This window comes from Vigna unguiculata, chromosome 3 (genome assembly GCF_004118075.2).
Source record: "Vigna unguiculata cultivar IT97K-499-35 chromosome 3, ASM411807v1, whole genome shotgun sequence".
Lineage (NCBI taxonomy): Eukaryota > Viridiplantae > Streptophyta > Magnoliopsida > Fabales > Fabaceae > Vigna > Vigna unguiculata.
In genome coordinates, this window is record NC_040281.1 from 39,734,100 (window position 1) to 39,806,188 (window position 72,089).

Below are 72,089 nucleotides of genomic sequence, written 5' to 3' on the forward strand. Positions count from 1 at the left end.
ATGTGATACATAAAGAAAAACGCGGGGTGCATAAAGTAAAGCGCGGGGTGTATAAAGTAAAGTAAACACATTATATCTAAGAAGAAAAATAAAGGAAATGGGTGTGTGCTTAGTGAAAACGCATATACGTAAAGTAAACTAAAACTTAATGTAAGGGGTGTGGGGTTATTACATTGGGGAGTGCATGAAGCAAATAAATAAACAAAATTCAATATTAAAAACAGGGGTGCATAAACTGAAATATGGAGGTGCGTAAAGAGAAACTTAAATACGCTAAACTTAATTAAACAAACAGGGGTGCGTGAGTTAATTATGGAGGTGCGTGAAGAAAAGATGAATCTGCCAAATTTAAAATACAGGGGGTGTACGAATTATTTATGGTGGTGCATGAAGAAAAGAATCTGTTAAGTTTAAGATACAAGGGGTGTACGCATTAATGACACCATTCTATCACATACACTTAATAAAAATACTAAATGGACATATGAACATAAAGCAAATAAGGTTTTAAAGTTAAAAACACTACAACAACTCACGCATGATTCCAAGTTTAATATAAGCATATTTTACTCACGATTCCAAAATGATTAAAAAGAAAGTAGGTCCCGCACATTGTAGTCAAATTGGATCATGAATTGGACCATGCTGAATGTAGTATACATTTTTAAAAAAAAAATGTCAAATCAATCAACATTCTTAGAACAAGTTGAAAGCCAAAAAAGGGGTTCAAATAATTTTCATAAACCAAGTTAAAAGACCCAGCCAAAAGTGGTACACTCTTACTGAAAAAAGGGTTCAAACAAGATTAACACATCTATTCTCCATAAAAATCTCAACTAACCTCAAAATACCCTTAAGATGAATCCATCTAAAACCAACACACACGACTAAGCCAAATGAAACATCACGTAACTCATCTCCAGACACAAAACATCAACGTAATTAAACAAATAAAAACTGAGAACAAAATCCAAAAACTTAAATGGTAAAAGTAGTGGTAAAACATCAATGAAAAACCTGAACAAATATCAAGTAGTATTCATAACACCGACAAATATTGGAGAATGAAAATGAACCTTGTAGGCTAACCTTGTATTGGAAATAGACTTAGATCATGAACTCCAATGACAAAAATGATGAATGACGACAATCAAGAACAATGCCACCGAGGGTTGGAAGAGGCGAATATAGGCTTAGCGGATTATGGACAAGACGATAAGAGTAGCACGAGAAGAAGTCCCTTCCTGGATTCCCCCAAAAAACCAATAAAAATAAAATCCCCTTTTTCCCCCATAAAACTTTTTCCTTCTTTCCTTTCTTTTCCTTCCAAAAACTGAATAGAGGTTTTGTGCATGACGTGATCAGAAACCGTTCCCTCCAATCCTACTAAAAAAATCGTTTTCATTTTCAAATTTTAACTTTTAATTTCTGAATTTTATTAATTAATAAAAAAAACGAAAATATATTTTTAATTATATATATATATAAAAAACAAAAGATTATTTTACTTTAACGCTTAAAAAAACATAAATTAAAAACTTTTATTATTATTTTTTTAACTTTATTATTTTTTATCTTTTTTATGTAACACTTATTTTTGAATATATATATATATATATATATATATATATTATTTACTTTATTATTTTTTATTTTTTATTGTTATTTTTTTATTTTATTATTATTGTTATTTTATTTTATATATTTTTATATTTTTTATATATATTTTATTTTTAAAACAACCTTATTTGCCCGGACGAATTGAGTGTTGACAGAAGGAAATCAGGACCGTGAAATTGTTGTGGGATGAGACTACTCAGGAGATGACCTGGGAGATGGAGGATCGCATGAGGCAGTCTTACCCACACTTATTTCTTGGTAAGTCTTATTTTCGAGGACGAAAATCTTTAAAGGTGGGTGTAATGTAAGACCCAGGAAAATTAAATAGTTATTTAATTAGGACAGGTAATAGGAACATTTAAAGTAATTAATGTGTGGAATTATGACGTGGAAAAGTACTAGCTCAAATGGTTGAGAGTACTTTGGTTATGTGAGAGGACTTGGGTTCAAGTCCTCATTGTATGCCAATTGTGTGTTATTTTAATTATGCATTTTTGGTTACATATTGAATGCGTGACGTGATGGTAAATTGTTAAATCTGTATGAGTTATCATAAAGGTGAATTGGTTGAATTGGTTGCACTCTTAACTTGGTAATTGATTGATAGTGGGTTCGAGTCTTGCTAAGAACCAAAATAGAGGTTTCATTTTTGGATTACTTTTATTTTTGCATGGCATTGGAGAGGCAGAGGAAACCCTAGCTGCAGAGGGAGGTATTCGAATGGTTGAAAGTTTTATGCCAAGGGTAGTTGTCTAGTCATTTGGCATCTGAAAAATCATTTTTGATTTATAGTGGGAAGGGGGCACTTAAAGGGATATAACTGTGAGAGAGAGAGAAAGAGAGAGAGAGCTGGAAACTGAGAGTGAACTGGGCAGCGACGTTTTTGTGGTTAGGCACGAACAGTGGAGAGAATTGAGGGTGGAAGGTAGTGTGAGAGTGCAAGAGAAGACTCGACGAAGGTCGGGTTAGTGAAATCATCAAGGATTCGAGTGAAGAGCTGGAAATCCAGGTTAGGGGAGTTGCTTATTGTGTTTATATTCGTGATCGATTAATTTTGTACTGCCATGCGTAAATGTATGAATTTCCTCTCTGTCTGATGTTGTTTTCACGAAAATTTTGGGTTCTCGCCCAGAAACCGCCTGGCGGCAGTTTGACCTAAAAATGTTGTTTCCGCTATGAACTGCCTGGCGGTGAGATTGAGCCGCCAGGCGATATATGTTGTACTGACACTGTTTGATTGAACTGTGTTGTATGTTGCTTTGTGTTGATGGCCATTAACTGCTATAACTGTGAGGTTTTAAAAGACCCAGATATTCTTGATGTTGGCACGAGTTAAATTGTCATTGGGGTAGAGAAGAGAGGAATCGTGAGTGAAAGGAAGGAATTCGATGGTTATTGAATTGAGTATATAATGATGTGTCTGGAAATCTAATGGGGTACAATGAGTGATATGATTGAGAACGGGTCTAATAAGTTATGTTAAACTGATGGCGCGTTGTTAGAAGTGAAAGCGGAATCAAATTCTGAAATTTTTGTCTTGAGCGCGGGTGCAGAAATCTGGGTATGGTACCCATGATCTGATGCACCGCCTAGCGGTGGATAATTGGCCGCCAGGCGAAGTGTTTTATCAAAGTGGTGTTGAGAGATCTGGAGTGCGTCTGATGGAGAATAAAACATGAGAGAAGTATAAAGGAAATGTAGGATGGATTGTAGATCGAATAGGTGAAAATGTGAGCAAGAGTTGGGATTAGGAAACTCTAGGTCTTAGTATGTTAGTTAAGGAAGAAGGGAGGATGGAAGAAGGCAAAAAGAGGGAAGAAGCATATGAATTGGGCATGAGAGAAGTACGAGACCGGGAAGTTAACAAGAGTATGTGGTATATTTAAGGGCGTGATAAAAGGTAATTGTAATGCTAACAGTTTCCTAGGGTGTATGAAGTTGTGATTTTATGTTTAAAGCTCTTGTTAAATTAAAGAGGACTTAAATGAGTGGATTGATCGGGGTAAAGCACAAGTATTTGGTTACATATGATAGTTGTAGATTCACCTATGCGGGGGTTTGATATTGGGGTTCTCACGTGAACTTTGTAAGTGGGTTATATGGTAAACTGGATTAACGGGGGTGTCATAAACCAGAAAAGTGTTGTTCTGGTATGGTGCCTGGCGGTACACTGATACCCGCCAGGCGATGGATTTAACAGGAGAGCGCACTGTACTGAGGTGCGCATGGCGGCACGTCGAGCTCCGCCAGGCGGTGACGAGGAAACAGGGGCACTGGCACAACGTTGGCGCCTGGCGGTGAGTGGGTACCGCCAGGTGGTCTAGAACAGTTTTGCCTGGCGACGTATGGGCCGAGCCAGGCGAAAAAGTTGATGTTCTTTGCTTCTGGTGTGTTGTTTTAATTAACAATGATGCTTGCTTGGATCGGGAGATGCTGTGCCATGAGCGGGTAGGTTCATGGATGGTGGATGACATGTGATGATATGAACGGGGAGGTTCATATCCAGTTACTCTCACGTGGGGATACGAGATAGGTAGGTTCGTATGTTCCGTGCTCACGTTGAGAGATTCCACGTGCGGGGAGGTACGAGGCTGGTGGATCACATGTGTTGGACTACGGGTGGGCAGGTCCGTAGAGCAGGACTACAAGTTGGGAGGTTCGTTGGGCAGGACTACGAGCGGGGAGGTTCGTAGAGGCAGGACCACGAGGGGGAGGTTCGTGTGAGCATCATTTTCCCGAGTCCAAGGTTAACTTGTTGTGTGATTTGAAGGCTACAAAGCCTTGGGGGTTTAAGGTCTTGGCCAAGAATTAATAAGATGGGTATATGATGTTATCTTGTATTTTATATACTTGTTATCTTATTTTCGTAGCTCACCCTTTCTTGTTTGTGTGTTTGTGTATGGCGATGATCGTGTGATTCGTTACACGGGAGCAGATGTTGACACAGGTGGAGCTGATGATATCCAGCCGACGGAGTGAGGGCTAGCTTTGGGGATTAGAGCTAGGGTTTTTCCCTCGTGTATTTATTATATTTTATTATGAATATGGACTTTTGGAAACTTGTAACACTCTGATGTTTATGTTATGAGTTTTGGCATGCTATTTAATAAAATTTAAATTTTTACCGCGTTGTGATTATTATTTCGACGACTTTTGAGTTAATTTATTTATTATATTTTTTTTAAGTAATATTTCTTAGGGATGTTACAACGTCAATAAATAAATTTTTTAAATGATTACTTACTTCTCATTTTACTAATATTGAAGGAGATAGTGCAAGTAGTCCAGTTACTAACGAATTGTATTGCAAAGGGGAGTTACAAGGTAATGTGACACACAATTGTACATAATTTCAGAGATAAAATATGCATTTCAAGCTAATGCTTTATGTTGATGTTTAGAACTACTCAATATTGGAGAACCTTGCTTGGAATGCCAATTCTATAAAGCTCAACTTTGGTATGAAGAAAGAGTAGAAAAATGTAACACATCAAAGAAAGTTAAATTCTCATTCTGTTGTTAAAAGGGAAAAGTGCAAATTCCACTATTAAAAAAACCACCTAATCTTCTTGAAGGTTTGTTAAATGGTGTAGATCATAGAAGTCAATTATTTTTACAAAATGTAAGAATATACAATAGCATGTTCTCATTTACTTCAATTGGTGGTAAGATAGATGCTTCAATGAACAATGGTTCTGCTCCACCACAATTTATTCTTAATGGACAGAACTATCATCGTATTGGAAGTTTATTACCAGAACATGGATCAAAGCCAAAGTTTGCACAACTGTACATATATGATACTGAAAATGAAATGAGTAACAGACTGAAGCATTTCAGGTTAGTTAACAGGTCAAGTAATTTGCTTAAATGAAATATTTAAATACATTTGTTCACATGTTTTCTCTTTATTATGTTTTAGGTCAAACAACAAGGAATCTGATAAAGATCAATCATTGGTTGCTGATTTGATTCAAATGATTGACAATCACAATGTTCTTGCTAAATCTTTTAGAAGAGTAAGAGATTTGTCATTGCAACATATGGAATCAGATTTCACGCTAAGACTATTTAGAGGTAGAAACAAAGACCCTAGAGTCTACAACACACCTTCATGTGATGAAATAGTTGCTCTAATAGTTGGTGATTTTGGCAATATGGATGTAGACAGAGATATAATTGTCAAAAAATGTTCTGGTGAATTAACAAGACTGCATGAAACTCACACAGCTTTCATTACACTGCAATATCCTCTCATGTTTCCATATGGAGAAGATGGTTATCAAGAAGATATTCCAATAAGAGAATCTCATTCAAGAAGTAAATCCAGGGTGAGAATTAGAATTTCTTTGCGAGAATTTATTGCATTTAGAATACAACAAAGATCTATAGAACTTGGAAATATTGTGAATGCATGCCAATTGTTCTAATAGTTTTTGGTTGATTGCTATATGATGGTGGAAGCACAACGATTGTCTTTCATTAGAGCTAATCAAAAGTTAATTCGTTGTGATATTCTTAATGGATTACAAGAGGCTGTTAATAGAGGAGAGACAAATCCTTCTTTAATTGGAAGACGTATTGTATTGCCTGCTTCATTCACTGGTGGTACCAGATACATGTTCAACAATTGTCAAGATGCTATGGCAATTTGTAAAAAATTTGGATATCCTGATTTGTTCATTACTATAACATGCAATGTGCATTGGAGCGAAATAAGAGACTTTGTTTTAGCGAAAGTGTCATCACCTTCAGATAGACCTGATATTGTATGTAGAGTCTTCAAAATGAAGCTGGATGAAATGATGACAGATTTAAAAAAAAGGACTTCTTCGGAAAAATCATTGCAGATATGTTCTATAGGAAATAATATAGATTATATCAATATTTATTAAATTAAATTTTTACAACTATTTTATTTGTTCTGTTATATATGCAGGAATGTACATAGTAGAATTCCAAAAAAGAGGTTTACCTCATGCATATATACTTTTATGGTTGGATGGAGAAAGCAAATTGAAAAATTCAACTGATATTGATAAAGTAATATCAGCGAAATTGCCCAATGCGGATTTGTACCCCAAATTGGAAAAAGTTGTAGCAAGTTACATGATTCATGGACCATGCAGACCTGTAAGATATAATTCACCATGCATGAAGGAAGGAAGATGTTCTAAATTTTATCCAAAAAAATTCGCATCTTCAACTTCAATTGATGAAGATGGATATCTATGCTATAGAAGACTTGATAATGGTAGATTTGTTGAGAAGAATGGAATTAAGCTGGACAATAGAAGTGTTGTTCCTTACAATCCACCCCTTCTAATGAGGTATCAAGCTCATGTCAATACAGAGTATTACAACAAGACCAATTCAATAAAATATTTGTTCAAATATGTCAACAAAGGTCCTGATAGAGCTACTCTTAAAATAAGCAACAACTCTGCACAATCTGACAAAGAAACCATTATTGATGAGATCAAGAGGTATTATAATTGTAGGTATCTATCACCATGTGAAGCTGCTTAGCGAATATTTGCTTTTGACATCCATCACAGATGGCATGCTGTCCAAAGATTGACATTCCATATTCCTGGCCAACAATCAACTTTGTTTAAAGATGATGATGATATTAATGTGGTCTTCAACAGATACGAAAATGCTAACACAATGTTTCTAGCTTGGTTTGAGGCTAACAAAGTTTATACATAAGGAAAAGAATTGACTTATTCTGAATTTCCAAGCAAATTTGTGTGGTTTGCTAAAGAAAAAGAATGGAAACCAAGGAAGAAAGGCTACAACATTGGTAGACTTACTTATATTCCTCCTGGCTTTGGAGAACTTTATTATTTGAGGATATTACTGATCATTCAAAAAGGTTGTATTGATTATGAAAGCATTAAGACCATTGATGGGAAATTTTATGAAACATACCAAGAAGCTTGCTATGCTTTGGGATTGTTGGCTGACGATAAAGATTATATTGATGCAATAAAAGAAGCAAGTGAATTTGCTTCTGGGTATCAACTTAGAAGATGATTTGTTACTTTGTTGTCGATAAATACAATTTCTAAACCAGATATAGTTTGGAATTCTACGTGGAGTATCTTATGTGATGGAATTTTGTACCAAAATAGAAAGGAGATGAACTTACCAGGTAATTTATATTGTGATCTATTTAATTGAATAGAAATATAATTTTTAATTGCATTATTTTGTTCATGCAGGTCTTAAAATTGAGACTGCTGAATTACAAAAAATTTGTCTCATTCAAATACAGGAAATGCTAATGTCAAATGGTAGATGTTTGAAAGATTATCCTTCATTACCTCAACTTGATATTTCAGATCTACATACATTCAATAATAGATTTATTGTTGATGAGCTGCAATATAATAAAGAAGAGATGGCGAAAGAACATGACATTTTGTTTAAAGTACTGAATGATGAACAAATTCATGTATATCAGGATATCATAACAGCAGTTGTTTCAAAGAAGGGATGATTCTTCTTTTTATATGGCTATGATGGTACATGGAAAACTTTATGTGGAAGACATTGTCAGCTGCTCTAAGAAGCAAATGCATGATTGTTTTAAACGTAGCATCAAGTGGAATTGCTTCTTTACTACTTCCTGGTGGAAAAACAACACACTCTACCTTCTGCATCCCACTGTTAATTAATGATGAATCAACTTGCAACATAGCGCAAGGTAGTCTACGTGCTAAACTTCTGATGACAACCAATTTGATTATCTGGGATGAAGCACCAATGATGAATAGAATGTGCTTTGAGGCATTTGATAGAACACTAAGAGATATTATGCGAAATGTTGATGATGCCAATAATGACAAACCATTTGGTGGCAAAGCAGTTGTCTTGGAAGGTGACTTCAGACAAATTCTACTCGTTATCAAGAAAGGATCTAGGTTTGATATCATCAAATCAACAATCAACTATTCAGAGTTATGGAATTGTTGTAAAGTGCTAAAACTGTCCAAGAACATGAGATTAAGTACTACAACAAATACTCAAATAACCAATGATATCAAAGAATTTGCTGATTGGATATTGAAGATTGGAGACGGACAAATGGATGTAAATGAGAATGGTGAATGCATGGTTGAAATTTCAGAAGAGCTGCTGATTACAAATACAAATTTACCTTTATTGTCATTGGTTGAATTTGTCTATCCTCAATTTGTGGTTAACATGATGAAGCTTAATTATTTTGATGATGGAGAAATCTTGTACCCAACTAATGATTTTGTAGAGCAAGTAAATGATTTCATGTTGTCTTTATTAGGTGGTGAAGAGGTGACTTATTTAAGCTCAGATACACCTTGTCAATTTGATGAACAAGATGAAGTACAATTTGAATGGTTTACATCTAAATTTTTAAATGATATCAAATGTTCAGGGATACCAAATCATAAACTCAAGCTGAAAACAGGTGTGCCAATTATGTTCTTGAAAAATATTGATCAAGCGAAAGGTCTTTGTAATGACACAAGACATTATATTTTCATCATATAGGTTATTAAATATCTCAAAACCCCTTGTTATTACAAAAAATATTACATTTATAAAAATCCGTGCGTTACTAGGGTAGAAAGACTAGTTTATTACATCACTAAACTTGATGACCCTACTCATGTACTACTAATAAAGAAAAACAACAAAAAATATTATCTCTATGTGAAAAAAGCACATTTAAAATCCTGATCTTTAAGTTCTTGAAACTACGTTTTTTTTTCTTCATCTAGAAATCTTAGATTCTTTAATAACCTTGTAACCTAGTTGTGAACCTAATATTTGAATTCGTGCTCACATTTTTTCACTCTTTGTAGTAAGTGTTTGTGATAGACCAAATTAAAGTTTTACTTTCATCTCTCAAAACTCTTTTTTTATGGACTACAAACAATGATAATCAGTTTTATAAAAATTATTATTGTATTATTTAATATACTCAATTGATTGACGAGATTATACATCATTTACTCATTTTATTTTTTTGAAAAAGCCAAATTATTGATTATTAAAAGTGAATAACTAACTTTGTGAATACTTACAACGGTTAGTTTACCCAGTGACCATATAATTATTAATTCAGTTATGACAATAAATTCATTTGGTCCCGTTTCGAAAGCATTATTTTACAAAAACGCGTTTAAATTTATTTTATATATACTTATTCGTTATTTAACACTCATTCTATAAAAGCATGATCAAATTAAAAATTTGAAAATTATATACTTTTTAAATTGAATCATTAGTTTTCTTCACGAGGAAGCATGCAAATCCAATTTACTAAATTGCGCGTTCTAAAAAAACGGTTGGATTTCTAAAGGCTAGATGTAAATGTTCAACCAACCTAGTCCCCTTCATTTATTTTCTTCTTTTTCGTTTCTTTTTACAAAATTCATATGCAGCAATGTTGCCATAGCGCATTGCATACGAGCGTTGCGAGTGAGTGAAAGAAAGAAAAAAGAACGAGAAAGAAAATTCAGAGGCTCACACCAAAAACGCTACTCAGATCCAATTTCTTTTTCACTCTCAGATCGAAAACCAAATAAACCGGATCCGCTCGACTTCCGATCATGAATGCATTCTCTTCTCCCGCGCGTCTGAGGTATGTAATGCAAATCACGGTCTTTCTTTTGTTCTTTCTTGAGGAAGAAGCATTCTCACTCTCAGAAGAACCTCAAAATTTGCGAAATTGTTTGTCATTGATGCAATTGGCAAAAGATTAAGTTGATCAGCAGATTTAGTGTCTAGATTTTTTTCTTTTTTTTTTTTTCTTTCATTAAGTTATATTGAAGATATTGCCAATTGCCATTCGCCTGATCCTATGCCGGTATTGCTTAATAATTGTTGTGCATGTGTCATTAGAAGGGGTTTTTTCCATATGCTCTCTTTGTTTAGAATGTGAGGTCTCTGGATAAATTAGTAAGTATTTATGAGAAAAGAAAATACGAAGATAAAATGAATTAATTTTCTTTCATGAGTTAAAATCAGTTCTTGCACCCTTTCTTTTGGAGAAGTAAGATGATAGAGGTTTTCCTCTACAAGTGTTTGTGAAGAATTTTTTATTTGCACGAGGTTTATCTATTAAATTTCCTTGTCTGCTCATAATTTGTTTCAAAGGCTTATCCTTGATGGATTGGGCAGCACTCTTGTTTAATTTGGTATTTTGTTTGTATTGAGATTCTCTTCTCCACCCTTTCTATGATAACTTTTGCTGTTTCCATACAACATTATATAAGAAAGTTGGAATTGCGGTGCAGCTATGTGGTCACACCGACTCAAATACTATACTTCCTTTCTATAAGTCGTGATTGTGTGCTTCGCTGTCATTCTGTATTCGTGAATGAAGTTTTTATATGGTAATCAAATGCAGTTAGCATGTAGTTAGTTCTTTTTCAAAGATATAAATGTTTATTATGTATTTTAAAATATTAAAATATTATCAGTATCTATTTACAATCTAATTCATATCCCTGCATTTAGGGACATGATTCGGGCCATACGTGCTTGCAAGACTGCAGCAGAAGAGCGTGCTGTTGTTAGAAAAGAATGTGCTGCCATTCGTACTTCTATAAATGGAAATGATCAACACTATAGGCATCGGAATCTGGCCAAGCTAATGTTCATCCACATGCTTGGCTACCCCACTCATTTTGGTCAAATGGAGTGCCTCAAGTTGATAGCATCTCCTGGATTTCCGGAGAAGAGAATGGGTTACCTTGGTCTTATGTTGCTTCTTGATGAAAAACAAGAAGTTCTAATGTTGGTCACCAATTCTTTGAAACAGTATCCAATTTCATGTTATTTTTCATTTGTTTTTTCGTTCCTTAAATTTTGCTTTCCTTTCTAAGATGCTAGCAACATTGATGATGGGATATAGCACCCTTAGCTAAGTCACAGAGATCTTAATCACACAAATCAATATATTGTGGGACTTGCTCTTTGTGCTCTAGGAAATATTTGTTCAGCAGAAATGGCTCGTGATCTTGCCAAAGAGGTTGAGAGATTACTGGATTTTCGAGATCCTAATATACGGAAGAAGGTGAACTTTTCATAATATTTCATACCCTTTTATTCAAAATTTTATATCTTCATGAATTTTGAAACTTGATACATATATTGGATATTCAGAGTCATGCATTGATCTATCCTTAGGAGAGGAAGACAAACCATAAATGCTTTTATGGCTTAATAGTGTCTCCTGTACATAATGACTATAACTTGTTCTTACTTCAAGTAATTAGTTTTGGAACTTCTTAATAGAGTTCACCACATAGAGGGAAGGGAGAGAGAGCGATAGAGGATGTAGAAGTTTTATATTTATTAAGGGTTAAATTCTTAGTCATTTATGTTTTGATGATTTACATTTTGGTATTTAAGTTTTAAAAGTTTCAATCTAGTACTTTATGGTTTTAAAAATGTTCATTTTGATTATTTTTATAAAAAACATTAAATATGTGTTGATGTGTCCACTAACAGGGTCTTAAAAGTATCAATATGATACTTTATGCTTTTAAACATGTTTATCTTAGTTCTTTTTAACTATAACATTTGTTGAATATAGAAAAAATAAGGTTTGAGATTAATATTTCTTGTGTATAAACCACACATAAGGTAATTTATTAATTTATTTATAATAGAGAGAGGTACAACTAAATAGAGTAACTAAAATTAAATATAGTAAATAGAAAATATTGTTTGATATTATAATTAACAATATCTTAACAATATCAAACAATATCTTAACAATATCAAACAATATCTAACACCCCCTTGAGCTGGAGCATACAAATCATATGTGCAGCTTGTTACAAATATAATCAATTCTAGGCCCCCGTGACTTAGTAAAAATATCTAATATCTGTTAACTGATCACTTGAGTTAACAAATTCAGTCTTGATGTCTCCAGACATAATCTTTTCCCGAATGAAATGACAGTTAATCTCAATGTGTTTGGTCCTCTAATGAAAGACAAGATTAGAGCTAATATGAAGAGCAACCTGATTGTCACACACGAGTGTTATTTGAGTGACATCTCCAAATTGTAACTCTCTAAGCAATTGCTTGAGCCAAACAAGTTCACATGCAGCTGAGGCCATAACTCTATATTCTACACTAGATCTTGCCACAATACTTTGTTTCTTATTTTTCCATGAGATGAAGTTACTACCAATGGAGACACAATACCCAGATGTAGATCTTCTAGCAGAAGGAGATCCTGCCCAATTAGCATCTAAATAACAAACAACTCTTGTATGATTATTAGAACCATATAACAATCATTTTCCAGAAGATCCTTTAATATACTTCAAGATACGAATGAATGCATTCCAATGATATTCACATGGAGAATTAAGAAATTGGCTTACCACACTGAATGCAAAGGAAATGTCAAGACGAGTAACTGTAAGATAATTTAATTTTCCAACCAATCTTCTATACTGCTCATGATTAGATATAGGCTCTCCCTGATTTGGTAGAAGTTTAGTATTGGGATCTATGGGTGTATCAACAAACTTTGAACTCACCAACCCAGTATCCTCCAAAATATCCACGACATACTTTCTATGAGATATAACAATACTATCATTGGACTGTGCCACCTCAATACCCAAGAAATACTTAAGTTTGCCAAGATATTTGGTCTGAAAATGGTGACAAAGAGGTTGTTTCAACTTAGAGATGCCACACATAGGGTAATCTATTTATAATAGAGAGGTACAACTAAAAAGAGTAACTAAATAAATAGAGTAAATAGAAGATATTGTGATTAACAATATGTAACAATATCTTAACAATATTAAACAATATCTAAACAATATCTAACAACATTAAATAGGTTAACGAACAAGTAACCAACTATGCTAACCTATTTAACATTTTGGTTGAGAAAGATCAAAATGAACTCTTTTAAAACAAAAAGTATTGAGACTTTCAAAACTTAAATGTACCAAAAACACTGAAATATAAAGGAGAAGTAACATTTAGCTTTTATTTAGTGCAGCTGATACAAGAAAGATGTAGCTATTTATAGTGCAGAAAACTTAGACAGAAAGCTACTGAAGTCTAACTAATTGCTGACTCAGTAGGTAGCAAATCAACCGAAACTCTTAGGGTGCTATTGGTAGAAGGGACATTTTTAGCTTTCCGCCAATTGGAAATCGATAAAGTATGGTTCCCACGTTTCGTTTACCTTTTGAAAGGTAACATTACCAAGAAAAAAAGGTTTCTCTAGAATGGATTTTATTTAAGTTTCCCACAATAATAATTCCATGGAGAGGTGGGAGACTATCTTTCCCAAGAAAAATTAGAAATTTTACTGAAAGATAAACCATGTTATTTTTATTAAATCTCTTAATTTGGTATAAATTAATGATGATTTTGATAAATATTCCCAAGAAGGCTTTTCTCCGACCAAACAAAATTTAGTCATTCATTGTATTCATGATTACTAGGTATGAAAACATTTCTTTCTACCAAACTCCCTCTAGCATAAAGTAGCTGCACGATGAAAACTATAACAAAAAAGTATTTGTGTAACAAAATTACTATATTACCCTTTTACTTATCTGCTACTATTCTGCATGAATTTTGCTTATTCCTTAAATCTTAATTTATTGTTATGTGTTTACTTTATGGATTCTAAGTGTTGAATATTGAGAAAAACTGTATAAAATTACTCGTGTCTAAAGTATACATAGGGTGAATGTATTTATAATAAAGAGTGATACAAGTATATATGACAACCAAACATAAATATGGTAAATAAAAGATATTGTAATAAGTAATATCAACATCATCTACTAATATAAAAAAATTTCTATTTTTCCTAATAAACAATAGACGCTATGTTTCCCTAATTATGTACCAAGTTTGTTACAAATATAATCAATTCCCGAACTCCTTAAAAGACTTGGTGAAAATATCTGCTAACTTATCATTTGAGTTAATGAATTCAATCTTGATGTCTCCAGAGACAATCTTTTCTCGAATGAAATGGCGATCGATCTCAATGTGTTTGGTCCTCTTGTGAAAGACAGGATTAGAACTGATATGAAGTGTTGTCTGATTGTCACATATATGTGTCATTTGAGTGACATCTCCAAATTGTAATTCTCTAAACAATTGTTTAAGCCAAACAAGTTCAAAAGTGGTTGAGGCCATAGTTCTATACTATGCTTTTGCACTAGATCTTGCCACAACACTTTGTTTCTTGCTCTTCCAAGAAATCAAGTTATCACCAATGGAGACACAATACGCGAAAGTAGAGCTCTATCAGAAAGAGATCTTGGCCAATCAGCATTTGAATAACAAACAACTTTTGTATGGTTTATTGAAACCATATAACAAACATTTTCCAGGAGATCCTTTAGTGTACTTTAATATATGAATGATTGCGTTCCAATGATCTTGACATGGAGAATTAAGAAATTGGCTCACCACACTGACTGCAAAGGAAATGTTAGGATAAGTAACTGTAAGATAATTTAATTTTTCAACAAATCTTCTATACTGCTAAGGATTTGAAATAGGCTCCCCTTGATTTGGTAGGAGTTTGAGTTTGTCAATAGGTTTTGAATTCATCAACCCAATTTCCTCAAAACTTTCCAAATTATACTTCCTTTGAGATATAACAATACTATCGTTGGATTGTGCTACCTCAATACTCAAGAAATATTAGAGTTTGTCAAGATCTTTGGTTTGAAAATGGTGACAAATGTGTTGTTTCATCTGGAAGATGCCATGGTGGTCATTGCCTGTAAGAACAATATCATCAACATATACTATCAAATAGACACATCCAACACTTAAGTGACGGTAAAAGACCGAATGATCTGCCTCACTTCAAGTAATACCAAATTGTTGAACAACGCTGCTAAACTTTCCAAACCAGGCCCTAGGAGACTGTTTAAGGCCATATAAAGATTTGCGAAGACGACACACTAATCCAAAAGACTCCTCCCGAGCAACAAATCCGAAAGGTTGTTCCATATAAATTTCTTCCTGCAAATCTCCATTGAGGAAATCATTTTTGACATCTAGTTGATAAAGAGACCATTGTTGAAGAGAAGTCATGGCTAGAAATAAGCAGACAAAAGCCATCATTGCTACTAGAGAGAAAGTATCACCATAATCCAATTCAAAAATTTGTGTGTAGCCTTTGGCTACAACTCGAGCTTTGAGGCGATCAATCTAACACTTGGATTCCTAATAGTCCCTCCTCAGCTGTGAATTGTTTTTTTTTATAATGGGTTTTTACCACAATAAGATATACTTGTCCCACCCATTTATCCTAATACATTTCGCCTCTAACCCTACCTATTGTTGGCTCTTATCACAACTAGACATAATTTTCTCTATTTGAGTCGAACACCAAGACCATTAACTCTGATACTATTGGAATTTTTTTAGTAGATAAACTCGGGAGATTCACTCTCACTGAGGTATAAGTTGCCCATATAAAAGACCTGATGCTGCCTTCAACATAACACCTTAAAGCTCAATGTTTATGAGTCTTTCTTTTCTTATATCTCACTTATCAAAGAGTCTAATGGAACTCCTATCCTCATTCTACCCATACATAGATCCTATATATAAATTTCAACCTTGAATATTTGGGTGTGGATCCTTTGCGTGTGTTCATAGTAAAGGAAGGGAAAAACTGGATCCTAGGACTGTCAAATGTGGTTTTGTAAGATACTCAACTCAACTAGGCAAAAGGGATTAATACTATCATCCACCATCCAAAAAATTTTGTGTTAACTGTCACCTTCAATGAATAAGAGAACTACTTCAAGCAACCTCATCTTAAAGGGGAGAATATAAGAGAGGAAGATGAGTCTCTCAGGCTTCCAAATATGACATTTGAGCCTACACTTAAACCTCTTGGACCTACAAAAGCTACACCCGAACCTACACTTGAATCTGCACCTCAATTTCCACCTAAGTCCGCAACTAATGGGGGTTGAAAATTTGAGAAAAATATGGTTTATTCAAGGAGAGAAAAGGTCATTCCAAAATCTGTCCATACCAAAGAATCCAACCTACCACCATTATGTGAGGTAACTATTTCTAATCCTATAAATTTTTGTAATTGTAATGAGTTTGTATATGAAAATTTAGAAGCATAGGTGGAGCAAAACCTTGAGCATCTGATTGCCCTTAGAAAGGGAATGAAAACATGAACCCAAAAGAAACCCATCCACTTTACCATCTATCAAATTTCCAGTCCTTTGAAAAATTATCCCTTACACATAAACCTTTCTCACGAACCTAAATTTATAACCACAAATTCCTTTATATCTAAAGCATTATCTGATAGGAAATGGAAATAAGCCTTAGATTCGGAAATGGAGATGTTAAATAAGAATAGGACTTGGGAACTTATCACCTTACCAACTAGAAAAAAACCCAGTGAGGTGTAAATGGGTATAACTAGTGAATATTTGGCTGATGGGTCTATTGAATGTTATAAGGCATGATTTGTGGCCAAAGGATTCACTCAAACCCATGGAGTGGATTATTTGGAGACATTTTGCCTAGTTGCTAAGGTGAACACAATCAGAGTAATATTGTCATTAGCAACAAATCATGATTGGGATTTGCACAACTTGATGTGAAGAATGCATTTCTACACTGAGAACTTGATAAAGAAATATATATGGAGCTACCCCAGGCTTTAAAGGGTATCTAATGAACTATTTGCTAGCTATAAAAGGTTTTTGTGGGCTGAAACAATTTTCTGGAGCATGGTTTGCTAGACTCACCAAGGTCATGATAAATATGGGTTATAAACAAAGTCAAGGGAATCATAGCCTATTCATCAAGCATTCAGTTTTAGGGGGAGTAAAAATATTGCTAGCGTATGTTGATGATATTATAGAAATTGAGGATGACAAAAAGGAACAACAAATGTTAAAGTCCATGTCTTGCCACAAAATTTGAGATTAAGACAGTAGGAAGACTTAAATATTTTTTAGGAATTGAAGTGACTCATTCCAAAAAGGGAAACTTCCTATCTCAACAAAAGTATGTTGTTGATTTGCTTAAAGAAACATGGAAGAAGCCTACAAACCAACTAGTACTCCAATTGATCCAAACATGAAGTTAAGAAGTGCAAAGGAGGATTTTGTAGTGGACAATGAAATGTATGAAAGACTTGTTGCAATACTTATTTACTTATCTTACAGTAGGCCAAACATTGATTTTGCTATGAGTCTAGTAAGCCAATTTATGCACCAACCAAAGGAGGCTCATTTACAAGCTGCTCCTAAAATTGTTTAGTTTTTAAAAGAAATTGTAGGAAGAGGAATTTTATTTAAACGAAATAAGAGTACTAAAACATATATGGATGCAAGCCGTGCGAGGTCAGTTGTGGATAGGATATCAATTACTAGATATTGTACCTTCCTTGGTGGAAACCTAGTGACTTAGAGGAGCAGAAAACAAATTTAGTAATCAAATCAAGCATTGAAGCGGAATTTCGAGCAATGACCCAAGGAATATGTGAACTTTTATGTCTGAGGATTATATTCGAAATCCTAAAGATGAAGTGGGATGAACTTGGTTATATTGTCATAATAAATCTGTAATTAGTATAACTCACAACTGAGTGCAAGCTGATAGAATTTAATATATTGAGGTGGGTAGACATTTTATCAAGGAAAAGCTAAACAATGGCTTGATTAGCACCCCATATGTGTCCACTCAAAATCAACTTGCAGACATACTCACCAAATGACTAAATTGAATGAACATTGAAAAAATTATATCCAAGCTGGGAATGAAGAAAACTTACTAACTAGGAGTGGGGGGGTGTCAGAATTGTGCTGCTCATTATGTATTTTAGAAAGTTTTTTATTTTATCCTTGCTAGACTTTTAATCTTTATTACAAGTGTATCTTGCTGTTAAAACTAAGATTATGAATTTGAAAACAATCCCATAACGACATGGATTTAGAATTAATTCTATATTTCCTAAAATAAACAACAGGCTCATGTCTTTATAGGTCTCGTGACCTCATTATTGTAATGTAGAAAAAATGTATTGTTCTTTTTAAATTGATATTGGATACACATACAAGAGGTTCTTGTGCCGTACTAAAATTACTTGGGTCCATCTTTTGTATGATTTATAATTTTATGTTTCACACATAAATTCCCCAGGTATGTTTTAGAGTTGATGAAGGGACCACTTTAGCCTACCCAATCATTTTCGAAAGGAAAATAACTAGAAGACATACATCGACACATATTTAAGTGATATGTTAGGAAAAAAATACAATTGCCAAAACAAATAAAAATTTCTTTTTAGTTTGTATAAATGATACATACATGAACGTCTGATCCAACCCCATTCCTACCTCTTAATTACTCCCTCAATCTCTACCGTTGTTAATCCCTCCTATAGACCTTAAAAATGATCTTAATATTGTAGAGTATATATAAAGATAAGTTATCAAAAACTAAAAATGTCTAGCAACAAATTAAAGTTTATTTCAATGCCATAAAACATAAATGAACATATTAAATTATTATTTCAATGTTGTTATAATTATTACATTTATGTACTATCATTAACCTTAAGTATAGGGTGTAGAGTGTTGGAAACATCATATAGCCATATCTAGTTCTGCACCTAGGATTCTAGGGCAGTCCCTTAGTCTTCTATGTATCCTTGTATCAGATTTTCATTATAAATAAAAGTAAGTGAGAGGGATTATTTAAGCCCTCTAATCATATATTTTCCGGTTTTAATCTTAAGTTGGTATCAGAGCGGGTCGGTCCCGCTCTGCCTGTTTGTGTCATCTCCGACACTGTTTTTTCCGTCTGCTGCCGGCGACCGTTGCCGGCCACAGGAGTTTTTGCCGGTGACCCTTGGATCTGGAGCGTCTTTTTAAGCGATGGCCAACCCCACTAGTGTCGGAGACAAGTTCTCATCCACATGCCCCACGCACCCAATTTTTGCCTGTTGTTGCTAGGCGCGTGATCACAACCTGCCGCCTTCTGCTCATCAGAACTCCATCATGTCGATGCGCTAGACGTTGCTGTCCCTGTTTTGATTATGTTCCAACATGGTTGAAAGTCACACCTTGTGAAAAATCCCCTAAAGCTTTCATTTTTTCTTACTACTTTCACACATTCTCGCTAGTTTCTTGCTTTTTTTGTCAAATATAGGCCACTGAAAATCCTATTTCATTCTCTGGAAGCCCCTGTATTAGTTTTGAGAAGCTAAATGGACAAAATTATCTAATGTGGACTGCAACTGTTGAATTGTGGTTCCTTGGCCAAGGTTATCATGATCACCTTGAGCAAGATGAAACCAGCTGAAAAATATGAACAATGGAAACAAACCGATTTCCCTCTGTGTGCCTTGTTGTGGCAGTCCATGGAACCGAGATTTCTTAGGTCTCTTAGAGCTTTCAAAACATGCCACTCATTTTGGAAGAAAACTCAAAACATTTGTGCCAATGTTATCCAGTGTCTCTACGATTCTGCCAACAAACATGAATCACTCAAAATGACAAACCATGATATGGTCTTCTGCATGAGTGAAGCCCAATCAGCTGTGGAAGAACTGAGGTTGTTCTTGGAAGTCGGATCTTTAGTTTTAGGAATTTTGTTACATTCATGAATGAATATTTAAGAAGTACTTGGGTTTATCTTATGAAAGACCATTTTGAATTGTTATCCATCTTCACATCTTTTTTAAATGAAATCTAAAATCAATTCGGTCACATAATCAAATTCCTAAGAAGTGAAAATGCCAAAGAGTACTTCTAGTATGATTTTTCTGTCGTTTTGAGTTCACATGGTATATTCCATCAATCCACTTGTCCTCATACACCACATCAAAATTGTATAGCAGAAAGGAAAATAGACACTTGGTTGAAACTGCTAGTACCTTTTTTGCTTGGTGTCCATCTTCCTGTCCATCACTTGAGAGATGCCATCTTAACTGCATGTTTTCTTATTAACAAAATGCCATCCCTCTCCCTCAATCATAAGGTCCATTTCTCCATTCTGTTTTTAGATAATCCTCTCCTTTAGATTTCTCCTCGAGTTTTTGGTTGTGTATGTTTTGTTCATGATATTTCTCCATGGTTTAGACAAGCTTTTTGCTCGCACTATCAAATGTGTCTTCCTCTATTCATGAATTCAAAAGGGGTATCGGTGTTACTCTTCTGAAACCATGAAATAGTACATGTCTGCCAATATTACATTATTTGAACAAACTCCTTACTCTCCATCTGTTTTAGATGTTCATGTCATACAACAGATCCTTCTTATTCCTATCTGAGTCTAGTATTTCCCATGTCCTTGTCACTGCAAGTCTTAATCAAGGTCCTCTGAAACTACCATCTCCACATATTGATATCATCTGACACAGGATCCTGGTGGATAGTCTAGTTCTCCAAGATAATGGTGAATCCCCCACTTTAGATCCTTCTCCATCGTCGCTCAATACCATGTCTCCTAATGAAGATAATTTTGGTTGTCCCATTGCACTTAGAAAGGTACTTGTTCTCCTCGAAATCCTTATCCTATCTATAATTTTCTTAGCTATCACCGATTGACGCTTCCCTGTTGTTTCTTTTTATCCTTAGTGTCTTCTGTTACTATTCCCGAAGATGTGAAGGAAGCACTTGATCATCCTGGATGGCGACAACCCATGATTGCAGAAATGCAGGCTCTTGACCAGTAATACTTAGGAGTTAGTGTCCCTTCCATCTGGAAAAAAGACTGTTAGATGTCGATGGGTTATACCATTAAAGTTGGTCTTAATGATGCGATTGATCGTCTTAAGGCCCGATTAGTTGCAAAAGGGTATACTCAAGTTTTTGGCCTCAATTATAATTGTTAGATATTGTTTGATACATTATCTCCCGTGACCAAGATTACTACTATTCGCCTCTTCTTTGCCGTGGCAGCAATTCGTCATTGGTCCCTCCATCAATTGGATATCAAAATTGCCTTTCTTCACGACGACCTTGCATAGGAGGTATACATGGAACAACCTCCTGGGTTTGTTGCTCAGGAGGAGTCTAGTAAAATATTCTAGTTGCGTCACTCTCTCTATGGTCTCAAACAATCTTCACGTGCTTGGTTTAGTTAATTCAGCTTAGTAGTTCAAACTTTTGGGCTCAAACCCACTGAAGCAGATCATTTAGTTTTTTATTGGAATACCCTCTTGGGAAATGTGTTTATCTAATCATCTATGTTGATGATATAGTCATTGCAAGAAATGATGTTGCTGGAATTCCTCAATTAAGGAATACTTGTGCAAACATCCTTCTCCAATCCGTCTCCCTGAAGCACGCTCCTGTATAACAAAAGATTTGTTATCAAAGGTTATTGAACAATTTAAGGTTTTGGTTAGCTAACTTAAGGAAATTAAATTGAAAGGACAATTAGGAACAAATAGGACAAATTTTAGGTTTAGGGAAGGAGACATGTAAAATTGGCTCACTCCCTTTGAGAAAGTTCTAGAGCCATTGGCAAAGGTTATGAAATGTTGTTTTTCTTGAAAGTAAATGGTTGAGAATAAGGAGGTATTACCAGATATGTGATCAGAAGCACTAGAGTCAATTACCCATGAATTTTGACCTTCCATGGATTGAAAGAGGCAAGCTGTTGATGTACTTGGAGCTTAAGATGATTGTGCCAAGCTGTTGACTTGTCGTAGATATTCTTGATACTCATCCTCAGTGAACTTGGATTCAGTAGTTTTTGCCTGACAGACATTGGCTGTTTTGGAAGAAAAACCATGAAAGAAGTAACAATTTTCCTGGGTGAGACCCATCCTTTTACAATATATGCACTGAGGACGCCCGTGACCTCCACGTCCGCCTCCTCTACCTTGAGTGGCGACCATGACAGATGGTTCCACTAGAGCAAGAGCTTCCTAAGTTTGAGGCGTTGGGACACGAACCATGCGTGTGATCAAGGTATCCATGGAAGGGATCTCATGATAGGTCAAAAGTTGATATCTAATATGATTAAAGTTTGGATGAATAGCGCGAAGGATCATCACCATATAATACTTGTCAAACTTCTTCTTCATTTCATCTAAAGAGTCGACTTCTAAGAACATCCGCAATTCTTCCACAGCTGATTGGGCTTTATTCATGAAGGAGATCATATCATGGTTGGTCATTTTCAGAGAAGCCAACTTGTTTGCCGAATCATAAAGGCATTGGATATCATTGGCATAGATATTCTGAGCCCTCTTCCAAAAGGAATGACAGGTTTTGAAGGCTCTGAGGGACATCAAAAGTCTTGGTTCCACTGATTGCCATAGTATAGCACATAGCTGGAAATCTGCCTGTTTCCATTGTTCAACTTTCTTAGAAGGTACATGGCTTCTATCTTTCTCAAGGTGGTCGTGATGACCTTGATCAAGAAACCACACCAAGATAGATAATTTTGGCCATTCAGTTTCTCGGAAGTAATGCAAGGACTTCCAGAAAATGAGATAGCACTTCCAGTGGCCATTATTTGACGAAAAACAACAGAAACTAGCGAGAATGTGTGAAAACAGGAAGAAAAAACGAAAGCCCTAGAGTGATTTTCACAAGGGGCGACTTTGGACTTCACAGAAATGGAGTTTCAAGGGGCAGAACAGGGAGAGGAGGTTTCGGCGAAAGCTATGGAGGTGGCGGAATCACGTTCCGAGCAGCAGACGACAACATGTGGACTACATGTGCCTATTCACAACTAACAAAGGCGAGGCGTGTGGCGGCGCATGGATGGGATTTTGGTTCCAGCATCGGCGGGGGTGGCTGTCACTCGGAGAGGCGCTCCAAATCCAGTGGTTTCCGGCAAAAACTAAGGTGGCCGAAGACGGCAGTCGACTGCGGACAGTGACGAACGGTGGCGAAAATGTCAAGGAAGAGAGATTGACACGTTGGACAGCTACAAACAGAACTAGATAGTAGCAAATGAAGCTGGACAGTTGCGAGCAACAATGACAAGTGCTGTCGGACAAGAAGAGATGGAAACCAGAGCAGGATCAAGCTGCTTTGGTACCAACTTGAGATTAAAACTGAGAAATATATTTTCAGAAGGTTTCAAAAGATCCTTCTCATCTTCATATATTTATATTGAATAATAGCTGGTACAATAGGAAGATGGAAAGCTAAGAGACTGGCCTAGACCGCTAGGTATAATGATTATAGATAACTCAACACTCAACTCTCTACTTAAGTCCTACTGACTACACTAGCTGAAATAACTATTTCAGCGGTATTCCTGTATCAGATTTTCATTATAAATAGAAGAAAGTGAGAGGGGTCTTTTAAGCCCTCTAATCGTATATTTTCCGGTTTTAATCTTAAGTAATGTCATAAAACATAAATGAATATATTAACTTATATTAAAGTAAAGAACTAAAGAATTGTTTATATATGTATGTCTGTATATAACATTAGAACTATTTGGTGATTTCATTAGTCATTTTTTGATGACCCACAGAGTGGAGTATAATCTTTTTGCCCTTCCTTGAATGTACTCTGAATAGTTTTTTGTTGTTGTCTCCTTCCTTGCACAAATTAATTCTAAACTCGGGCCTGAAAGGAGAGATCTCCTAGAGGATCCCTAAATAATTGAAAAATTGCAATACTCCCAAGGAATATTTTGTTTGATAAGTAACAAATTTTCAAATATATTTTATTTTTCAGGGAGTAGTTTTTAAGGTACATCAACTATGATGCTTTATGTTCGAATGACTAACTATATGCGGAGTATAATATATTCTTTCAATGTGTTGTATTAAATGATAACACTTACCATATATATATATATATGGTGTCCTGTTCTATACCTTTATGACATTACAAATATAATTTTCAAGTATCACCACCCACCTACTGAGGACAGGAAGACAACAAAGGCTCCAATGGGAGAAGTGGGAGATAGTCCAATTCAAAGCGTTAGTGGAAGCCATTGAGAAACTTGAAGAGAAACCACTGCTAAATTCCTGTTCAATGAATCACTAAATTTTAGTTTTCTTGTAGAGCTCAATAGCATCAATTAATTCACGTAACTAACCTCAACTTCTGAGAGCTTGGTTGTTGGTATATATTTATGTATTATTTTATTATCTTATAATACCAAAGGTAGTTTCAGTGTTTTGAGATCATGACATCTTAGTTGGTTTTGGACATCAATTTTATCCCCATTCAAGTGCCAACTTTGTTCAATGTGTTTTTGGATGTTTCTACTACAACTACTATTATTATTATTATTATTATTATTATTATTATTATTTTGAGTAGAAGTCTGCCTCCCATTTGCTTAATAATTCTAGTTATGTTGTAATTTAATATGGAGTTCTGAGTTATAGGCAACACCTTTCCCAATTTTTTTTTTAAGTTTTTATTGTTCATTTTGATAAGCTGTATACTCACTGTTATATAGGCAGCATTGTGCTCTGCAAGAATCATAAAGAAAGTTCCAGACTTGGCCGAAAATTTTGTTGGCCCTGCTACTGCCTTACTAAGGGAGAAACATCATGGAGTTTTGATCACAGGGGTTCAGCTTTGTACAGATTTGTGCAAAATTAGCTCAGAAGCTCTTGAGCATGTTAGAAAGGTGCTTTTCAGTCTTTCTTATAATTATTTCTCTTAGCTAATGTATTTTCCTCCACCTACTAGTTAGATTAAATGTAGTAATTTTATCCACTATAAACTTAGCACAACAAAATCATTCTGTACTGCAGTATCTACATGGATACACTAATTCTCAATCTTGTTGCTCCGAGATAGTTAAACACAAAATACATTTTTTATTTTACTTAATGATAGTTCGTTACAAGAATTTTAAGGTTTGTTTAGTTTTAGAAAATGTTTTATTTTCACTTTTAATCATTGTAGTCAGTATGTAATAAATTAAATACCCAAATTGATCCGGAAAGATGAGTGCGGTGACTCTAGATCCCTACTTAAAATTTGTCTATAAATGAACCTTTGAAAGATTCATTTGTTTGCATGTAAATGGGTAATTAAAAATTCATCTACTTCCATACAAGTCTTTCATATCAAATATAAAGAGAAGTTTAATATTTGATCCGAAGATTCAACTTTTCTTTACCTTGGATACTTTTCTTTACCTTGGATACGAGGGACTTAGTGCAAACAATTGAATCTTTCAAGGGCCTATTTACATGAAAATTTAATCAAGGGCCTATCAGTCAATGTACTAATCTTTCAGGGTCAATTTAGGTATTTATCTATTCATGATAAGATTCAAGCAATTTAATGTGATTCCAATAGTGGGAAAAAATGAATTACATTGGTGAATTGTTTGTTATCATGAATCACTACATGAGTTGTGGAAGTGTGGTCACCGTACACCTTGTGTGGTTTTGGAACAAAGTGGGTGGCTTTTGCAACAGGTTAGGTTGCACTGCTGGCTGGTTGGGTTTTGCAACTGGATTAGAATATAATAGGAAGAAAAGTAGATCAAATTAGAATTTCATCCTTTCCTTAAGTAATAAATTGAATCCATGAAAGGCTTGAATTAATGATTTTATCAACACAAGAACAGATATGGATTAAGATTGCTATGAGGCTATAAGAATCAGACTAAGTGTAACATAGAAACTTAGGAACACATGAACCGAACACAATAAAAGGAAAATGTGGTGAAGACTTATGACATGGAAGAATACACCACTTCAACGACACATGAGAAAATACCCACTAGAATCCCGTGATATGAAAATAAGACTCAAATAATGAGAATCACTCTCACAAAAGAGACAATGCTCTAAAATAATTCTCTCAATTTTATATACCAAAAAGTGATTTATAAAGAGGAGATAACTATTTATAGCTTTTGAAATAAAAGAGAGAGGGATACACTCAATCCCTAATTTGTGTAGAACACATAGTTTTATACGTTTATAAATAGGAAAGTACAAAGAGATGGGCCAAAGGCCGTTAGATCTAACACTACCCCTCAAGAAGGTACATATAAATTGTAAGCAAGTTCATATAAATCGTATATCAAACTTATTACCAATATAATAAAATTTATAAGACTTGAATAATCCTCACTTTATAAGTCAATTTTGTAGGATTGAGTTTGAAACTAAGATCATATGTTAAAATGGGAATGGGGGTCTGTCTTAGATAATTTGTTGGGCCACTTGCTTGGGGATTCTCTTGGCCTATGGCCATGGATACGTTGAAAGTTCCCTTAATTGTCGCCAGTCCTAATCTACCTTAAGTGCAACCTATTCAAATTGCTTGCAAGAAGGGGCTACATAAAGTGGGGCTGACCAAAAAGAAAGGCTGAGTGAAGTGTCATATAATGGAGCCAATTAAGATGTCAATTATATTTAGGTAGTTGTGATTCCATATGACTATAGATATGTGCCTATTCCAATAAAAAACTAGATGCAGGCTAAGTTCGTGCTTATAAGGCTTGTACAATCTTCATCTTACAAGTTAGTCTTTTGCAGTTGAGTTCGGTCCTAAGCTCAAATTCTATGAATTATTTATTTATGTAAGCCCATGCAAACTAGGCTCATATGCACAACTTTACATTATGTTTCATCTTAGGGTGTTTTATTTGTAATTTTTGCTACAAATTTATTTGGCCTAGGTCAAATTTTGTTGTATTAAGATACAATTTGAAAAATTATTGTAGAAATGCACGGATGGTTTGGTCAGAGTTCTAAAGGATTTAGCAAATAATCCTTATTCACCAGAGTATGATGTTGCTGGTTTCATGGACCCTTTTCTGCATATCAGATTGCTTAGACTGTTGCGGGTATTGGGTGAAGGTGATGCAGATGCTAGTGATTCTATGAATGACATACTTGCTCAGGTCAGTGTTCAATGTCAATTTTATGGTTTATATTTTGTTTGTACTGCAGAAATGATTGAAAATGGCATTTCGGTGTTGTTCTGTTAATAATCTTGTTGAAAATTGTATACGTTGTTCGGAAAATTTCCGACTTGTATTCAATTCGATAAAAGCAAATTATTTTGCCTTACGTGCCAAGACAAACTAATGCAAGTGTGTTAATAAAGGAATGAAAGGAAACTTTTTGTTTCCTTGTTGTTTTGGATAATGACCAGATCTTTGTGAAGTTTGAAAAAACTAGATTGAACAAGGAACAAGAGAAATTCAGAATGCCCAGTGTTTCTAAGGATCGAAGTCTTATTTTAGCATTGTTTGGTTTTATACTTTTTTTTTGTTCAAAATTTTAGATGCAATCGGCATCAAGTCTTGTGAATTTTGAGGAGTATAGATCAGATCGCAAAGCATCCAATGCTTTCTCCCTCTTTGCTACATTTTTTCTTTGCTATTTCTTAATTCTCATGTCTCTCTTTGTTCCTTTTTGGCTCTGCTGTTAAATCATTAAATCTATTTCCTATTTTAGAATTAAATTCATATTTAATTTATTTTCTTTTCTTTCTTTTTTCGAAAGTGAAAGTTTAGTATGCTGCTAGTTTGTTTCCTAGAGCTTTTGTTACAGAATGGATAATATTTAAATTTCAAAAAGTCTTTGAAGCTCTAAAGGATGAAAGAGGGAGAACTTTGTTCTTGAGGAAATGGATGCTTTAGAAACAGGGTTTTAAATAGTAGGCTACAGCGCCTTTGTGGTGGCATAGTAGCGGGCCTGCCACTACTTCTGCACTAGACTAGATATTTTTGGTCACTCTATATCTGCACTCTCCAAGGAAGAAGCATTTGACTTCTGTAAATCATATTGCTATCTCAAGGTACTCCTATATAGTAACCATATATGAACTTGAAAGAATTAATATGAAAAAAAGAAGTTATTTATTCAAATTGATTCATTTGAAATAATATATCAGCGTCTATATGTAGAAAACTCTAATCCTAAAGTAATAATTACACAAAAATCTCTAAAATCTTCTACTAGCTTCTAACAATTTGTAGTAGAACATTTAATATCCTACTGACAACATATGACCTAACCTTAACCATATGTGTCAATTGCATTTTATATCAAAACCATCTCATATTTTCTCATAACTGCATTTGGTTTTATAAAACTGATTCTACTTTTTAAAAACTGGTTATATGATCGGTCAGAAGCCTAAAGCGGTTTTTAAAATAAAAGAACTAAGAATTTTGGCCTTTAAAATGGTTTTATGCTTTAATAGTTGGTTTTGGCTTTTCAAAAGCTTGATTTTTTTTTTATCACATTTTAACAGGAATTTATTTGAAAGTTCAATAATCTTAACTTTAAATGTGGCTGGGAAAATCATGATTAATAGAAAGCTACAGAAACTAGTGTGGTATTTATAATAATTCCATGATTGCTCACTGAACAATACAAAAGCACATTTTAGGGAAGCTATAAAACAGTAAGCCATATAGTTAATTTGGGTCCATGTAATAAGTTCTAAAAGCATATTTTAAGGAATCAAGTATTTAAAATAGACTTAAATATGTTAATAATCCCTTAAACTTGGACTTATTTTAGTCCTCCAATTTTTCTTTTGCCCTTTTTAGTCCTCTAAATTTTTGAAAATCTGGTTAGAGGGAGGTTGGTTGGAGTTGTTCGTCTTGTCTACGCAAGTACTCTAATTTATAATGAAAAAGGGATAGGAATAAACTCGATAACTATAAACGGGAATTATTTTCACAAATATTTCCCTATTTAGTATAATCAAACCATATCATATCTTCCTATCTAATATAATATAATCAAATCATATCATATTTATATTTCCCTAATTAATGCAACCAAATCATATAACTAACACTCTAGTTCTTGTCCCTATCTATTAACACCATTACAAAGGTTGATGATGTGGCAACCTATGTGCTCTTTTGTTGTGGTTTTTGTCAAACAAAATGATTTGAGTGCAAACAATAAACATATGAAATCCCTTATAATTGATCGAGAATGTTAGATATTGTTAACATATTGTTAGTTACAATATCTTATGTTAGTTACAATATTATGTGTATGAGCTTAGCTCATATTTTCTTTATTATTGTTCATTATAAATATATTACTCTATATATATATATATATATATATATATTCTACAAGGGAAATTAACCCTATACCTAATTTTCACTACTTTAACAGAGAACTTGAAATCCCTAAACCTGAATTCAATCCCCAATCCCATATCTGCCATTGTTTCTAAGCATGAGTTATGCATGTTCGCTTGGAATGCATAAGATTAGAGTGGAATAGGGAATTAACAGGAAAAAAAGGGATTTTGGCTGTAGTTTGTCATTGGAGCAAATCTCCCTTTCCTCGTGACTCAAGCCAAATACGTTGTTTATGACACTTCGCCTCACCACATTTACTATTGCTTATTACAACCAGCCAAGTTTTTTTCCTCTCTTAATTTATGGTCATTTATTTAAATTGATATTTCTTTTAGGTGGCTACAAAGATTGAGTCAAATAAAACCATTGGCAATGCCATCTTATATGAGTGTGTTCAAACAATAATGAGCATTCAAGATAGTGGTGGCTTACGGGTTCTTGCCATTAATATTCTAGGAAAGTTCTTGTCGCACCGAGACAACAATATCAGGTTTGTTTCTATGTAAGCTTTTTCTATAAAAAATGTAAATAAGGAGATCATAGTTGTACAACATCATGTTTTTATTTTAATTAAGGCTATTAAGTGTAACTAATATATGGGCCCATCTCTTGTTATCTTCTTTGTATTTGATAGACTTATATATACATGATCCTATGATATCTTGGTATCTTCTTCATATCTCGTTTGTATTTCATACACTTTTATATATATATATATATTATCCTCGGATAGACATATAGAGAGAGATTATTTTTTTCTCTTCACCATATATCTCAACACGCTATGTAAAGCCTAGATTAGACGTGTGCCTTCCCAGGGGACCCGTTGTTCATTGGTGTAAGATTTTTCCACAATTGTGTTTCATTTCGATTCCAGCCTCTTTTGTCAGCACTTTTTCCATTGCAATTGTAATTCCTCCCGATGACATCAGGGATGGGATCTCCTTTGAAAGTTGATCACTGATCCATCAGTCCCACATCCAACAGAGCAGTGACAATCCCTCATTCTTGTTAGTGTGTCCTTCTAGCTAGTTTGCTAGCCACCACCCATGGTGCCATGTCGGACATCCTTTTTGGCATCAATCACTGGTGCCAGTCTCAGCTTGCTGTCTTCTTTCGCAATTTGGTCTAGTTTATAGGATTGGAGGCCAATTGACCTTTCTCACCTTATTTTAGTACATTTTTGTCGCACGAAGTTGTTTTTCTCTCTCCAATGTGCAATGGCTTCTCGTAGTGGTTCTCGGTCTGATTCTTCCATTTTTACTAATTATGTCAATGTTCCCTGTCCATTAACAAGTTAGACTTGTGACACTTAGGCAAGCTTTCGCTTAAGGAGTAAAATTATGTTGATCATCTTACTCAAACAACAACCTCCATGGATGAAAAAGACCGCTCTCGCTAGTCTTATAGTGATTCTCATCTCTATAGTGTTCTCAAGTCAACTATCAATCCTTAGACAAATATTTCGTACCCATGAGACACGTTTTGGGGTCTCAGACTCTACGATTGTACACAAATGACACTCAAAATCTTTAGGATCTTTGACAAAATTTCTTGAATGTTGTTGTTAAGAAGTTGACTTTAAATCCTAATTCAACCCTACAAAACCGGCTTGTAAGGTGAGGCTTGCACCCATTGATATGCTTTAAACTGGCCTTATCTCTAAGAGATGTGGGACTTCCAACACTCCCTCCTCAAGCCGAGGTATATACATCTCGAGCGTAAGACTAGACATTAATGAATGGTCCGATAGTGGCTCGATAGTGAGTGGAACAATGGACCCGACAAATATCAAATTTCTCTAGGACAGACTCTAACGCACGACTCTGATATCATATTTAATATATTAAAACTAGGTATATGATTAATCTCCCTTGTGTAGAAAATACACATAGGGTAATGTATTTATAATAATGAGAATGTGGGCTTAAGCCTAAATAGAAAAGAATATGTAAAAATAATATAATTAACATAGGAACTATTCTATCTCCACTTGTGATTCATCAAAATTGGTATCTTAGCATGATGATAACAACCGTTCTTGCATACTTGTCAAGAGTCAACTCAAATGTTTGATTTGCCTTGCATGGTCGTCTTGTTTGATTTGATGTTGTTGCCCAAACTGTTCCATCTCCATCTTTTGCTTCAGACTCCACTTCATCTGAAAGTTTTGATTCACCTGCGATCTTCCATGAGTTCATGAAAAGGTATGATGAACATCATCGAATGTCTGGTTCCACTACTATACACACATAGGCCCTTTATTTGTTGGTCTCACTCAGTCCACCTCTCTTGATCCTTAGGTTCTCAACTCTAGGGCTTTTTTTACCATTTGTCACCATGACCAATGGTTCTCGAGCCTTCCCTCATGGTGTTGGTACTACTCATCTTTTATCTTCATTTTCCACTGACAATGTTCTTTTGTCTCCTTGGATCTCTATTTAATTTATTACCCATTAGTCTTCTCACTAGTTCCTTTGATTGTTTCATGTCTTTTGATAAAGATTATGTTTTTTGACCAGATCGAAGTTTAGGATAGATGATTGATTGACACCGGATGTGACTCTTATGGCCTTTACCATCGTTGAATCTCTTCTCATGCTAGCTTGACTATGGATGGATGAGGAAAATGATGAACATTAGTGAATGAGTAGAGTCCATCAGGGTCGACAACTCCATGAAGAAGGACCTTATTCGTTCCCTAAGATGTAACAAGACACTTATCAAAATGAAACCCAAAAAATAGAATTATCCTTTGCAAATTAACAGACACTTAATGAGATTTTGGTAATGGACGAAACATGCAACAAATGATTTAACTGAAACAAGACAATAGAGTCATAAGGAGAGACAAACAAAGAGGAGCCAACACTGGAGATGCTCAAAGCTGCACCATTGCCAATGAAAATTTGGTCCGGTCCATCAAATTCTTTCTTTTGTTTAATATTTAGAGGCTCACAAGTGACATAGAAACCAACACCAGAATTTGGTATCCATGAAGTGTTGTCTTTACCTTGAATCAAGTTTAACAGCTCTATACGTAATTGTCTGGCATGAGACTTGGTTTGAAGGTTGAAATACTCATGAATCTTACAACTGAGCACTTTGGACATAACAGACTGAGAAAGAGTAAACTGCAACTGGACAAGAAGAGTCTGATTTTGAACCTCCTAGGTGTCATATTCAGGTTTGACAACACAAACCAGATGATCAGATTCCGTGAGATAACGTGTAGGAACCACACGATTAACAACAAATCATTGCAATTTGTGTGATTTAATTACTGGTTCAACATATTGTCTCACGTACAAGTAATTTGAATCATCAAACTTTTCAGCTATGAAAGTAGGGAACGAAGGCGAAGCCATGAGAAAAGTACCAAGCAATCAATAAAAAACAGTGCAAGCAAAAAGCACGAATACGAGGGCAGACAAAGAAGAAATCGCCAATTAAAGAAGACTGACGAGCACACATAAATCGAAAACAATTTAGCACAAATCGGTGCGAAAGAATAAAACGCAACGACTACGCGAACGAGATGAGGAACAATCACTAGCTGAGACAAACGTGAACAAAGTGAAAAGGGAAGGAGAGCACAAACGACGAAATGACGAAGTCAAACAAACCGAACAAATAGAATCCGCCAGCGCAGTTGACAACGAACGAATTCACACACCAAGGAACTCGAACAACGAACGCAATCGATGAATGAAACTCACATTGAACTAATGCGGAAGCAGAACAATTGAAGCAACAATCATCAAGTAACTAGGATAGGTGGAGAAAAAGCTCTAGTTACCATGTTAGAGAACTGGAGCAGAGAGGGAAGATGAACAATGAATAGGACTATTTCATTAATCTCAAAAATCACTTAAGGCATGTATATGATAAACTATTTATAAGACACTGGTTTCCGTTAATATTAAGATAACCTTACAACTGTAACATATGAAACTGCACATAATAGTAGAAAATACATTGTAGTACAGAACTCAGAGAACTGACTTAAAACAAGTTGATTAAAATCAACTCTCAACTATATTATTCTAATACTATAGAAAGAGGACCCTTGTTTTTCATTAGATAGAAATAATCAATACAAAATTGCCTTTTCTTCTCTCTCTCTCTCCTCTTTAAACTTCTAATATCAGAAAACAATTTCATGCACTGATCTGAGAAGGACACCAACTTTGGTGGTGTGTGCTTGTTGGAGAAAGGAGGGCTGAAGGCGTTGAATAAAGACTCGTAGTGGTCGTGTGAATAGTGTTGCGAAGGGAAAAGGAAACCTAGCTCTATGATACCATAAAGGATTTCTCTGCCGTTGTGAATTGTGTGTTTAATTACACAAGTAAATCCTTTAATTATAATCATTTCAAGTGTAGTAGTATAAGGAAACCTAATAATGACTAATGATGGCGAATATCCCTAATTATTACCTTTACATATTTTCCAACTTACTAAGATCTAACGTTTTAAAGTACTGTTTTGACATGATTGGTATTCAGTTATATTAATGCTATTCATTGATTCTCTAGGCTTTATATTTATTCCCTCCATTATTTTTTAAAGAACTTTGTAATTTTTTGCTTTTTCTTGTTGTATTCATTATTGAAGTGAATTGGAATCTTCAAACTTATCCCTTCAGATACGTGGGATTAAACATGTTGATTAAGGTTGTCATTGCGGATGTTCAGGCAGTGCAGAGGCATCGAGCAACGATTCTGGAATGTATAAAGGTATTTATTAATTGAGCATATTTTTCATCCTATTTCTTCCTATTTAATGGTGAAACTAAGCTTTCTTTTGCAATATGATAAGGTAGTGAATTGACTTTTTGGTTTAGGATTCTGATGCTTCAATTCGGAGAAGAGCCCTTGAACTTGTTTGTATTCTGGTGAATGAAACTAATGTGAAGTCCTTAACAAAGGAGCTAGTAGACTATCTGGAAGTCAGTGATCAAGATTTCAGGGTAGACCTTACTGAAAAAATTTGTTCAATAGTTTCAAAGTGAGTCATATAGGTTCACAATGGTATTCCTTCTTGAGTGAACTCGTATTATTTTTATCATTTGTATTCTTCGCGTGTTTTTTTGTGGTGGGGTTAGCAAGCTAGAGTTGCCTGTGTATTAGAATTATGTGTTTTAATATTTATTTGTTGTCATGAAATGATTTTTTGGCACATCATGACATGTCAATATTTTAAGATGGTTTGTTTTGTGGAATAGGTTTTATTATTGTTAATTATTAATTATTATTAGAAACATCATAAACTTTTTCTGGGTAACACTAACAGTAATAAGCATCTTATTTGACCTTGCAGATTTTGGGCAGTTTCATCCTTTTCATTTCTTTTTGCTAAAAAAGAGCAATGTGCTAGATTTCACATAGGCATTATATATGTTCGCCTTCCTCAGTTTAGAAGTTGTAACTACAATCTTTTGCCCCACATTTGTAAAAGTATTTGGTTTATTAGTATTTACTTATTTGTTCTTCAGGTATTCCTCAGAGAAGATCTGGTACATTGATCAAATGCTCAAGGTTCTGTCTGAGGTATGAATATAAGAAACAAACTTTTGTGGTGAATTAACATCTCGATGTGGAAAAACTGATCAATTCTAGTTTATTATGGTATTAATTAGTATTTTTTTTCTTTATTATAGTTCAGGTTTTTTCTTATCGCTACAATTGGCATGCTGCAATCAGGGAAAAAATGATTGCTGTGACAGCTTGTTATGTTGTCACATGGGTTTTTAACATTTAATGTTTGCACAAGGATAATTTTGTACTACTAATTTCATGTATTTGTACCACTACATAAATTTGATGTATTTTTTTGTTGTGATTTTTATTTTGATACTTGTAGTGTCCATATTAAGTCATTTTATTCAGTTACACATCTAGTGCAAATTGTGATCTTTATGCTATACTAGTAGGCTGGGAACTTTGTGAAAGATGAAGTATGGCATGCCTTAATTGTTGTGATAAGCAATGCTTCTGAACTTCATGGATATACAGTAAGAGCATTATACAAGGCATTTCAGAGGTCAGCTGAACAGGTGCTTTTTTCTGCTTTCACAAACTCTGTTTATGCTTTTGATTTTCTTTTACTGCAATTGATTTAATCTCATTGCTTAATATCTTTCATCAGGAAACTCTTGTTCGCGTTGCAGTGTGGTGCATTGGAGAGTATGGTGACTTCTTAATCAACAATGTCGGAATGCTTGATGTAGAAGATCCCATAAAGGTGAGTGAATGGTTTCTTCTTGAAATGTTGTACATAATATTTAACTTGAATAGTGAGAGGGAATAACAGAATATTTTATTAATTACAATCATGCTAATTACATTCGCAAGTCCTTTATTTGTAACGAGGACATTCCTAAAAGAGCAAATAAAATCTGCTGGAATGAATGTGGAGATTCTTACGAAGGATATCTCAAGTTCCTCCTTATAGGCTTTCATATCAGACATTGAAAAACAAAATCACAAAACAGAGACGTAACAAAGAGAACCTGTTCGACAAAAGAACAAAAGAGTTGGATCTACCCAATTTGGAGCCAAATGAGACATGACCACCACTTCGAATGTGCTCAGGAGGTTCCAATGACCCTGTTTATCTTTGAGGCTAGTGGGCTTTACCAGAACAAGGCGCATGTGTCAATATTGGTGGTAGTGTGTGACGATGTGTGGCAAATCTAATGACGATGCAATTGTTGGCATTGTGATCGCTGGCGAGGGGCATAACTTTTTGGTCCATTGCTAATTTCAATAGTTCTGGCGAGCAACACTGGTAGTGTATGTTAATGTGGCAACACTGGTATTATTTTATTAATAACATTCATACTAATTACATTTTATCTCTAATTGTAATAATCAAATTCTTTAAAATAAGGAAATAAAAATACGTTGAAATGAATAGGAAGATCCTAAAAATATTTTTGTCCTAATAATATACCGCTATTCACAATAGAAATGCTACTATAACTTGTCTTGAAATGAGTTTTTCTAAACCAGATATGCCACTTTGTGTCCCAATCTTATAGAACACTGAGTTGTTGTAAAAAGGGAATCTAAGACATATTAAAGGAACTCTTAACTACGGTCATCATTTTCTACTTGCTCCATACATGTGTTGTAGATTGGGCATCAGATCTGGATGATTGGAGATTTGCTTCAGATGCTTCAATATTTTGGACCTGATTTCTTGTCTTGGTGGTCCGAAAAGCAAATGGTTGTTGCTAGATCTAGTATTTCAGTAGAATGTAGAAGCTTGGCTCATATGACTGCTAGTTGCTTGGAGTCAGACATTATTATGAGAACTTCAAGTTTCTCACACCACTCTTGTTGTGTTTTGAGATAATATAAGCTTCTTCATGTAGTGATCAATGTTCCAACATTCTCACCTAAGCTCTTTCTCCAACTAGATTCAGTGTTTTGCGTTTCAAGCTCGATTGATGGAATCAGGGCCTGCTCCTCACTCCCTCGGAGCTTTCATGGGGTTGGTTATTGGTGTATAGTTTTAGTCCTTATATCTTTTCTTGCTTGTACAACTGTAGAGGAATTAGAATATTCTTTTCTCTGCACAAACTAACCTGTTAGTCAATTCGATATTAGTTGCTTAGTTTGTTATGTGTTTGCTACTTAGATCTAACTAACTTTTAGTTACTTTCTTAGCTTTTCAGATATAAATAAATGTACCTATCTATCAATTTGTAAGTGGCTTGAATTATTTTTCCCGATGAGCCAGTTACAGAGTTCTCGATGTGTCTTTTCCTTTCTTCATGAAAGAAATGTAGCTTAGTTTAAAAATGATTGGACTATTGGCTATTGATGTGTGTAAGACGCATTGCCTATAATGTATATTGTAGCGCCTAGGAAATTCTAGGGGATTTATCTTTCATTACATTCTCATCTTATTGTTTTTTTTTTCTAAATTTTCATCCTTCATTTGTTTCATGCAAGCAGGTGACTGAATCAGATGTTGTGCATGTTGTAGAGATGGCTTTAAAACGCCACTCATTGGATATTACCACAAAAGCAATGACTTTGGTTGCCCTATTGAAGCTATCTTCACGGTTTCCTTCTTGTTCAGAGTATGATATTCCTCTGTTGATTTGGTTGTAGATATCTATCACATTTACTTAAAATAGTAAATTACACTCTTTTCTCCTAAGACATGCCAGTATTTTATTGTTGTTCCCTATATGTTAAATACACACTTCCCTCACTCTAAACTTTGGAAGGAAGAATATTTTATTTCTGATAAGGAATAATTAGGTCATTGGACCTTTATGTACACAAGCCTGTGAGCAATTATGGAAATATTAATCAACTAATTCTAGGGAGACAAATCCTAGTCTTAACAACAATTAATCAGCAGAATAAAATTTAAACTTTTCTAAAATACATTAAGTAACAATTTTGACACTCCCCTTCAAGCGGGTGAATAAATGTTTTCCATTCCCACCTTGGGTTTAATTCTTTCAAAGTTGATACAGTTCAAACCCTTTGTGAGAATATCTGCAATTTGATTTTGAGTGCACACGTATGGAGTGTAAATCAAGCCACTGTCTAGCTTTTCTTTGATGAAATATCTATTCACTTTAATGTGTTTGGTTCTATCATGCTGCACCAGATTGTGGGCTATACCAAATGCAAATTTATTGTCATAATATAACTTCATAGGTTCATCCCACCTTATCTCCAAGTCTTCCAATATAGTCGTTAGCCATAGAAGTTCACATATTCTCCTTGAGCCATTGCTCTAAATTCTACTTCAGCACTTGATCTAGCCACCACATTTTGTTTTTTGCTCTTCCAAATCACCAAGTTTCCACCAAGGAAGGTGCATTATCCAGTAGTTGATTTCCTATCCACAACTGACCCAGCATAATCTGCATCTGTATATGCTTCAATACTTACACTCTTGTTTCGTCTAAACAAAATTCCTCTTCCTAGGGTCCCTTTTAGATTTTGAACAATTCTAAGGGCAGCTCGTAAATGTGCTTCGTTTGGTTGGTGCATAAACTAACTAACTAGACTAACAACAAACGCCATGTTTGGCCTTGTGGGGTACAAGTAAATAAGCCTGCCCACAAGTCTTGGATACGTTTCCATATCCACTGCAATATCCTCCTTTGCACTTGCACTTCCTAACTTTGTATTTGGATCAACGGGAGTATTTGCTGGTTTGCAAGCTATCTTACCTGTTTCTTTGAGCAAGTCAGTAATGTATTTTTGTTGAGATATGAAGATTCTTTTTTTAGAATGGGCCATTTCAATTCCCAAAAAATATTTCAGTCTCCCTAGTGTCTTAATCTCAAATTTTGCAACAAGGCATTGACTTAACTTTTCTTGCTCCCTTTTATCGTCCCCAATTACTATAATATCATCCACATACACCATTAATATTGTAACTCCCCCTGAAACTGAATGTTTGATAAATAGAGTGTGATCACCTTGACTTTCTTTATAGCCCAAACTTGTCATGACTCTAATGACTCTTCCAAACCATGCTCTTAGGGATTTTTTTATCCCATGTAGAGCCTTTTTTAGCTTGCAAACTGTTCCAATAGCAACCTGTTCATCATAACCAAGAGGTAACTCCATGTATATTTCTTTCTTCATGTTAGATATTGTTTGATATTGTTAATCACAATTTCAAACAATATCTTCTATTTACTCTATATTTATTTTCAGTTACTCTTTTTAGTTGTATCTCTCTCTATTATAAATAGATTACCCTATGTGTGATTTATATACAAGGGAGATTGATCTTAAACCCTATTTTCTCTATATTCAACACTTCACATCAAACTGTTGTGGGACCCTATCATGATATGCTGCTAGCAGCAATATTACTCTGACCATATTCATCTTAGCAATCAGGGCAAAAGTCTCCAAATAATATACTCCATAAGTTTGAGTGAACCCTTCACTTGAAGAGGTTTTAGAGAAATGAAACAGTGAAAAACTATCACTGTTACTGTTTTACCATTGTTTATATAAGAAAAAATAGGCATAATACAAAGAGTCATCAGTCCTAACCCTAACCCTAAAGAAAGGATCCCATACATGATAATAAAAAAACATTACATTTCAACACTCCCCCTCAAGCTGGAGCATATAGATCATATGCTCCAAGCTTGGAACATATAAATTGAATTCTAGGCCCTTTTAAAGATTTAGTTAGAATGTCTGCAAGTTGTTCATTAGAGCCGACAAACTCAGTAACAAGATCCTTGGATAGTAATTTCTCTCTAACAAAATGAAAATCAGTTTGTATATGTTTTGTTCTCTCATGAAACACCGGATTGGAGGCAATGTGAAGGGCTGCTTGATTGTCACAACATAACTTCATCTGCTCATTTTCACAAAATTTCAACTCTTGAAGGTGTTGTTTAATCCACACTAGTTCACATGTAGCTAGAGCCATAGATCGATATTCCGCCTCTGCACTAGATCGAGCAACAACACTTTGTTTCTTACTTTTACAAGAAACAAGGTTCCCTCCAAGGAATACACAATACCATGTGGTAGATCTTCTATCAATTGGACAACCAGCCCAATCTGCATCACAATACGCTACAACTTGAGTACTTCTCTTGTTCTCGTACAACAATCCTTGTCCTGGGTTCCCTTTTACATATCTGAGAATGCGAATCACAACATTCCAATGATCAATGTGGGGATTTTGCATAAATTGACTTACAACTCCCACTGGATAAGAAAGATCAGGTCTTGTTATAGTAAGGTAGATGAGTTTTCCAACCAACCTTCTATATCTCTTTTGATTTGAGAAAAGTTCACCTTGATCTCTTGTTAACTTTTGATTTGAGTCCATAGGGCTATCAATGGGCTTGCAATTTGTCAGGCCTGTTTCCTCCAAAATATCAAGAGCATATTTTCTCTGTGCAATGATGACACCTTCTTTTGATTGTGCCACTTCAATGCCAAGGAAACATTTAAGACGACCCAGGTCTTTGGTCTGAAAGTGGCTAAACAAATGGTTCTTCAATTGAGCAATTCTAGTGATATCATTTCCTGTGATAACAATATCATCAACATAAACCATAAGATAAACACATTTGTCAAGAGAAGTATGACCATAAAATACTGAATGATCCGCTTCACAACGTTTCAATCCAAAATTCTGCACAACACGACTAAATTTACCAAACCAAGCTCGAGGAGATTGCTTCAAGCCATAGAGAGAACGATGTAACTTACAAACTAACCCAGACTCCCCCTGAGCAACAAACCCAGGAGGTTGCTCCATGTATATCTCCTCTTCCAGATCACCATGAAGAAAGACATTTTTAATGTCCAACTGATACAGAGGCCATTGGCGAATGGCAGCCATAGCAAGGAAAAGACAAACAGAACTGGTTTTAGCCACAGGAGAAAAAGTATCACAATAGTCAAGGCTATAAACCTGAGTATACCCCTTAGCTACAAGACGGGCTTTGAGTCGATCTACAGCACCAGTAGGACCAACCTTAATAGCATAGACCCATCTACAGCCCACCGGCTTCTTACCAGGAGGAAGAGAGACAAGTTCCCAAGTCCCACTGTGTTCAAGTGCCTGCATTTCATCAATCATGGCTTGTCGCCATCCAAGATGACCAAGTGCCTCATCAACATTCTTAGGAACCTTAATGGTAGACAAGGAGGAAACAAAAGAGAAATATGGAGGAGACAAACGATGATAACTCAAAAAATTATAAATAGGATGTGGATTACGAGTAGAGCGAATACCTTTTCGAAGGACAATAGGCCAAGTATGATCGGAGTCAAGAGAAGACGAAGAGGATAAAGGATCCATGATTCGAGAATCTGGTGGAGAAGGATTTGAGTCCCAGGGGTCTTCAGGCAAGGAAGGAGTCCTTGGAGTGCGACGTTGATATGTGAGAAGAGGTGGTTGAACAATGTCATTGTCATTTTGAGTGGGAGGTTGAGTTTCAGGAATAACCAAGGGATCACAGGATGGTAAACGAAGGACCTGTTGAACAGATGAATTCTCCTCCATGGAGGACAAGAAAAAAGGTGTGTCCTCAAAAAATGTAACATCAGCAAACATATAATACCTTTTGGTTAAGGGAGAATAACATTTATACCCTTTTTGAAGGCGAGAATATCCCAAAAAGACACACTTAATAGCCTTTGCAGAAAGTTTATCAAGACCTGGAGAGACATTATGAACAAAACAACTACATCCAAACACACGTGGAGAGACACGATACAAAGGATCATTTGGAAAAATTATCGAGTGAGGAACTTTATTTTCAATAGAAGAAGAAGGCATCCTATTGATTAGAAAACAAGCAGTAAGGACTACATCTCCCCAATGATGAACAGGAACATTAGTATTCAACATTAGAGAGCGTGTAGTTTCGATAAGGTGTCTATTCTTTCTTTCAGCTATGCCATTTTGTTGTGGAGTGTGAGGACATGTTGACTGATGTGAAATTCCATGGGAAGATAAAAATGAGGAAAACGCAGCAGAAAAATATTCCTTAACATTATCACTTCTGAGAATTTTAATTGTGTTCCCAAATTGGTTCTTAATTTCATTAAAGGACACAAATATGGATAAAAGTTTAGATCTTTCTTTCATTAGATAAACCCAAGTACAATGAGAGAATTCATCAATGAACGTTACAAAATAGTTAAAACCAAAAGAAGTGACACGACTTGGTCCCCAAACATCAGAATGAATAGTAGAAAAAGCAAAATTACATTGTGTTTCAGACTTTTTAGGGAAGGAAGATCTAACATGCTTTCCTAACTGACACGATTCACAATCTAAGGCTTGAATGTGTTTGAGACTTGGAACCATCATCTTCAACTTGGACAAACTTGGGTGACCCAAACGATCATGCAAAAGTTTTGGGGATGAAGTTGCAAAACAGGATACCGAGGAGCTTGGTTTTAGGAAATAAAGTCCCCGTGACTCATGTCCTTCTCCAATCAGACGACCCATACCATGTTCCTGTATAGCAAAGGAATTAGCAGTAAAGGTTACAGAACAATTTAAGGAACGAGTCAATTGACTCAAGGAGATTAAATTGTAAGGACAATGAGGAATGTACAAAACAGAGTTTAAATTTAGTGAAGGAGATAAAGAAACTTTGCAACAGTAATAAAATGAGGAATTTTGGGAGAGGAAATGGAGGAAAATGAGGAAATGTTACCAGAGACATGATCAGAGGCACCTGAATCAAGAATCCATGGACTAAGACCTTCCACAGATTGAGAAATGCATGCAGTTGACATTGAAGAGGATGGGCCAGGATTGTTGGATTTCTCATATTTGTACCTCAAAAATTCTTGGTACTCTTCATCAGAAAATCTAGATTTTGAATGATTAGACTTGGACACATGAGCAGCTTTATCAGGAAAACCATGTAAGGAATAACACTTGTCTTGGGTATGACTCATTCTATTACAATATGAGCATTGAGGACGCCCACTTCGACCACCACGTCCTCCACGGTTGCTCCGACCTCCTCCTTTTCCTTGTGGTGCTACCATTGCTGATGTTTCAAAAACATCAGTTGAACTTTCATCTTTGACCAATGTAGGTACACGAAGAAGTCTAGTAACTAAGTTGTCCACTGAAGGAATTTGATCACCAGCTAAAACTTGATCACGCACATGATCAAAAGTCGAGTGCAGGCTCCTCAAAATTAAGACCATGTAAAACTTTTCAAGTTTTTTGTTGATATCCTCTAATGAATCAGCCACAAGAAAACTCTTCAATTCTTCTACTGCAGCCCTAGCCTTTCCTATATGAGAAACCATATCATGATTGATTTGCTTGAGTGAGGCTACTCTTTGAGTTGCATCAAAGAGGCGCTGAATGTCGTTAGCAAAAATGTCTTGTGCCCTTTTCCAAAAAGAGAAGCATGTCTTGTAAGGTCTCAAAATGTCTAGGACCCCTTGCTCAACCGATTGCCATAAAACAACACACAACTGAAAATCCAATTTCTGCCACTTAGGTTTCTCTTCCTCTGAAATAGTAGAGACCTCTTTTTCAAGATGATTATGATAGCCTTGACCAAGAAACCACAACTCCACCGAAGCTGACCAAGAGGAGTAATTTTTCCAGTTCAGTTTTGCAGAAGTAATAATAGGAGTAGCTAACAGAGAGGGAGCCATTCCAACCGTAGAAGCCATTAAAAAAAATTTAACTTTTGAGGAGAAACCGTAGGTACAAGCTATGGCCACTGAAACAGAGAAATAAGAGCACAAATAGACCCAGGAGGCTTCGGCGAGTCGAACGACAGTGGCGCGGCGCGATTCCGGTGCCGAGAAGGCGGCGCGTGGTGAACACGTGCTTGAAGGCCGCCAGAGAGTGGCGGCGCGTGGCGGCCCGTGCGGAGGATTCCTGGGACGTGACTTGCAGGGATGGGTTGCGCTCCTCGAGGCGCACCTAACCCTGACTTCGTTGGAGTAGACACGCCAGCGGCGACGGCGGACGGTGGCGAAAGACGGCGGACGGCGACAATCACTGTGACAAACAGTGAAGAGGAACCAGAAAAGATGTTCTGGCTCATGGGTAATCCTTCTTTTTGGCAAAAAGAGTTTAGGACAAACTTAAAGTAGTTCCTGGCATTGTCCGACCTAATCCTCTTAACATTGAGTCAAATTGGTTTTTAATCAATGAGACAAACCGAATGAAAATAGAGCTTACTTCAGATTTTTGCTTCTCCTTACCCTTTCTATCTTTCCATGATTTAGGTGACCAACCTCTTCACTATGTCCATTAGCAGTGGAGGTTTTTCGTGTAATTTCCAATAATTTTCCCGTGTGTGTGGCTTGTTGTAGTAGGTACGCCAAACTTCCTCATGTTTTTTCTCCGTATTGTGAAATCCATTTTTCTTTTGATTAATAACCATGGTTGTTCCTTCTTCAACTACCATTGTTGGGGTTTCTAGCATCAAGTTTTGCCTGCTTTCTTCACTTTGAATGATAGCTATCACTTTGTTAAGTCCTGGGACTTTCTCCTTTCCTAGAATTTGGATACGAACTTGATCATATTCAGAATTTGGGCCTACTAGAAAATCATAAACCCTATCCTTTTCGATGTAATATTTAAGGATCGTTCAATCTTCTGAACACCTTACTTTTATAACGTGATAGTGATCCAATTCCATCCATAGAGACTTGAGTTGGTTGGCATATTCTTTAACAGATTTGTTTCCCTGTTTGGCTCCCAAAGTTTTTCACCTTTACATCATATATTTGTTCAATATTCTTTGCCTTGTAATAGGTTTGCTCCATCGCTTCCCAAATTTCCTTTGCTAATTTAAGGAACATACAAGTATCACTAATTTTTGGTACCATTGAATTCCACAACCATGCCATGATCATGGAGTCTTCTTCGTCCCATGATTTGAACTTTGCATATGTTTCATCAAGGGCATTATCAGTAAGGCGACTACCTTTTCCTTTTCCCTTCAGTATGGTCCTGATGAGTTGAGACAATTTAAGATAATTCTTCCTAGTTAGCCAATAAGCATAATGAATATTCTACGATTCTTCAACACTATGTGATTTTTCCCATATTTCAGAAAGGGATTTCTCAGTCTCAACCATGGATGAAGATTGGGATAAGAGAGGAAGACAACAATGAAAGTATCGAGACTAGCAACAATGAAGGCTACAGTGAAAAAACAAAGGTAGCGATGACAATTGCAGTGAAAATAGAGTCAACGATGAAGGCTATAGTGAAAAAAAAAATAGAGGCAGCAATGAAGGCTGTAGTGAAAAACATAGTGGGTCAAGGTAGCAGCGGTGACTGCGATTTAGGGTTTTACGCTATGGTCAAAGACTCCTAGGATCAGGAGTTCTGATACCATGTTAATAAGTGGACTTTAAGCCTAAGTCAATCCCACAAAACCGGCTTGTAAAGTGAGGTTTGCACCTACATATATATATGAGGTTTGCACCTACATATATACTCTAAATTGACCATATCACTAGTCTATGTGGGACTTTCAACACACTCCCTTCACACCGATGTATATACATATCGAGCATGGGACTAAACATTAATGAGTTGTTCGATAGCGGGTGGAATAACATGCCCAACAAACAACAAACTTTCCTACTAGGATAGACTCTAATAATGGCTCTGATACCATCTCAAATTTAGAAGAAGAATATTTTATTTCTGATACAGAATAATTAGGTCATTAGACCTATATGTACACAAGCCTGTTAGCAATTATGGAAATATTAATGAGCTAATTCTAGGGAGACAAATCTCAATAAATTATGGGACTTATTCTAGAAACACAATCTTAACATTAACAACAAAGAACTAGCGGTGATTGAAAATAAAATTTAAACTTTCTTGAAATACATTAAGTAACAATTTTCACACTCACCTAACATATTTGGTTATATGATATTATTTTAAACTTGTTAATGTTTCATTAATTTCCATTAAAATAGTTTATTTCTAAAATGTCCTTTTTAACCCGACCATCTCCTAAGAGATGCAAGTTATTACACCTAATATACTACACTTCACTTTATTTTGAAATTTTTCCTTAGAAACAATTTATGACCTAAATATCTTTTACAATGTCGTACCTTATATTTTATGGTACATTTTTCTCTTTTCTCATTTTAAGATATATAATTTTCTTATTTAATAGATGAAACTTACATCACAGTTTTCAACAATTTTTTTTTCTGTAAAATATATAATAGTTTCTATCAAAGAATATTCTTTTGATCAGAAAATCATTTGTTAATACGTTTTTGCTCTTTTTTTTTACAAAATTGTATGCTACTAAATTATTTTTGTTTTTATAATATATTTTTGGTTCTAAATTCTTTCTCCAATGTACTAACAGCTAATTTAGTTAGACATTTTTTTCCTTCCAAAGTGTTCACTTTGCTTGCAGCGCCTTAGGAAAGAGAAACAATGTTGATGTGTATATAGGAAACAATGTTAGGACATCGTGTGAACAAAGGATAAATTTGTAAATTAATTTTTTTATAATGTAGTTAAAAAATATTTTGAAATCTTTTTAACATTATTTTTTGGTTATAAGGTAAATGAACTAAACTGCGTATTTCAACTATAGGAGATGTGAACAATGGCATAAATACTTGTTCTCTCAAGGGAGGGGAGTGTAATTTACTTTACTTTTTTCCTGCCTTTACTTTTGATGAATGCTATATTATATTTTAGTATAACCCAGCAGATCCAGCTCAAAATAGTAACACTTATGGCCTGATCAATCCCATATGCCTGTGTTTTCATCTCTAACAAAACATGAATCTTTTTCGTCCATGTATCTACACCCCTACACATCAAATACTTATATACCTATGATAAGCTCAAATCTTGCTTGTATGTAGGAGAATCAGGGAAATAGTCATTCAGTACAAAGGGAACTTTGTGTTAGAATTGCAGCAAAGATCCATAGAATTCAATTTGATTATTGCAAAGCATCAAAACATTAGGTGAGGTTAACCAATTTGTATGTATAATATATTATTTCAAAAGCTTAAATTGCTACTATACCCTTAAGTGGGAAACCCATATAGGGAAAATATTTATCATCGTGCAGGCCTACACTTGTAGAGAGGATGCCAGTTCTGGATGAGGCTACTTTCATTGCCAGGAGGGCCGGATCTTTGCCAGATGCAGCTTCAACACCTACAAATCGAGTAGCCAAAGCTGTGGCTCCTATTGTAGATCTCCTCGATATAAATTCAGATGCTTCTCCTGTACGTGTACCAAGCTCTTCAGGTGGTGATCTTCTTCATGATCTACTTGGTGTCAATATTTCATTCGCAGCTCAACAGTCTGGTTAGTGTTTCTGGTGTATCTTATAAATTATCATAATGCTTCTATAAATAAAGTGTTTGTACCTAATAATTGTCGTCATTGTTTATTATTCCATAATTAAAAGGTAAGTAGCTCTATTTTTTTATCGATACGGATTTGACAATTTTATTAGGTAGAAAAAATATTGGTTAAAATATCTTTTTGGTCCCAATTTTCATCAAGTTTTATCAAATCAGTCATAATTTTGTTTTTGTGCTTAAATAGGTCATAATTTTCGTCAATTTTGTTCAATTTGATCCTTTTTTGCTAACACCGTTTAAATCATTAATAGTCATGAACAGTGATTGTGTCATATGTCGCTTCATGATTTTTTAATTTTTTTGATTTTTTGATTTTAATTTTTTTAATTTTTAAATTTTTTTTTAAATTTTTTTATAATGTTCAGGTGTCAACTCAGCAGCGTGTCACATGTGAAGTCATTTTATATTCAATTTAGTCCTTTTATTTGTTATTTTTGTTTAATTTAGTTTCAATTTTGTTTAAAATTGAGCAATTTTGTCCTCTCAAAATTTAATTTTTATATGAAAGTTATAATGATGTCAATTTTAATATATTTAATAAAAAATGTGAATTTTAATATAAAAAATAAATTTGGTCTCAATTTGGAGAGAGACAAAATTGATTCATGTTAAAAAAAATGGGATTAAATTGAATAAAACTAACAAATGTAGGGATCAAATTGAATAGAAAACATTGACTCTAACATGTGACACGTTGGTGGGTTGACACGAATTAAAAAAACAAAAAAAAAAAAACTACGAAGTGACACGTGGTGATCATTGTTCATGTGCTAATGATTTAAACGGTATTAGCAAAAAAATACCAAATTAAATAAAATTAACGAAAATTGGGACCTATTTGAACATAAAAACAAAATTATTACTGATTTGACAAAACTTAATGAAAATTGGGATTAAAAAGGTATTTTAACCAGAAATATTTTGGAAGAGCAGAAGAATGCAGAAAGATGACAAGACACCTAAATCCTAAGATATCAGTCACGTAACAGAGCATGCCAATCAGTTTGTTAGTAACATCCCTATAGCGACCATGAGCAGCTGATAAAAGGAAGGATAAAATACCTGTCCCAATTGTCATCTATAGATGAAAAAGCTCCCTTGAAAACTCTGGCATTCCTTTCCTGTTAAAGACGTCAAAGAACTGGAAAAAGACACTGCCAATAATCTTGGCTCCACAAAAGCCAAAAGAACTAATGTTATGTTAGATTTCATCTTAAAACCAATTGAAATTAAGCAAAGTTGTCCAACAAATATATAAATTGCACCCAATGTTAGAGATATTTCTCTTTTCTGTTTACTGTGAAATATAAACTTTTCTGTTTTTTCATTCATAACCATTGTAATTCTTCGATCTATATATAAGAGTTACAACTCTTTTTAGCATGCACGTATTCTTTTTAGTGTCAAATATCTCCCGTATCAAGAGCTCAGTGATCCATGCCTTTAGAAAATGTTCTACCTCCTTTTGCCGCTTGTAGCTACTCAGGTGATACTTTGCAAACCCATAATGCTGCTCCTGATGGTGTTTTATGTAGTCTTTGTTCCACTACCAACTCCTGTTACAAAACGAGGTGGGCAGAGAACTATAATTGTGGAATAATTTTCCTCGATTATTTGAGGAATTTGAGAAGGAATAAATATCCTAATTAAGAAAATAAATCTCCTGAAATAAAGATCCTAAACCAGGAACAAATATGTCAAATAACTCTTAATCCCAATCACTTAATTTGAGGGATTTCAAATAATACTATATTTATTTGTCATTCCCAGCTTGCTTATGAGATTGTTGATGATTGAGCTATTAAGGGTTTTCTTTAGCACATCAACTACATGCTCCCTAGATGGATTGTATACATGCATATTAGACCTTCTTCTAATTTTTCTTTGATGAAGTGTCTATCTATTTCAACTTGTTTTGTCCTGTCATGCTGGATAGGGTTATGTGCATTGTCTATTGTAGACTTATTGTCACATTAGAGCTTCATGGGACTCTCCAAATTAATCTTCAATCCGTTTAACATAATTTTTATCCATAAGAACTCACGTATTCCTTGAGCGATTGACCTGAATTCTAATTCAGCTGATGATCTAGTCACCATGTTCTGTTTTTCACTCCTCCATGGCACTAGGTTTCCGTCTAAGAAAGTACAATATCCAATTGTTGATCTTTTTGAACAGAACTCCGTTTCTGGGATTTCCCTTCAACTATGCAGAATCCTGGAAGCAGCTTGAAGATGACATTCCTTCAATTCATGCATAAATGGGATTAAGCAATGTTTGGTGTGATGTGTGCGAGATATATTAACTTTCTAACCAGTCTTTGGTACATCTTTTTGTCTACCATTGGTTCCTTTTCAGTTTTACGTAGCTTGTGATTAGGATCCATTGGAGTTGATGTGGGTCTGTACCTAATAGTTCTTGTCTCTGCCAGCAAATCAGTTATATATTTTTGTGTTTTCACTGCCAACATATTGAAAGTGTTTTCAATCTACAATAAATATATAAATGTGTGAGCAAAACATGTCTCATCAGTGCGATGATAATATCATTATCACATGTACTTTATTTTTATAGAAGTTCAACTCAATCCAATGGGTCTCGTCTTATGTCTCAAACTAAATACATTCAGGATCTTCTTGCCAAGACTAACATACTTGAGGCTAAGCCTTTTTCTCCCCCAATGATTTTAGGCTGTAAACTCTCTAAACAAGGTTTTGGTTATTATCTAATCCATCATTTTGCAGATCTGTGATGGGTGATATTCAATATCTCACTATCAGTTGCCAAAAATATGGTTATCTGTTATCAAAGTTTGTGAGTTTGTCAACCCCTCTGTTAACCTCATTGGACTACTGTAAAATGTATACTAAGATATTTAAAGGAAACACTTTATTATGGTATCTAAATTATTCCCGCTCTTCCTAATCAACCTATAATGGTTAAAACTTTTTATTATGCAGACTGGCATGTTGATGTAGACGATCGTCAATCCGCTTCTAGAGCATTATATCTTGGTCCTACTTTAGTTTCATTGTTCTTAAGAAGTAAAATTTAAATTTAATTCAACCCTACAAAACCGATTTATAAGATGAAGTTTACACCCACTTATATACACTGTAATTTGACCTTATCTCTAGGCATATGGGATCTCCAACAATTGTGATCTCGTAAGCAAATATTTTTTGCTAGATCTAGTACAAAAGCAAAATGTTGAAGTCTTGCCTTTGCCATCACTTAACTTCTTTGGATTCAAATGTTACTTAGTGAATTGCTATTACTCATTGTGCTCCAGATGTTTATTTGACGATCTTAGTGTTGTTAAACTTTCTCATACCCATTCTGCATGGCAAGACAAAGCACATGGAACTTGATATTGCCAAACAACTAATTGTTCAATGTATTTTCTTTTTCTCATATCCAAGCTCGCGGTGGATCTCACCCACCTTGAGTTTGTGGAGGGGGTTAGAGATATTTCACTTTTCTGTTTATGGTCAATTATAAAACTGACTTTTTTGTTGTTTCCTTCATAACAATTGTAATTTTTTAATCTATAATGGATTTCTGTTACAGAGAATTACAACTCTTTTTAGCGTGTACACATTCCTTTTTTAGTATATATTTTTTCATTCAATACCCAAGAATTGAGTTAGGTAATATGAGACTTCCCAAAACTCCCTTCATGGATGCCCGCCAGGACAAGTGAGCCTATCACAATAGGCAATTACCAAAATGAGATACAGACTCTAATCATATTAGATTTCATCTTAAAACTAAATGTCGTTAAGCAAAGTTGTCCAACAAATAAATAAGTTGCTATGAGGTAGATGATGAGAGACTTCCCTACAAGTCAGTCGTTTTTAATTTTAAAAATATCACAAAAGTTTTCTATTTTATGGGTTTAGTTTCATTGGCCATAAGTAATTACTGTAATTTGTAAAGTACAAATTGAAATGTGAAGCTTGCTTTTCCCGAGGAAAAACCAAGACATGCGGTTTTTTGTTTATCTTGGATTTTTGTGTGGAGTAGTGTATAATCATTGTCTCCTTTATGATGAATTGTTCAATTTAACATATTCATATTATCTCTGACATTTACTTTTGCATTTTTAGATGCTACTCCACCCTCAGAAAATGGCACAGATGTTCTCTTGGATCTGTTATCTATTGGATCGCCTTCTGCACCAACTAAATCACCTGCACAAAGCAACTCATCTACAATAGACATATGGTCCCCCCAACCAAGTAAGAAGTCACCACTTTCACCATTAGATGATCTGTCATCACTTTCACCTTCTCCTAGAACAACTTCAAATGCTGGAGCCGCTCCTTTAGTGGATTCATTAGATGGTTTTGTCCCCAGCCCACCAACAGAAGGTAAACATTGTTTAGTAAGCAGGTGATTTGTACCTTGTCCAAGTACTAATTCCTCGTTCTTCTCTTGTCTCGTATAGACAACAATGAACTGGTTTATCCATCTATAACTGCATTTGAGAGTAGCTCCTTGAGGTTGGTGTTCAATTTCTCAAAACAGCCAGGAAACTTACAAACTACGAACATTCGGGCTACCTTTACAAATTTGACCTCAAATGTATATACAGATTTTGTTTTTCAGGCTGCAGTTCCAAAGGTATGCTACTTAGTATGCTGTTCAGTGAGAGTTTCTACATGTACTGTTAAGATCATCATACTGAGGGTGTTTATCATATAATATTTGTCTACGGCCTTTCATAGTTTAATGATCTTTATTATTATTGTATTAGCTTATGGCTCCATGCATTTCTAGTTGCTATGGAAAAATGTTTTCTCATTCGTTTATTTGACACATAGCTGTAATAAGATTCCTCTATGTTTTTGGGACAGCAAAACACTAGGTAGAGCTGACTATGACTATGACTGTAACAAGAACTTCTAGCAATAAAATGTCGCTGAATGATATCCTATTTATGTGTTTAGTTGTTCCAATTTTTGGGTGCTAAATATTTACATTTTGCAAATCATGGTTATCGTATTTCTCGTCTCCTTACTCTTTTTGGTATTTTCAGTTTCTTCAGTTGCACTTAAATCCAGCTAGCGGCAATATCCTCACTGCTAGTGGAAAGGAGTCCATCACGCAAAATATGAGACTTACTAATTCTCAACATGGAAAGGTAGATTTCCCTAATTTGTTAAATTTTATGCTCTACAATGTGCATTATGATTTTATATACAAATGCTTCTTGGAGAAGATGTGACGGCTAGCAATTATTTTATTTCAGAAGTCTCTTGTCATGCGCATAAAGGTATCGTACAAAATAAATGGCAAAGAGACAATGGAAGAAGGACAAATCAATAACTTTCCTCGTGAGTTATGAGGAATTTTTACGCACTTTAGTCTTTTGAGGAATTTTCATGATCTATTCTTTCATGAGGTCTCGGTACGGTTCATGCAATTAACTGGGATCACTTTTTGGGATCAAGTTGTGGTCTGTTTGGTGGCTTCACATCTTCCATTAGTACAGAATATTCCTGCATGAAAAAGTCAATCTTTTTCCCTTTTTTTTGGTTTCGAGGCAAAGAGTATTTGCATCATGTTGAATTCCATAGGTGCTAACTATTTTCTTTGAAGGTGCTTCGGTCAATGCGTTTCAGGCTATAAGTGTTGCATGTAGTTTAATATCTCATACGGATTTAAGATACTAGTCATATTTGTTTATCTATCTATTGTAATATGTATGTAAAAGATCAGACAAGGGTTTTAATGTTGATATCTAGCATAGAAGTCAGAGTGTGGATTATGCTGTTGACATCTCAATTATTAATTTTGATTATTTTAATGCTCCATTTATATATCTAGCCAGCCTTTATACTCAGGATCATATTATTTCTAGTTAAAAGAGTGAAGGTGTGATCTATTCTCAAGTATTTCTACTTACTTTTTATTCCTCTTCATATTTTCTATCAAATCAATTAAATTACTCAACTTTCAAAACATTTTCTTTTCATTTCTCACTTATTTTTACTTAACTAAACATATAAAGATTTAATCTTATTTTTAACTATTTTTTTTTCTTGACTTGCTTTTTTTTATTTCTATTATCTCTACTTCTTTCTTATAAACTAACCAGTTAGTTCTTGATAAGATGATAACAAAATGTTTAGTCTAAATATACAACATATTCCACTAATATGGAACTAAACAAGATGTGTAAAGTGAATTCAAATTAGGTTTAATTTCTCCACGAAAGCATATTTATGACATGTAATGTGGATTATTTTCCCTTTTAAGTCAAGCTGGTCTTATTACACAATAAGAACATTTTGAAAGGTGTTATTATTCTAACAAGAAGTAGTGAGTTAAGTTTTTCCTATATCCAAATAGGTGCATATGGTCCTTCCTCATCACGGTGAGAATGTTTAAAGATATCCTAGACAATTTTAGAGTTATAGATTAACAAGAACATTAAATAAGAAGAGATTAAAAAAAATGTGTTATATATATTTTTAATAATATTCATGTAAGCTATCATTGTGTACTTTAATATTTCTACTAAATTAACATCCCACATCACAAGTTATCATATGAAAATATTATTAAAAAGAAAATAACAAAAATATGAGGGGTCAAAATACAGAAAACTTCAGGACTAATACAATGAAACCCCAACGTCTAAACCTCTTCCTTCTCGGCGACGGAGGCAACAGATTTGCACAGCGTTGCTTCACCTTCTAATTTTCTCTCTTTTGGATCTTGGACCCCCTAACAGATATTCATGTGCTGATTTCTCTGATTAGATAAGTAATTCAGAACTTGTTATTCCCTCTTCAGGTCCTTTTTTCACCTGGTTGAACAGGAGAGGGGGAATCACAAAATTGACAGAAGGTTGGATATAGCGTTTTGTAATTTTTCATGCCTTGATGTTTGATCCAATTGTAGATATCAAGTGTTGCCTTGTTCTTGTTCTGATCACCATCCCTTGTTGCTTTCCTTGTCCTTCCTCTTTTAGATTTTTTAAAATGTTAAGAATTTTATTCAGGAGCCTTGGAGGGAACCTATGGTTGGTTGCCCTATGCTGGTTCTCCAAAAGAAGCTGCAGCGTTTGAAATCTTCTCTTAAAACTTGGAACAAAAATGTTTTTGGTAATGTTAATAAAATGGTCTTGGAAAAGCAAATAGACCTTGACCAGATTCAATGTCAGCTGGAATCCTCTTAATGTTGAAAAAAATGAGCTTATGACTAAAGAGAAAAGGTTGATGGAGGAGTTGGATTTTGTTTTGGATTGTCAGGCAAGTTTCTAGAAGGAAAAAGCTAAGATGAGTTGGTTTAAGATGGGGACAAAAATATGGCTTTTTTTTTCATTCAATGGTGAAAAAAAGAAGCAATGCTAGTACCATACAGAAATTAGTAGATAATGGGCTAAATCTGGATGATCCAAGTCAAATTGAAGACATATTTTGGATTTCTATACCAATCTATATGTTGATATTGCTTAGGCTAATTGCTCTTATTTGGAGATGCAGAATTTTGTCTCCAAGAATATTCCTAGCTTGGTTACCGATGAGGAAAATCTGATGTTGATCCAATGTCCGGAGAAACAGGAAATTAAATTAGTTATGTTTGATCTTAATGGTGATAGTTCATCGGGTCCTTATGGGTTTGGTGGTTCTTTTTATTAGGCATGTTCGGATATCATTGGTGATGATGTTTGCAAGGCTGTGCAACAATTCTTCAAAAGTGGTTGGATCCTCCCGGGATGAATTCTAATATTATATCTCTAATTCCTAAAAATTTTGGGTGGAGAATATTAAAGATTTTAGACCAATTGATGTGGCTAATTTTAGATTCAAAATCATCTCTAAAATCTTGGCTGATAGACTAGCTCACATAACTAGTAAAATAGTGTCCCCTAATCAAAATGGCTTTATCAAAGGAAGACAGATCAAGGATTGTCTTTGCGTTACCTCAAAGGCTATAAATCTGCTGCCTAAAATTGTTATAGGAGGCGATGTGGCTGTGAAGATTGATATCTCTAAAGCATTTGACACTCTTAATTGGCATTTTCTGCTTCAAGTTCTGGAACGTTTTGGCTTTCACAGGACTTTTTCTTTACGGATTTTGGAGATTCTTAAATCTGATTTTCTTTCCCTTAGAGTGAATGGCATATCGGCCGGTTACTTCTCTTATGGAACAGGTGTGAGGCACGGTGATCCCCTGTCCCCCTATTCTTTTTTGCTTGGTGAAAGAGGTGCTTACAAGAGGTTTAACATAGCTAGTTCAGGAGAAAAGGATTTTGGAGGACTTTGCAGGGGAAATGCTAGGTCTTTAAGGGCTTGGGGAAATTTCTTGAACCTTTATTGCTCAACTTACGGAGAAGTGATATTTTGATGTACAAAACATGTAGACCTAAAAAACTTTAAAGGTAAAGGATGAAGAAAATAAAATAGAATGAAGTATTATTATCTAAAATCGAACAAGGTATGTGATTAATAAGATAACAGGTAATAAAAATAACACTACCCAAAAACCCAAAAAATTGAGGAACCTCACCATGAATTTAAAGATTGCGAACTATTTTAATAAGATGTTTATTTTTGTAGTTAGTCATCCCTATTTTGTTAAGGTGTATATGCGCGAAAAGTTTGATGTAAAATTCATGCAAAGTGATAAATTGTTACTTCACTAAATTTTAATAGAAACATCAAATTGCGTTTGAATTTCATTAATAGAAAAGATTGAAAGCGGCGCTGGCTGACGGTGGATCTAGCAACAGAGGCGACAAAAACATTCTTTAAAAAGCCTTAGGCTTTACGTACCAATATAATAAAACTAGTTTCGAAATTAATAAAGAAAATATAGACTAAATTCAAAATAATAACAATAGAAGTTCAAAATAAAATAGAATATATATAAGAATAATAAGAATAGAAATTGAAAATAAGATAGAAATAAGATACGTTTTTGGACTATTTATTAAATTTGTGAAGAATCACATCTTAAAATATCATAATCAAGCCATAACACAATGTTGTTGTAAACAAAGCCGTGCTTCTCTTTCACCACCTCAAACTCAAACTTCCAAATACTATTATTCTCTTTCATTCAATATCTCTTTCACACTGTAACTTGCTTTAAATATATATATATATATATATATATATATATATATATATATATATATATATATATATATATATATATATATATATATATATATATATATATATATATATATATATAAATACACACAAAATTGGGGTATGTGTCAAGGTTTTTATCATCTATTTATGAGTTTTAGATTTAGCAAATCCAACAACCGATCTTAAAGTAAGTCCTTTTCTTCCTTTTATTAGTTTTCATAATTTCTAATTCTATTTTCTCCAATCATGATTTTAGGTTGTTCAGTTGGTGATGAGCTAACAAATGTGGCACATTATATGTCAATAATTTTGTGGTTGAGAACCTTTCAATTTTCTTGCATGGGCCCAACACCAAGGCCCATTAATTTGTTGCCTTTAGTTGGTCCAACAGGTTGACAAAATTGCAAGATAACCATTTAGATTTTTCGTCCAAACATTTAGCATTTCTACATCAATTCCTAATTTGTCTCTTATAAGTCTTAAATGTATTATTTTCTGAGAAAGATGATTTATTTTTTCTCATCAGATCCTATGTCCCATAATATCATATTATTTTAAAAATTTTGTTTTAATAATAAAATATTATAAAATCTATATTTCTGTAATTTTTTATAACTTAAAAATTAAGACTCAAGATTTTATACCATATTCAAATCTTAAATTCAAGATCCTAATTAATTGATTGAGCATTATCATATCACCCAATAGAATTTTAATTTATCTCTTTCACATAGTAGATATTTAATTTTGTATGATTAAATTTTATAGCAAATATATATTTTTAATGTATAAATATATTACAACTAAAATTTATGATAAATTAATAATTTTTAAAATTTATAATTATATTTTTGAATTACATGAATAATTAAATTATTTTGAAATTTAATTTAGAGAAAGGTGAAAAGATATCATGATTAAAAGAGATATATGGCTAAGAAAGTGAAACATACTAATAAAGTTAAAAGAATAATAAATGAGATGATTATGAGAAATTAATTTAACTAGTCCGCATATAGCGTGAAATACACATTAAAAATAAATAAATATGTATGAAACCAACGTATATTCAAAAAGAAAAAAGAGAAAACATTAAAAATATGAAATTAGTGATGTAAATCTCAGTTTATAATATAAAACTAAACTTATGAAACGATCTAGTTTAATACATATAGATGTAGTAAACTCTTGATATAAAACTTAAACATCTTTTATATATATATATATATATATATATATATATATATATATATATATATATATATATATATATATATATATATATATATATATATATATATATATATATGTATGTATAAGATTCATGCGAGTGTAGTTTTTCATCATGTGCCCACTACACTTTTTCATATATTTATGATTCAGAGTCTAGTTTTGCAACCTGTACTTGATACCAGATAATATAATGTCACACAGTCAAATCAAATCAAATTCATGGGCCATTATGCTTTATGTTTTCTTGGTACTAATATTTTTGCCATAAAGTTCTGTCACTACTTTCAAGTTTCTCTTGAAGAACGTAGCTATAGCTAAAAGGAAAATTACATTATAAGAATAAATAATTAGTATAAATTTCAACCACCAACAGAAAAATTAATAACACCAAAACTAGTAACTTGGATTATGAAAATACGCATTTATCTGAAATCATTAGCAAAATTGCAAAAGACAAATGTGGAATAATTGTGTTTGGAGCACCAACAGGAAAAAAATGTAATCATGTCTGAACTGATGAGAAAATGTCTCCACCTCACTTTTCACTCATCTTGTCATCTTGGCAATCAAATGTTAAACCCACCAAAAAGGACAGCTTCTACAGAGACACAGAGAGAGTGTTCTTGTTTCTTTTGCTTCTTTTTAATCCATGGCTTTGATTAAAGTAAACCTCCAGAGAAAACCAAACCATCCAAAAAGCAACACCCAATTTTGACTTCACTTTTTAACCTTCCTACTCATGCCAAGACATTGTTGCTAATAAAGACCACTTTTGTCATACTAATATAATCATGGCCCACACTCAAATATTATGTTTGAAATCATGTGCTCTCATTGTGGTTTTTGCAAACCACTAATCTCTTTCTCACTTAACAACTACTTATTATTTTTCTCATGTATAGCTTACCAAGAGCTTCACAGGTGAAAAAAAAAACAGATGGTGTTTCTGATAATCATTATGGAAAATTACAAGTGAAGGGTAAACAAACAGAAATGGAACTTTGTATAAAAGGAATGTTTTTCCTTACACACACTCAAGGATGATTCTTATTTAAAGGGTAATGTTTGATTGAATGTTTATGGCCTAATTTACAAGTATTTTACCAATAGAAATGTAAAATCAGGAGTATGAAAATTAAAAAAGAAATGGTGAAAAGGAGATCAAAAGATGACTCATTTGAAAATGTGTAAGAACCCCAAAATACTGAGTTGCTTCATGTACCTTGAGCTCTATTCATCCATGGCAAAGCTGCAGGGACAAAAGAACCACCCAAATGGTTTTGTGGTGAATTTGATACCTTGTCCTTCCTAGACCATTGCCAGATCTTGGAAACAGAAAAGCTTTCACCTTTCCTTGCAATGTTGATTTTTTTGCCTTCAACATCACCTTCAGTGGAAGAATTCCCACAATGGTCCAATCTACCTTTGAATTGTCTCACACTGCAACCACTATTGGGGCACAAAGCCACTTGCAAATCTGAATCAGCAACAACATATTGGAAGGACCCCATTGAATAGCATCTCCTAACATCCAAGTTACTGGTACTGCTCTCACCCCCTTCTCCATTATTTGAGCTTCTAAACTTCCCAAGCCTCACAGAAAACACCCTTTTCCCACTCATTATGTGATTTTCTGCATGTTTGTTGAAGGAACCAGTCTCTGCAGCAACACTGCCTGAAACCCCATCTTCCTCCCTCAGACCCTCAAAGTCATAAACTGGGTTTTCAAAGCCTGCCTCATCATAAAGACTCCCTCGGCAGAGAGGGCAAGTTGAATTTGAGAGCAGCCATGTATCTATGCAATCAATGTGAAAAGCATGGTTGCAAAGAGGCAGCAACCTCAGCATGTCTTGTTCTGAGAACTGGCAAAGACACACTGCACAATCAAAAGGCTCCTTCAAACCTATTATGTCTTTGTATAGGAAAACTGGGAGAGCATCTATGAAGGCCTGATCTAGGCCTGAATCATGGAGATGAAACAGCTGCTGTAACTGTCTCTGGTAAGGGTCAGATTCCGACATGTCAGGGTACCTATTGGACTGGGAAATTGACGAAGAGGACATGTGCCTTATGAGGAATCGAACCAGCAAGTGAAGGAGACCAGAGATGAAAAACACAATAGCTAGAATGACAATGATGAAAACAATTGCAGGGCTTATTCTGGTGCCAGATGAAGAAGACAGAGGAGGGGGAAGTTGTTTCTTGTACTCAGAAGTGTAAGACAATGGTGCAGAAGAAGAACAAGAAGATGGAGAAATACTAGTGGGGTTGCTCATAGCATCACTGCCATCGCAGATTTGAGAATCAAACCAACTCATTTCCTAAGGTATTTGCGGTGTGTCTCAGTATACCTCTTTGTTAGAACAAAGTTATTGTCTCTGCATCTCTAGAGACTCAATTCAACCCACACATTGAGGAAAACAATCAACACACACATCACCCTTACACTCAAAAAGACAAAAATAAAATAGTAACAAAGATTGGAACCTCAGGGAAATGAAAGAGAGGAAAAAGTCCAAATAAGAACATGCTTACTGAAATTTATGTTGCTCTTTGGAGACCGGAACTGTGGCAATTGCAAGAGCAGAGAAACATGGTAAAGAAAATTTTAAGGTTGCTGTTGACGCACCTCAAGTGTTGGAGCCGTTCTGAGCTGTTATTTTCAGTCTCATGAACGAGAAAGGTGGTTTTTTTTTTCTAAAACCCATTGGGTAGAAGGTTGATAGATCTAGGATGCATAGAATAAAGATCTCTTTGAAATTCTTGGGTAACTTTCTTTAAGGCCCAATCAAAATTGAAAAAATTGGTGCATTGAATCTACGTTGTCATTAGACAAAACTTGCAAAAAGTCCTCTACGGTAAATGTGGATAGACCTCAATGTCAATGCTAATAATGGACTACTACTCTACTACTGTATCATACGGCCCATAAAAGAAGAAAAAAAAAAAATGAAAACTAGCTGTTAGACTTTGATGTCTTTCTTAGCTTTGAATATCATCATCATTTTGAACAAATTCTTCCCAGACACTTATTATCTCACCATATCTTTTCCAAATTTAAAAACATTAAATTTACTCTATTTATATCCTTCTAATTTTTTTCGGTTTGAAAAGGTTGTAATATATATATATATATATATATATATATATATATATATATATATATATATATATATATATATAAAGAAAAATATATATTAAAGATAAGATAATAATGTATAATAATAAATGTTAGCCATTATGAATAGTATTAATATCTTACAAAATAAATAAATTAACAATTAATATTTACAATAAATGGTTGACAACTACATTAATTATAATAATTGATAATGTTAGAACGTAATATTGGATGCACAAATATGAACAAATTAATTTTTTTTAATTATATGTATGTATAAAATATTGTAGAAAAAAATTGTTTGAAAAATAATTTACATATGAGTAATGATTAGAGGGAGATGTATGTACATTTTGTTTAGAAGAACAAGTGAACTATATGGATAAATGGTTGTTTGCTTATATGATGCACGAAAATGTATCAATTTGTATAGACCCTCAAAATTGAGTGTCATTCATGCCCAAGTTATTAGATTTGACAGGAAAGTTATCTTGGCATTTGATCATTCTTCATTTTTTTTCTTTGATCACAACTTCACATGCAAATATGTTTCAATGCATAGGCTAACTTTTATTTTTCTCGAATACCATTCACGCACAAAGACTCATAACTCAAAACCAGAAACAAGAAGATGGTGAAGGAGGGTGGGGGCATAACAATGGATCAAATTCAAATTTGGACAAACTTGTGGATAACTCATCTCTTATTCTTGTCATTCTCCAAGATAGGTTTTTCTTCAACTTTAACTACCATGAATAAGGATATCTTTGGTAAGCTAGCCATTATAGTTTGTTGTTGTAACATGATGGTTGGTTGTTATTCTTGGATTGTTTCAACTACATAATCCATTATGTAGTTACTTCATCATGATTGATTGAGTTGACATGTTTAGTGTGTGTCTCACAACAAAATTTGACATGAGTGATGTTTGATCCATGTGTTCGTGGAAGTTAATGAAAGGGTACAAAGTATAATGTTTTAATACCTCACTAATTTATGTTAATAAGTATTTATGTTTGTCACTGCATATGTGTTTATATAATTCATCGAAAAAGTAATCTAACAAATTGATTCCTCCATAGAATGTTAAAGAATTAATTGAAAGACATCATGTTTTATCATTTTTTTTATGCTTTAATATGTTGAATTTTGTTTGAAAAGTACTGTAGTTTTATTTATGAATAGATATTGTACTATGTTGAAATAATTGTCAGAAATGCTATTTACCTATAATTGATTAGGTGCGTGCATGTATGGCCATAACCAATTATGTCACTCTAAATAATTGATTATGTTTTGATTTATTTGCTTTATTCCTCCAAAATATATATATATATATATATATATATATATATATATATATATATATATATTATAATTGTAAATATAATGTCCGAGAGATAACAAAATATATTTTATATTTTATTAGGTTCAGTAATTTTTTATTAGATTACATATGTTTTTCGTCTTTATATTTAGACGTAAAATTTTGGAATTTGTTACTATATCCAAAATTTTAAGTCTTTGAACTTTGAAAATAGATAATATAATGGTTCTAATATAATCATGTAAAATTTATTTGATATATTAAACAACATTTTAGGTTAACATTTCATGTTCAAATGTTAGCCTTCAACACTATTTGACATATAAGAAAAAAGAATAGTTCACGTTATAGATTAAGATAATTTTAAAAAATGTTAAATGTTTAAGATTAGTGTGATTTTGAAATTTTAACTCGCATTATATGCTTTGATTATCACAAAATCGAAACATAAAATATCACGGTAGCATTTTGATAATTATTGTCAAATTTTCTGTTCCCCAAACCCAAAGCAAAATTTGGGTTTATGCTTCAATTAATAAAAACTCCCAAAGAACTTATAAACTTCAGTTTTACAGATCCAAAGTAATAATGTCATGGGGAGAATGGAATTTGACCTCGGGTGGCTGTTGAACCGAGGCCATATGGTAAATTAGGAATTTCAAAAATGCGATTGCAGAGTTCTTCCTCTTTTAAGTTGAGCACCTTCGCTCCGCACCTCTCTCTTTTCCTCCATCCACGTCACATCAAGCCTGGTTCCACCGTAAAGAATGTACAGTAGAGATATGTGAGTTGATCCGTTGGAGATCAATAAGACAGACTCTAACACAGAGAAGGAGTGGAGTCGGAACTTGCAGGACTTGGGTAGGGCGGCGGTGTCGTGGCCCTTGAACGAGACAACAGATTTGGCTCCTGGGTCTTGGTGAACAGAAGAAGAAGAAGTGGTGTCTTGGAGGGGAAACTCGAGTGTTGTTGGTGTTGCAGCAGGGAACGACTTGTGTTTGTGGGTGGGTTTTACGATGTCAGGGATCTGGTGGGTGGTTTGAGAAGTTGCAATTTTGAGTATGGAAAATTTTGAGTGGGTGCTTGAAATTATCTTTTGAGTCTGGTGTGGGAGGTTTTACGATGTCAGGGATCTGTAGGACGATAAGTCTTTAATCCTTACGTAGCCATTAGATTTGTTCCCTTTGCTCCAAGAATCAGCATCAGAAGGCCTAAAACCATAAGGAGAGTGACAAGGGTCACGAGCTTTCAAGTTACATACGGCCTCGGTTGCTACACAATCCGAGCCAGAAAAGCGAACATATGGCTTCAGTCCACATTCGAAATAAAAAGTTGATCCTTTTTTGTCTCATCTTAATATGCTTCGATTTTAGAATCGGAGCATAAACGTAAAATTAGTCAAAGCTAAATCTTCTTCCTGCACAAACAAATTTTAATTTTGCATAAAAGTTTAATGACTAAAAATATATTTAATATATTTTATTTGTATATATAGTTAAAATGGAACATTGTGTTGATTGCAATATACATATTTTTGTGTTAATTGTTTTTAATTTATGATGTAGGAGTTGGGGGTTACAAGACCAAAATCCCAAGTTGACCATGATATTCTCAAATTCTAACAATTTTGACACAGAACACAATTTATACAAACTATGTGCATACATAACAACAGAGTTAAATTTAAAATTTGTTTGACATTTTTTTTTCTTCATGTCATTTTAATTTCAAAGACTTCAACATTCATTGTGCCTTTAAACAATGTTTTTGGTGATATTTCAAAGCACTATTCATACAAAATATATCTAATAACAGTTTATATTGTAATTAGAAAACAACATAAACAACATGTGGAGAAATTAATGAAAATAAGTTGTTTAACAATATCCATATGTTGGTGTCTGAGAAGCGATGCTACGGATATAAGAGTTCACTTGCGAAGACCAAGCAGGGACTTAAGCAGGGACAATCCTGAAACTGATGATGCCACGCTTCTGATATCATCGTCCACAACGGAAGCTTAACTCGGGTAGGAATCACTTGAAAGAGTACTCTTGATATCATTCTCTACCCGAGAAGAAAAACTGGATATTCTTGAATGTACCATACGAGTACTCTTCATATAATTCTCTATCCGCGAGGCATAACTGAGGTAAGATAATTCGGAATTCTGCATCCCTGAATGAGTAGATCTAATATAATTATCCATTGTAGAAGAAAACGTGGGCGAGGCATAACTAGCGAGGTAAGATAATGTGGAATTCTGCATCCCTGAATGGCTAGTCCTAATATAATTATCCACTATAGAAGAAAAAGTGGGCGAAGCGGAACTGGCTAAGTAAGATAATGTGGAATTCTGCATCCCTAAACGGGTAGTCCTAATATAATTATCCACTACAGAAGAAAAATTGTGGATGCTACCATTATTAGCGTAATTGGTGGTGTTATTTTTAACGCTCCCAATTCGCGAATGATGGACTCCTGGTTTGCCTGAGCTACGACTGTTGGAGCTGCTTTTCTTGTGTCCTTTCTGAGAAGGATTCCGAGAAGGATAAGAAGAGTTCTTTTCCATTTCTAGGATTGAAATACGATCGAAGACAAGAGAATGGTGTGGTTCGGGCAATGATCAAAGTCCCTGCAATGCAATTACAGTGTAGCTACTTTTATAGTATATATACTGGTCTCCTCCATTCATCAAAACCCTATTTTAACCGACAATATATATTAATTATTTTATACGTAAAGTCTCTCCACTTGCATCTATCTTTATTCATATATTCATGACTTTTTCAAAGGACAATGAAATGTGTTAGACCACCAAATTTTCATAATTTTTTTTTATAATTTTTGATGACATCTTTTCATTGGTTTAGAAATATAAAAAAAATAAAAAAATAAAAAATGAAAAACAAATTAAAAAATCAAGTTGTAGAAGAAAGATGTCAAAATTTAGTTGTTAAAAAATCATTTTCTTTTCCAAAACAACCTAAAGTGATTTCCCATACGTTGATAATCACAAAATTTTAGTTTAATTATTTAATTTATATTTTAATTAAATATCTTAATTAAATATTTTATTATAATTGATGCTACAAATTGCATATATACCTTTATTTAAAAACTCATGTGACGATTTTTTTTTCCAAAAAGAGAATGTATAATAGTATGAATGAGCGTAAGATTTTACATTTTGCATCTCTTCCACCGACCTTTTGATAAGAACTTTAGAAGGAAAAAAAAAATGAAATACATAAGGTTAATATTAATATCAACCTAACCTTGTATAATTTGCCTCCGTAGCTTGCTTTAATTGACTATAGTTATTATTTTCCGTAAGTATACCATTTCAATGTCAAAGTCTCTTAGTTTACATAATTAAGTATCACAAAGCAAAGGATGGCGGCTGGATAATATTATTTTAAAATAAGCTAACTATAAATTCAATTAATACTATAAAAAAATCTTTCATTAACAACCAATTTTAGTGACAATAAATTATTAGTAATTATAATGACTAATTTAGATACCAATTTATAAAATAAAAAATTATTAATAATTAAAATATTCACTATTATGAATAAAGATTTATAATTGGTATCTAAAATGGTCTCTAAAATTTAACTATCAAGATTTTGGCTATCAAAGACATTTATAAACTTTTCATCTAACATTAGCTATCAAAATTTTGTCTACTCAAAAAATTAGTTTATAAATTAATCTTTAATTATAATTTTTTATTTTGAGCCAAATCACATTTTCCGAAAACAAAGAAAATTTCAGAAATTGATAACAAAAAAAAAAGATATGGGCATAGACTCTACGGAAGTTATGGAAGTTGTTCTAACAAACGAAATTGACAACTTCTTTTATTATTTAGTAAGAGAATCCTTTGACCAAAATTACAGGAATTGATCGAAGAGAAACATTTAGAAATATATATATATATATATATATATATATATATATATTTATTTATTTTGAAATACTCTTTTAATTTGTTATTTTTTAAATACTCTTTTAATTTGTTATTTTTTATTTTATTAATGAATATTGATTTGTGATAAAAATATTTACAAATAAAAAATATGAATCAAATTAATTAGAAGTCAAGGAAAAGATAAAATATTTATTGATGAAATTATTGACTTTATTGTTGATTATGTTAGTAATCAATATATTTTTATTTTATAAATTGATATCTAAATTTATTATTATAATAATTAATAATTTTTTTGTATTAAAATTAATTATTATTTAAGAAGTTTCATTTGGTGTAATTATTTATATGTAAGAAGGTATATAAAGGTTTTTAAACAGAAAAAAAAAATATTATTAGTCAAAAGACGATCGTATACAACGACACGAACTGAAAATTTAAAACGTTGAAAGATAAATACTCAAAACACGAGAAAATTAATTTCTGAAACCACAATAATATATTTTCTCTTAGAATTAATACCAGTTTATTTTAGCCTAACCACATAAGACACTGACACCACTCTCAACCCAAAACCTTAAGGCAATGGGTTTATGAATCTTTATTCTTATATAGTGCTCTACTTTCTCAATTCTGATCAATGTGGGACTTAGACTCACACTTGGATTCCTAACAGAGTGGAGCAACTTTAGTTGTCTTCATTTCAAGGAGTTTTTTTTTTTTTTTTACATAAATAAAATAAACAAAAGCATACAAAAATTAAATATTAATTTATATGAATTGGATGTAATTTGGGCCGTCTTGCTCTTTGGATAGCTTCGTTTAACCAACTACAGTTATTATTTTACTCAAATAAAACACTTCAAAGTCTAACCTTCGTTAATTACGCGCACAGACCACTTTCGCTAAACAACGTTTGTTTGTTTTGTTTACTTAAATATTCGTATAACCTTTTTTTTTCAAAACTAGGCCAAATTAAATTACTTGTGGAAAGTACCGGGAAACACGCAACCCTAATTTAAGAGAAAAAAAAGAAAATAAAATTTAACGATATTTGATAATGTTAGGAATCCAAGTGTGAGTCTAAGTTTCACATTGACCAGAAATGAGAAAGTAGAGCACTATATAAAAATAAAGACCCATAAATCCATTGTCTTAAGGTTTTGGGTTGAGAGTGGTGTCAATGTCTTATGTGGTTGGCCTCAGGTCTCATTGATGTTGTTTTCTCCAGTGAAACCCCCTCTGTAAAACATGACAATAATGTACCTATATTTTTAAAACCCAAAAAATTATTTGTCGTATATTAGTATATGATGTATTTAGAAATTATACATATGTTCCATAGAGCTTTCAACGAAATTATGTTCTCTACTTCATTCTGCCTTTCCTCGATAAAACGTTCGTCCATAGAATTTGATTGATGCGGACTCCATCTAATTATTAACATTATAAGTTACTAAGTTCAAAAAGATGACATTTACAATGACGAAAGCATGAATTGAAAAACAATAGCGTCTAAAGAAAAATATTACCAGAAATGAAGTTTGTAATGAGCAGGTAATTTTGCTCTAAGAAATACCACTTATTTAGGACATTAGGAAAAACAATTGTACAATTAAGTTTGGTTTGTCTCCGTTGATTTTGAGGGGGTATTTTATAAATACAAACATGCATATAAATATGACATAAGATAGAAAGAGACATAATCCAGAATGTTGAATGTTATTAATACGTCTTTAGTTTGCTTTGCTCTTTCGATAACTTTGTTAAGGATTGCATTTTAAAGACTAATCTTCATGGGTTGTATATATGGTATTGGAGCATGATGAACAACAATAATGAACATTTCATGTATGGAACCTTTAAAAGAAATTGACGTAATAACCATTCATAAACAATAATGTGTTTTCTTTATAATCATTTCTTTGGCACCAGATGTAACCTTATTCCCTTTGCATAAACTCCATCATGTACCCAATACAAATTACATAACTAAAAGTTATAGCAAGAGGAAATATACATACCATATATCCAAAAGGTAATAAAATGTAATGTTAATAAATAATAAAAGGTTTAATTATTCGGAACATACCCAGTTTTAATTAAAAAAATCAGAGGTTGACACGTGGCACATCGTTAATAGCATTTGCGAAAAAATAACGGAATATACTACATTGATGCACAATTTCGAATTTGGGTACTAAATTGAAATAAACTTAAAAGTGAATACCATTTTCAAATTTTGAAACCAAATCGGATATATTCCGAGTAATTAAGCCATAATAAAATTTAAAATTAAATATAATAAAAAATAAAATATTTATTAAGATGTTTTTTTTATTTTATTTTCTATTACATTTGAATTTTAAAGTGTACTCATCTCCCACTTTCATCTGATTTTTTTAAGTGAGTTAGACACAAATTAACTATTTTTGTTCTTATTTTTCATATGTTCTATTTCATTGTTGAACAATAAAAAAAAGGTTACGTCATAGTCAAATATTAATTTAATAATGACTATTATTTTTTATTTATTTCATAAGCCTTTGTATTTTTTTTTTATGAATATAGAAGTAAAATTAATGTACTATGTGTTTTTTCATAACTAGTCTTTAATTAGGGTAGGATTTTCATAAATTTTTTTCTCTGAATTTTTATTAGATTATGACAAATTATTTTTTAATCTATTTTAAAAAAAAATGTATATTGATAAGGAATAAAATAATGTATCTCTTTTTTAAAAGTGATCGAAGGGAAGTTACCCGTAAAAAATGAATTTCTTGCCAACAACAATATGGTTATTTGTATTGGAAAAGAAATAGTTGAAAATTTTAATTTTTATGATGAGTTCAAAAATTTGCAGGAATAAAAAATAATTATTTAGATATATGTGCACTACTAAAAAAATCATATTCCCTGCCAATTTTGTTTTGAATATTTTTTTGTAAGAAATACTTACAAATTTTGTTGTGAAAAAAATTTGCAAGAAATTACTACCAATTTTTTTGCAAAATATTTTGTATAAAACACTTTTCGCAACAAATTTTGTACGAAATACTTGCAAATTTTATAATTTTGTAGGAAATAATTATCCACAAAAGAATTATCTGCCAATTAAGATTTTTAGAAAAAATGGTAGAAAAAAATCTTTTCTTACAAATTTCTTTAACAAATTTGCAAGAAAAATATTATGCAATATAAAAATTTCTATTAGTGATTCTTTTAAAATTTTAGTTATACCAAATTATATATTAATTTTTATTATATTAATAAAAATAATTAAATATATATTTTAATTTATTATTTTGACTCTCCGAACATTATCTGGAGTTAAAGGATTTTCTTATTTTAAAGTTGTTGCACTTAGATGATCCAAAAAATTTTAACAAGTTGAATGAAGAAACAAGTTGTTTTATTCTTGGCCAATTGATTGCAAAACATCGTTAACAAAGTTGGTATCCTGCAGAAATAATTAGTCCTATTCAGTTTCTATGCACCCAAAATATGAAGGTAGGGAAAATATACTCCTAAAAATGAATCAATGGAATGAATAGAAACTACTCAAGTTTGAAGGCGTACATGGTGAGAAATTATTACATATGTTCAAGTTTGACTTAAAGGTAGCATTATCATCTAAATAAGTGTTTAAAACATGAGAGCATTTTCATGTGTGATTTATGTGTGCTATCAACTACTGCTTGTTGTTCTTGTTGGGGTTGTGAGGAACTGTTACTTGTTCAATTCTTTTATATAATATTTTTCATTAAACTTATAATATTTAAAATTTAACAAAGCAAATATTTTAATTAATTCATACCTTACAAAAACTTATAACCATTTCCATCATGGTTTTTCATGATGATTATTTTAATAAATTATTTATTGCAACAACTACTCTATTTCTCGCTGGAATATATTATCTTAACAACGAATGTAATGGTATTTTCATTATTTACACTTTGACAGAGACAAACCTTTCATTTTTAGTGCTATAGTTTGACCTCATTTGTTTTTACTATTTAAATACAGGCATTCTATTTTACATTGGAAAATGTTATATATTTTGATGGACTTTTTTTTTTCCTTTTTATTTTTAGTTTTTTGAATTTATTATTTTAAAAAATTTATGATTTTAGAGACGGTCATATTCATCACTAAATGTTAACTATAATTTTTTGTTAAAATTGTTTGAGATGATTCAAACTGACTTTAATAATTTTTTAAATTCTCGAAATTATTTGCGATTACAACTATAGTTAAATATTAAATAAAAAAGATTAATTTAATTTAAAGATAGTTAAAATGATTTTGATATTTTAGGGCGGGTTATTCCAACAATTATATTAAACCAACTTTATAATATTTTTATTGAGCTAAATTCTATTTTGATAGAATAAATAAAAATAGTGACTGTTCAAAATAGCCACAAAACAACGTATTTAACTTGCGGTAAATTTTGAATTTTTAGTACTAGTAAATAATTATTTTGATTCACTTTAAGAAAAATTGTTTCTTTGTTATTTTTGCAAGGAAAAACACTTTATTCTACATTTTGCATATAATTTTTAATAAAAGAAATCATTTAGAAACGTAGTAAAAAAATATTCGAGTTAGAATTTTTTGTGAAAATCAATTTTATTTATAAAGGATAAAGTATTAGTGATAAATAAATTGTGTTGTAAACCATTTGAATGAACTTGAAAATCAATACAATGATAAAAAATCATTTGGTAGTAAAATTATTATTTAATTTTATATAATAGAATATTTATACTAAAGTTTTATATTTTTATAAACTCAAATTTATATAATAAATATATTTTATTTTTCAACGGGCACAAATTATAGTTTATTATTTTCTAGGCTTAAATATACATTTGGCCTCTATTTTTGTCAAAATTGGTCAATTTGGTCTATATTTTCGTTGTTTAGTCAATTTGGTCCTCATTTTTGTAAAATTGCATTCAATCGAGTCTTTTTGACAAAAGATGTTAAAATTGTTAACGGAACAGTGATACGGTAGAATTGTTTGGGTTACGTGTCAAATTTTTGGCAATGACGTTGGCACAGTGAAATTTTATGGCCGTTGTAGGTTTAAAAGTTAGTGAAATTGATTTAAGGAAGAAATTAGGGTTTCAAGTAAAACTATGGCCAACACACTAAACCAATATTGACAATCAACTAACCTCGTTGACGCTCCAATCCTTCGAACTGCTCCAAGACAAACTTCACCCACGAACCTCGTTGAATGTATCGAAGTAGGATGCAGCGGAAGAAGATTTCAGCAAATATTTTCCCCCTTTCTCAAGAACCCTAATTTCGATTTCGTGCTTAAGAACCCTAATTTTTCCGCTTTCTATCGTTGCACAATTAACCCTCGCTACACTTAATTACTTGAATGTTGCTTACCCATTTTTTTACCTTTTTAACTTAACATAATAGCCTTATTTTTTTCTGAATTGTTAAAATTAAATAAACAATATGCCAACAAAAATGCATAACGAACCACGTCAGCTATACAGTTCCACAGTGTCACTGTTCCGTTAACAATTTTAATATTAATACTGTTTACCAAAATGACTCGATTGAATGTAATTTTATAAAAATGAGGACCAAATTGACCAAATAACAAAAATAAAAACTAAATTGAATAATTTTGAAAAAATAAGTACGAAATGTATATTTAAACCTATTTTCTAAATATATAGCATGTTGAAGCGTGTATACATTTGCTTCGAAATTAAACAACTTGAATTAGATATATATTCCA

At 33.5% G+C, this 72,089-nt stretch overlaps 2 protein-coding genes across 3 annotated transcripts; one reads left to right on the top strand and one right to left on the bottom strand.

The window, feature by feature from the left end:
- Nucleotides 1-9,988: 9,988 nt before the first annotated feature.
- Nucleotides 9,989-53,415, top strand: LOC114178647 (AP-1 complex subunit gamma-2-like). 2 transcript variants are annotated; one of them, XM_028064665.1, is made up of 18 exons: nucleotides 9,989-10,252; nucleotides 11,131-11,433; nucleotides 11,548-11,689; nucleotides 25,066-25,239; nucleotides 27,301-27,480; nucleotides 30,033-30,187; nucleotides 34,343-34,433; nucleotides 34,541-34,704; nucleotides 35,192-35,246; nucleotides 35,630-35,752; nucleotides 35,845-35,940; nucleotides 37,662-37,789; nucleotides 47,076-47,180; nucleotides 47,288-47,529; nucleotides 51,698-51,961; nucleotides 52,039-52,214; nucleotides 52,630-52,734; nucleotides 52,846-53,415. In XM_028064665.1, the coding sequence occupies exons 1-18, from the start codon at nucleotides 10,221-10,223 to the stop codon at nucleotides 52,936-52,938; spliced, it is 2,628 nt and encodes an 875-aa protein (XP_027920466.1). In that variant the 5' UTR covers nucleotides 9,989-10,220; the 3' UTR covers nucleotides 52,939-53,415. The 2 variants fall into 2 exon arrangements, with proteins under 2 accessions (XP_027920466.1, XP_027920465.1); XM_028064664.1 differs by having other exon boundaries at nucleotides 9,991-10,252; nucleotides 52,843-53,415.
- A 5,441-nt stretch (nucleotides 53,416-58,856) lies between these two features.
- On the bottom strand, nucleotides 58,857-60,718 carry LOC114176710 (RING-H2 finger protein ATL47). Its single transcript, XM_028061837.1, has one exon. It carries the CDS (start codon nucleotides 60,250-60,252, stop codon nucleotides 59,149-59,151), a length of 1,104 nt encoding a protein of 367 aa, XP_027917638.1. The 5' UTR covers nucleotides 60,253-60,718; the 3' UTR covers nucleotides 58,857-59,148.
- Between the last annotated feature and the right edge of the window lie 11,371 nt (nucleotides 60,719-72,089).

Coding starts and splice junctions, on each gene's coding strand:
- LOC114178647 (XM_028064664.1), top strand. CDS start 10,221: ATGAATGCATTCTCTTCTCCCGCGCGTCTGAG. Junction 10,253..11,130: donor TCTTCTCCCGCGCGTCTGAG/GTATGTAATGCA, acceptor CCCTGCATTTAG/GGACATGATTCGGGCCATAC. Junction 37,790..47,075: donor CGGTTTCCTTCTTGTTCAGA/GTATGATATTCC, acceptor GCTTGTATGTAG/GAGAATCAGGGAAATAGTCA.
- LOC114176710 (XM_028061837.1), bottom strand. CDS start 60,252: ATGAGTTGGTTTGATTCTCAAATCTGCGATGGCAGTGATGCTATGAGC.